Source organism: Lactuca virosa, chromosome 6 (genome assembly GCF_052849685.1).
Source record: "Lactuca virosa cultivar CGN04683 chromosome 6, Lactuca_virosa_CGN04683_v6, whole genome shotgun sequence".
Taxonomy (NCBI): Eukaryota; Viridiplantae; Streptophyta; class Magnoliopsida; order Asterales; family Asteraceae; genus Lactuca; species Lactuca virosa.
The window spans coordinates 203843581-203915669 of record NC_136431.1 but is presented as its reverse complement, the minus strand read 5'-3'; the positions used below and the strand labels follow the sequence as shown (position 1 = coordinate 203915669).

General features: G+C 38.2%; 2 protein-coding genes and 1 non-coding gene across 5 annotated transcripts; 2 read left to right on the top strand and 1 right to left on the bottom strand.

Moving 5' to 3' along the window:
• Positions 1-24464: 24464 nt before the first annotated feature.
• LOC145119750 (putative NOT transcription complex subunit VIP2) lies at positions 24465-31830 on the bottom strand. Of its 2 annotated transcripts, none has more exons than XM_079055465.1 (14): positions 31662-31830; positions 30086-30188; positions 29852-29969; positions 29612-29784; positions 29406-29454; positions 29137-29286; positions 28835-29038; positions 28646-28741; positions 27022-27113; positions 26801-26941; positions 26314-26712; positions 26138-26232; positions 25896-26040; positions 24465-24764 (listed from the first exon to the last, which is right to left on the bottom strand). In XM_079055465.1, exons 2-14 carry the CDS (start codon positions 30101-30103, stop codon positions 24705-24707), a joined length of 1740 nt encoding a protein of 579 aa, XP_078911591.1. In that variant the 5' UTR covers positions 30104-30188; positions 31662-31830; the 3' UTR covers positions 24465-24704. The 2 variants fall into 2 exon arrangements, with proteins under 2 accessions (XP_078911591.1, XP_078911593.1); XM_079055467.1 differs by having other exon boundaries at positions 29612-29775.
• On the top strand, positions 29861-29941 carry LOC145122910 (small nucleolar RNA snoR35). The gene has a single exon (XR_013714806.1). It is a non-coding gene; the product is annotated as a small nucleolar RNA snoR35 (small nucleolar RNA).
• Positions 31831-47004: 15174 nt separating the features above from the next.
• LOC145118667 (PAS domain-containing protein tyrosine kinase family protein) lies at positions 47005-51585 on the top strand. 2 transcript variants are annotated; one of them, XM_079054362.1, is made up of 15 exons: positions 47006-47437; positions 47833-48235; positions 48342-48452; positions 48552-48641; positions 48744-49089; positions 49187-49227; positions 49317-49385; positions 49485-49585; positions 49708-49786; positions 49922-50020; positions 50339-50407; positions 50510-50559; positions 50657-50738; positions 50956-51050; positions 51348-51585. In XM_079054362.1, exons 1-15 carry the CDS (start codon positions 47088-47090, stop codon positions 51418-51420), a joined length of 2058 nt encoding a protein of 685 aa, XP_078910488.1. In that variant the 5' UTR covers positions 47006-47087; the 3' UTR covers positions 51421-51585. The 2 variants fall into 2 exon arrangements, 1 of the variants encoding a protein (XP_078910488.1); XR_013713399.1 differs by lacking the exons at positions 50956-51050; positions 51348-51585 and having other exon boundaries at positions 47005-47437; positions 50328-50407; positions 50657-50736.
• The last annotated feature ends 20504 nt before the right edge of the window (positions 51586-72089 follow it).

Sequence of the window (72089 nt, the reverse complement as noted above, 5' to 3'; positions counted from 1 at the left end):
TGACCCAAATCGCATCAAATCCCTTAGCCATCCTTGGTAACTTGGTGATAAAGTCCATGGTGATCTATTCCCATTTCCATATGGGAACCTCTAAAGGTTGTAACTTGCTATGCGGCCTCTGGTGTTCGACCTTAATCGTCTGATAGTTGAAGAACCTCTCCGCATACAAGGCTATCTCTCTCTTCATGCATGGCCACCAATAGCTAAGTCTCAAATACCGATACATTTTTGTGGCTCTGGGGTGTATCGAGAATCTAGACTTATGTGCCTCTTCCATCACGGTCTGCCTGACCCCACCAAAATCTGGAACCCAAACCCGACCGCACTGAATCAACAATCTGTGGTAATCGATTGAAAACCTGTCAATCTCACCTTTGATTCTCTCATGTTTCCAATTTTCCTTTTTGACTCCCTCGGCCTGATCCTACCTAATCAACTCCAGAAGTGGCGAATCGATAGAAATCCTCATACATAAGGCCCCAACATAAGTACTAGCCAATTTGTGCCTCAAAGCATCAGCGACCATATTCACTTTCCCCATGTGATAAAGAATCTCGCAGTCATAATCCTTGACCACGTCAGGCCATCTATGATGCCTCATATTCATATTTGGCTTATCCATGAAATATCTTAGACTCTTGTGGTCCGTGTAGATTGTACACCAAACCCCATATAGATAATGTCGCCAAATCTTGAGGGAAAACACCACCGCCCCCAACTCCATATCATGTGTTGAATACCAAACCTCGTGTGGCTTCAGTTGCCTAGAAGCATATGCAATAACCCTCCCTTGCTGCATGAGCACTGCCTCCAAATCGGTGATAGAAGCATCACAATAAACCACAATATCCTCCAGGACCTCCTGAAGGGTCAACACTGGGGCCTCACACAATTTTATGTCTCAGCGTCTCGAACGCAGCTTGCTGCTCAGGCCCCCAACAAAACTACATGCCCTACCTAGTCAAACGAGTGAAAGGTACAACAATCTTGGAGAAATCCTGAATAAACTTCTGATAATATTCGGCCAAACACAGTAAACTCCTGATCTTCGAGGGAGACTTCGGAACCTGCCACTTTTAACTGCCTCTATCTTGGTCGGGTCAACCAAAATCCCATTCTGGTTAAAGAGGTGTCCCAAGAAATGGACCTCATGTAACCAAAAATCACACTTTGATAACTTGGCATAAAGCTTCTCCCTCCTCAAAACTCCTAGCAGCTCTCAAAGGTGTTCCTCATGCTACTCCTTGGTCTTGGAGGATACCATCAATAAAAACAATGACTGAACGATCGAGAATCGTCCTACACACTTGATTTATCAAATCCATAAATGTTGTTGGTGTGTTGGTGATCCCAAACGGCATCACCACGAACTCGTAATAACCATATCGAGTTCAGAACATTATCTTCTCTACGTCCTCCTCTCTGACTCTCACCTGATGATACTATGGCCTCAAGTCGATCTTGGAGAACCAATATGCACCCTACAGCTAATCGAAAAGATCATCAATCCGTGGAAGTGGGTTACAGTTCTTCACCATCAATTTGTTCAGCTCTCAGTAATCAATGCACATCTGGTGTCAACCATCCTTCTTCTTCACAAACAAAATCGGTGCTCCCGATGGCGAGTTGCTCGGTCGAATAAACTGCTTGCCCAATAGCTCCTAAAGTTGAGAGGACAACGCATGCATCTCAGGCGGTGCTAATCAGTATGGTGCCTTAGAAATCGAGGTCGCACCAAGAACCAAGTCAATCATGAACTCAATTTGCCTCGCAGGAGGCACACCGGGTAGATCCTCCGGGAACACATCTGGACATTCTCTAACTACAGGCACATCTGAAACTGAAATCCCCTTCTCCACCCGAGTGTCAATCACATAAGTGAGATAACCCAAACATACATGTTGAAGATATTGTCGAGCCCCGGCGGCTGAATAAAAAGTTAAACCAACCCTCGTACCCTAGCCATAAATAATCAGTTCTCCCCTACTTGGGGTTCGACTGCTACCCGTTCCCGCTCACAGTCAATCATGGCACCAAATTGCTCAATCAATCCATCCCTACTATCACACACATATCCTCCACAGTAATAGGAATCAAATCGATTGAGTAGGATACCCCGAATATCTCCAAGGTACAATCTCGAAAAATGCTCATCGTAGAAACCTTGTGTTCGTTGGCGATGGAAACTTGCAACGGACACTCCAACACTCCAATAGGCATATCAAAACTCGTACTGAAGGACTGATACACAAAAGACTGACTCGCACCCGAGTCAAAAAGCGCAAGAGCAGGCAAAGAATTCACAAAGAATGTACCAGTAACGACGTCAGGCGCCCCCCTGAGCCTCCTCCGATGTGAGCTGAAATGCATGACCCTTGGCCTTCGGGCTCTCAGCTCTCCCCTGTCATCCATCTGTAATCCTCAAGGTGGCTGAGGCTGGAGCATTCACCGGTCTCGCAGCGAGTAAGGGACGATTGGCCTTCACATGGCCAACCTGATCACGATGGTAGCAAATCTTGGAGCTCGGTATTGGGGCCTGCTGACGACAATCACTAGAAATATGGCCCTTCCTGCCACATTTTTGGCACCCAGAAGCTGATCGAAAAATGCCCTCATGCGCCTTCCTGCACTTTCCATAAGTATGGTCCCTCTGTCCTCCAGGTCTTGAATCAGTGGGCTTGAACCGCTTTGTTGCAGGTTGTGACTGATCTGGAGCCTGCCTCTACTCCCTCGTCTGAGTCTCAATCTCAATCTCCCGCCTCTGTGTGGCATCCTGAAGCTTGGAGAGAGTACGGTATCACTGGGTAGACACGAACTCATGAATCCCAGTCTTGAGCATGCTCAAGTATCGCGACATCTAGGTCTGCTCTAAAGTAGAATACTCAGGGCAGAAAAAAGCTCTCTCGGTAAACATATTGGTGATCTCTGTTACCGATTCTGTCGTCTGTCTCAATGTCAGATACTCCTGAACCAACATCTCCCTCTCCACCAGGGGAACATACTTAGTGTGGAACATCTCTGAAACCTGCTCCCAAGTAACAGCAGCCTTCTGCTCAGGACTATAAGAATCGGTCACTAGCTTCCACCAGTCCTTCACGCCCAGACGAAGAAGGTTCAAGTCGCACCTAACCTTCTGGTCCTCTGCACATGAATAAGTGAAGAAACATACCTCTGCATCAGAAATCCACCTCATGGCCATGGTCAGGTCCTTAACCTCATCGAAATCTGAGGGCTTAGTATTGCTAAAGTCCTGGTACTAGAATGACCCTCTCCCTAAATTACTGTAACAGTAACAGTTGCAATAGTTGTAGCAACAGCAACCTCGGTCACAGTGTTGTATCGCTCGTCTAAAAGCTCAATCATCACGGTCTTGATAGACCCAAAAACCTTCGGGATGGCACACCGAACAGTCACAGCCACCTCAGTGGCGATCAACTAACGAATGTCATCATCCATCAAACATAGCCTCTCCGGGCTGCCATATCCTGATCCAGAACCTCTCATGTACACCATACTAAAAATGAACCAAAATGCATCAGAATACTATAATTCATACCATTTCAATCAATACGAAAAGACTAAACCCTCAAGGTTCGTGACTTCCTTACTATGCATATGGATCTTGTGCTTCTAGTAGTACGGGCCCATACTACCTTCCACGCCTACCCGTATTTGTCTCAATGGATCATTACAGACCACTCGAATACAAAACCTAACAACTAGGATACGCATATAACCTATACCCACTCCCACGAGAGTGGCTAATCATCCTTCAATGAAGCATCTTGTTTCGAGAAGCTTCTTATTTCAGGATTGTGGATAATAAATGGATCAATTAAAGGCTTTGGGCTTCAATGGAATAGGTTTTAGACCTTATTGGATGTTGATAATATTGGTTATGCGATCCAGCCTTGGTTTTTGTGTTTTGGAATCAAAGGATAAAATGGTAAAAGTGATGTTTTGGACCTCTTTCTTAGAATAAGGATTTTAGTTTGGTATGTTTTGAGTTAAAAGTAATTAGATAGGGTTGTGGGGATCTTCAGTACCTTTCGATTCATATAAAGAACGCTTGAAACAGATTTGAAATGAAGAAGTTATGGTTGTTTGAAGTTAAGCCAGAAAAGGGAGTCTGGCAGTATGTTGGGCGTACACTAGGTAGTACATCGAGTGTACTAGGTTAAAGGAATGCATTTTTAGGTTCTTATGATGGGCGTAACTTATGGTACGTTGGGCATACCTGTGACATCCCCCATTTTTCAGAATCAATTTAAAAGTTTTCTTACGCTTTTAAGTATTGAAATGTGGAGGTTCCCAGTTAAATAAACATCTTTGATGATGTCTGGGTGTATAGAATACATAGTTATATGAGATTCTTCCCTGAGAAGATCTTGTATCCCACCCATCTTTATCAACCAAATGCGATTCTTAAACCTCGTCAACCCTTTTTTGTCTTCTTCAAACACGAATGTCTTGGCTAGACGTTCCTCCTCCAGATCACTCTCATCTAGAGCCCTTATCTGAGCTTCTTTGATCTTCTCTATAATCATTGGTATTACTTCAATTTTCAACGATCTAGCTCTCTTTCCTTCAGGAAACACCTTTCTACTCAGGGCATCGGTTACGATATTTGCTTTACCCGGGTGGTAAAGTATCTCACAATTGTAGTCCTTGAATAGCTCCATTCATCGCCTTTGTCTCATATTCAACTCCTTTTAAGCAAAGAGATATTGGAGGCTCTTATGATCCGTATAGATTTTTCATTTGGTTCCGTAAAGATAATGCCTCTATATCTTTAGGGCAAAAACCACTGCTGCAAGCTCTAGATCATGAGTCGGATAATTCTGCTCATGGGACTTTAGCTGTCTTGAGGCGTAAGCTACTACTTTGTCCCTTTGGGAAAGGACACATCCTAATCCAATCTTCCGAGTATCACTGAAAACTGCAAAATATCCAGTTCCTTCTGGTAGGACGAGGATTGGTGCGTCACACAATCTCCTCTTCAATTCACCAAAAGCTCTTTCTTGCTCCTCGCTCCAAGTATAGACAACTCCCTTTTTAGTTAGGGTTGTCAATGGAGCCGCAATAGATGAGAAAATTTGGATGAATCTTCGTTAGTAGCCTGTCAATCCCAGAAACCTACGGATTTTAGTGGGACTCTTTGGTATCTCCCACTTCATTACAGCTTCTATATTTGTTGGGTCAACCATAAGGCCTACCCGGTTAACTACATGACCCAAGAATTGAATCTCCCGTATCCAAAAGTCACACTTGGAGAACTTTTCATAAATTCTCCCCCTCTTAAGGACTTCCAGTGCTTCTCGAAGATGTTTGCCATGATATTGATTGTTCTTGGAGTAAATCAAGATGTCGTCTATGAACAATATTACTGATTTATCGAGAAAAGTTTTACAAACTCAATGCATCGGATCCATGAATGTTGTTGGAGCATTTTGTTAGTCCGAACGACATAACGAGGAATTCATATGGTCCATATCAAGTTCTAAAGGTTGTCTTCATGATATCTTGCTCCCTAATCCTTAACTGGTGATAATCTGACCTAAGATCAATTATGTAGAAAATGGTTGCTCCCTGCAATTGATCGAATAAGTCATTTATCCAACGTAAAGGATACTTATTCTTGATCGTAGCTTTGTTTAGCTCCTAATAGTCAATACACATTTTCATAGTACCGTCCTTCTTCTTTACGAACAGTACTGGAGCTGCCCAGGGTGATGAAATAGGTCTTATAAAACCTTTGTTGAATAACTCCTGGAGTTGTGTCATTAACTCATTCATCTCTATCGGCTCTAAACGATACAGCGCCTTCACAATCAGCTTCGTGCCTGGAAACAAGTCGATTCTGAATTCTACTTGCCTCTCTGGTGGTAATTCTGGTAATTCATCTGGAAATACCTCAGCAAAGTCTCGCACCACAAGTATATCAGTCGTTGCCCTTTTCTGCTTCTTTTCATCGATTACGTATGCTAGGAATGACGAACATCCCTTCGATAAGCTTCTTCTGGCCTTCATCATCATGATGATTCCAGACTTCACTCTATTCTTATCTTCGTAAACGATGAATGGCTTTCTTCCAGGTGGACTGATGCGCACCATCTTCCGTCCACACAAGATGTCTGCGAGGTTCTCTCCCAACCAATCCATGTTGAGAATGACGTCTAACTCACTTAACTCAAAAGGTAAGATCTCTCAACAGAATTCATTCCCATCTAAATCTATAGTTACGCCCTTTAACCTATTGCTAACAGGTATATCCTACCACCAGCTACTTCGACTAAGATATAGGTACTTAGTCTTAGCGGTGATAGTCTACGTTTCCTACCAAATTCATGAGATATAAATGAATGATCTGCTCCAGAATCAAATAATATATTTGAAGGAATTTGATTAACTAAGAATGTACCTGAAGCAACATTGGTTTCTTCCATAGCCTCGTTGAGGGTCATCTGGTAGCTCCGACCCTTGTGCTTTGGTGGCAAGATCCTCAGGATCACCTTCTCCGCTTCTGGGCACTCCGCCTTCATGTGCTCCTCCTCTCCACAATTAAAACAAACTCTTCCTTTCATAGGGAAATTTATGGAAATATGCCTTGGCTTCTTACACTTGAAGCAAACGACACAGTCGCCAAACTGCTTCTTCTTGCACTGGTCGCACCACTTCCCTTCTTGGTTGCTTCCAGATTTGTCTTTTGTTTTCGTAAACTTCTTCATCTTCTTGCTATTTTTGTTTTTACTTCCCTCAACCTTTCTCTTCTCAACGACCCCAGTTCTATCAGTAGCTCTCTTCTTCATCATTCCTTCGACTGACTTTGCAGCCCAAACGGCCGCTTCGAAGGTAGGTGTCTGCTTTACTGGCACAGTTTACTCCCACGGTAGCCCCTTGGCATACCGACCAATCTTGGTCAGTTCGTCTGGAACGAGTCATAGGGCAAACTCCATTTTATTAATGAAGGAGTTGGTATACTCATCCACTTCATGCTTCCTTTTGTCAAAGCCAGGAATTGATTCTCCAATTCCAGCATCTTCTCATCCGAACAGAACTTCCTCTTGAAATGGGTCAAGAATTTGTCCCAAGTCAGTTGTAACAGCTTAAAATCTTCCCCAACGTGTTCCACCAATGCATCGTCTTACCCTTGAACTGCCTCACAGCATAGGTGGTTTGTAGCTTTCCAGTGCATCCACATGTCAGGAAAGACGACTCCATCTCCGATATCCAATCGATGACTCCTACGGAATCTTCCTTCCCGTTAAATGATGATTGTTTGCAAGTCATAAAACCCGTATACTTTCTGTAGCTTTTGGGTTCATCATTACTCTGAACTTCAGGTTGCTCCGGTCCCTCATAACTCTCTGAGTCATCATTATTTCCTTCTTGGACTACCATAGCATGTGAAGTAATTGATCCGTTGTTGACTTGTTCAACAACTACCAGCTCGTTGACTACCGGCGCTCTTCCTCTAATATTAGCTAGCTCCTGAGCTAATAACTCCCTAAACTCACGTTGCTGCTGATTGAGCATTTCTTGCATCATCACCCGAGCTTCATTCATCGGGATTTGCACAACTGCTACTCCAACTTTTTGAGGTGTTGGACCTCCTTCGAGTACTAAAGTCATAGAGGCGAGAATTTTAGGATAAAGAAGATAGACTATCTACCACATATATTTAGCACATAGTTAAGGCATCTTCCTATAGTGTCTTAAGACAAGTGTCTAAAGCAGCTAAGGCATCTATCGCACATCTTACTGATCATACTTAGTGTTTAAGTTTAAGTCTAGAATTTTACTAAATTCCTAGTTCGCTTAAACTAATACTCTGATACCAGCTATGACATCCCCCATTTTTCAGGACCAATTTAAAAATTTTCTTTACGCTTTTACGTATTGAAATGCGGAAGTTGCCAGTTAAATAAACATTTTTGAAATAACGAAAGTTATTTTATTAAAACCATCAGGATGTCATTCGTTTATATCCGAACATTTGTTACAGCATAAATAAAAAGGTCCTGAAATAACTAATGTAAGCCTATCCTTTATTCCACTCAGCATCCTAACTAGGCAATTTCAACTTTGGCTCCACTACCTGTGATGCAATAAAATTAGTAGGCCGGGTTTGGGAAACCTGGTAAGATACGTAGGGTTTTCAAGCCCATAACATTTTAATGATAAAATATCATTCCTGCAAGACATATCATGTGAAAATATATAACTTGTCCTAAAAACATCTACCCAATCCTAACCGATCCTCACAGATCCTAATTTGACAATCATATGGAAGAATCACCTTAACGGATGAACTGTCTAAGCGATTGTTTAACTACACCTGCTAGGGGGGTCCTTGGCTAGTGTAAGTCATATAAGGCAACCAATATTCAGAGATTTTGATGAATATGGCTTTCCATTTCATCTACGTCCATGAATTATAAAGCCATTCTAGCAACATAATTCACAAGACCGCCAAGAATAGCCAAGTATTGGTCATCTACTCTGGTCGGTGAGACATACCGTCTGGTTGTCTGATCGGGACCCACCATTTATGGTCATCCCAAGATGGGGAGGATTACACTCCGATCTGGTCCCACACTCTAACCCAACTATGAGACCTAATCGATGTCAAGCCTATTCGACACTAAGCAATCCTTTATAAGTCTCATTCCTAATCTAAGGCAAGACCTATATCTAAAGGCGATTGATTTGTACAACAATTCCTAATCCAAATGTTACTATCTTATCTTTACAAATAGCACGTAACATAGATAATATAAGCAACATTTATTGTATGGGTATTTTTAAGTGAAGATTATGTTCTTGATAATAACTATGCACTCACCTGACAAGGTGTCTGGTGATTGGTGAATCGGACAGAGCTTCACCTTACACCTTTCTCGAAAGACCTAGATGTACATAACGCTACGTCTTAATCTAGTTTCATACTATGTGGAACTATTATCTTAAGAGTTTAGATTCCTCAACAATGCCAAAGTCTACTTCAAGATCAAACAAGGACCAGCCAGGCAGGACAGTCGGGAGGCAGGATCATTTCAACATATAGTCTTTCTGAAATCTAACAACCAAGCCGACGTGACCACTCTAGACACCTCTCCCATAGTAGATCAATCAACCTAACAGCTTGGAATCATTGATAAATCTTAATTATAAGTTCCTAGTAACGACTTCCAACTATAATTATAAATTACACAGGGGCAGAGTAAGTGTAGCTCATTTACAGAGTACAATAGACGAGAATCGGGATCTAAATGGGCAGAGTATTGACTTAGGTCCTTACTACACGAATATTATGGCAATCTGAGCACTCGATGGTGTCGCAGGGCTTCGCCGCAGGCTAGAATGAATAAAAATGGGCTAACTATTAAAATTTTCAGAGAGATATCGACTTGAGGGTGTGGGGAGGAGTAAAAGAATGAGCTGGTAGTTATAGGTGAGTTTGGAGTCTTGCACACCGTGCAAAAACAGGCGCGTCACGCATAAGGGCGACGTCAATCCACTGGGTTGCCGACACGTGGCACAATCTGGGTGGGGCTACATGGTTGACTTCGCGTGCAAGCGACGTGCAACGTGCGTGCACGTGTGATGTTTTCCAGATTTTCAAAATTGCATAACTTCTTCATACGAGCTCCGTTTTTGACATTCTTTATTTACACAGCCTTAGCCTATTAAATCCCATATAAAATGCATAACTCTTACATCCGGCATCCGTTTTCGATGGTTTTTATATCATTGGAATCCTAACAATGAGATCTTCAACTCTTATTTATATTGTTTTGGCTAATAATCTATCGATCTAAAATTTGATATCGGTGCGCACATTATTGCACCAAATTTTTAAAAATCATAACTTCCTCTAGTGAAGTCAGATTTAGACGATACCTATATGCACGAATTCGCTTTTACGACATTTATGAATTTCATTTAGACTTCCTAATGGGGGTCTTTCGGCAGCTGATAGCAAGGTGAGTTGGGGATCCTAGGAAGTGTTGTAGTGCGTATGGTGCATTGTTTAGCGGATTTTGCTTCATTATGAAGAGGTAACTTAGAGGATCCGGGATGATTCTTGAGGAAAGTGTGGATAAGTGTGGAAGGTATAATTGTGACCGTAATACTAGAAGCACAGGATCCTTACTCGAATTAAGGGAATTCATGAGGATTCTAAGGAGTTGGTTGAGGGTAGATGGCATGGTTGTTACCATGATTCGTGATAGTGTTTCTATATCTTTCGATCTTTTGGATATGATTGTTCAGGCTGAGGATGAGTCTAGTGGTTTTTGGGCTTTAGTGGCCATGTTAGTTTGGGTTTTAATGGTGCAGACCAGGTGAGTTAGTTTATTTTGAGGACTCGAGGGCCTTTCTCGATGGTAGTGCCAGTTGAGTCGCGGGGCTCAAGAAAGAAGCGATTGTTATGGTCGGCTCGAGGATTACAACTAAAGGCTGAGTGATTGGCAGATGGATTGGAATATCACTATCTTCGGCAAGGGTTATGTTCTTCCAGCTTTGCATGTTCATAGGAGAAAGAGAGAGAGAGAGAGAGAGAGAGAGAGAGAGAGAGAGAGAAAGAAAGAGAAAAGACATGTGATTTTCGGAGTTGGGATGTAGACCCAGCATGGTGCTATGTGGTTGTGGTTTTTAGCAGTAGTATAGCAGTGTGGGAATGCACAAGAGGATTTTTGTTCTATGGTTGTCGTGAGATGAGATCAAGGGTCAGGGATGATATATATATGGGTGAACCAGTTTGAGTTTGGGACTGTTTGCAATGTCAGTTGGTGCTGGTTCGAACCCTAATTGGAGGAGAGTTGGATATTATGCTTAGAGGATCAGCGATATGTTCGAGTTATGGTTGTAGAAGAATGGGTCATAGGGACTTGCGGTTTGGGTATGTGAAACTTTGGTGTAGGATTTGGTCAAGACGGGGATGCACAGCAATTTTCCATCAGATCTATGTGTTCAAGAATGCAAGATTCATCTTCGCGGGAAGAAGCAGTTGGACAAGGTGCTCATGGTAGCCAGTGGTTCCTCTCAGAAACGTCGAGGAATAGTTCAAGAGGTATTTGGGTCGCTCGGGTTGAGTATCGATTGTTGAAGGATTTGTCAGGTTGTTGTATAGATTGATATCTATAGTTTAGGATGGGCAGTTGTTGATCGGTCAGTCAGTTCAAAGTTTGGTATGTTTAGTTCCTCATGGGCTTTCTCCAGTAGTGTATTGGATCAGTGTATTAGTTTTTAATGCACTCTCAGTCGTTGGTCTTTCCCTTCAGCGTCAATAGAAAAGGTTCTTCGTAAGTTTTGAGTTATATCAGTTGGAGTTTAATGGATGCATCAACTTATTGTCAAAATTTATACATTTTACATTTTGGTTTCTGGGTATGGATACCCTCAATGTTTAGTGGTGGAATTATTATTCATAGCAGGATCGAGTTTGGCAGATGTCCTTGTTATTGGGAGATCGGATATTGGGGCAGTGTTGTTTAGTTTTCAGGTGTGGCTTTGGATCTGCATAGAATCCAATTTTGGCATATCACGTCGGCGGGTTTGGTATCTGGATTGACCCAACCAGGGTTTTGGCAGCATTTCTGATAACTTTGGAAGTTTTATCGAGCTACTTGTATATTTATATGATCTGTTCGGTTTCAATCAAGGTGTGGGATCTTAGTTTAGGTTGTTCATGAGGATGTTTCTGTTAGCGGTTGAGGTTCGTGATTTCGGTTGGATCTACTGGTACGACACCCTATAGGTAAGGTTTTGAGGAAGGAGGAGTGCAGTAAATCTAGGGTTAGTTATGTGTTTCCCTTGGGGATATATGTAGGTTGAGGAAGATAGCATGAGAACACTAGGCTCGAGCTATTGGAATGGTAGATCTTAATTGGTTGTATCCCTTGAATTAAAACAAGAGTGCAACTGCCTATCTCATTCTCTGGTTGTGTGCGACCATGTATTCGTCTGATTTTGCATTGGTAGAAGCATGTACTATGAAAGGAATTATGCATGATAGAAGGGTATGACCCATATTTGTGTTCGATTAGCGTTGAGAGGGATGTTGATTGGGTTCCTGCAAGTTGGTGGATTGATGGTTGGGTATCTTTAGGACCATGTGGTGCTGGTTGTGAGTCTTCAGGCCATTTATGGGATGACGGCAAGATCGGCATAGTACCCTAAACTTATCGTTTAGTGTTTAGAATGTGTCACGATGTATCGCGAATCAGTGGTTGTATGATTCCTATTGGTGGGACCTGGTAGTTATTTGATTGAGGCTCTTAGGTCTAATATCGTTAGTCTTCTTGGCATGTTTGGGTGTTAGTGCATTGTTGGGAGTCAGGAGACTTAATGACCAGCTGGTTTGGATCATGTAGGCAGAAAAAGGTTGTTGGGAGTAATAGTTATGCATCAGAAGTCTAGTGTGGAGTGATTGCATTATGAACCTCATTTTCTTGTGGGGTGATTATTAGGATTTTGGTTACCAATGTCTAGTATCAGTTCTGAAATCTCAAGTCATGAAGTTCGTCGTAAATGTCTCGAGTGTTTTTTCAGGTGGGGATACACTCGATCTGATGAGGGATTTGGATACAACGTGATATTCTTGGATTGACCATCTTTATACTCGTGGGAGTAGCAGGTCGGTGATAACTTGTCGGGAAGTCAAGTGTGTATATAAGGTTTTCAGGCATAATTTCCGGAATTTGGAATTTGGTGAAATTCACGATCAAGATGTTTTGAGTATTCTTTCTGCATGGTTGGGTGGTTTTCCTAGTCAAGGAACTGGGGGCAGGTGCGACAGTTGGATGATCATCAACCCTAGGCTATGGTTTCGTAAGTTTAGACTGACGGGTTCCCGGTTTCGGGGAATATATTATTAGATTTGGTTAGTAATTGTAGTACTGAGAGTTCTTGTTTAAGTGGTTTTCTCTAGAAGTGGGGTCATGCAGTTAGGGAGAGAAGGGAAATTTTGGGGTTGAGCGTTTTCAAGTTATTGGGTTGTTCGTTGATAGTTGTGGGTTCCCAAGTGGTCTCTCAAGTTTCTTTATAAGATAGCTTCGTGTCAAGGTGGTTAGAGGGAGCTTATGTAATATATTGACGTTATTTCAGAGATCCTAACCAAGATGGATTTCGAGGACGAAATCCAGTTTAAGTGGGGGAGAATTGTAACATCCTGTTTCGAGAAGTTTCTTATTTCGGTATTATAGACAATAAATGGATCAAGTAAAGGATTTGGGATGGTAATAGGTTTTAGACCCTATTGGATGTTGATAATACTGTTTATGCGATCCAAGCCCTTAGTTTGTGTTTTGGAGTCAAAGGGTAAAACGGGAAAAGTGATGTTTCAGACTTATTTCTTGGAATAAGGATTTTATTTCGGTATGTTTTGAGTTAAAATTAATTAGGTAGGGTTGTAGGGCTCTTCATTACATTTCCGTGCATATAAAGAACGCTGAAAACGGAGTAGAAACGAAGAAGTTATGGTTGTTTGAAGTTAAGCTATAAAAGGGAGTCTTGCAATACGTTGGACATACACGAGGTAGCACGTTGGGCGTACTAGGCTAAAGGAATGCGTTTTTAGGGTGTTATGTTGGGCATAACTTATGGTACGTTGGGCGTACTGCCGCAGATTTAAAACCCTAATTTCTTGGTTTTGAGTAGAGCTGGCAAAAATCGACCCAACCTGCCAACCCAACCCAAAATTAGCGGGTTGGGTTGATATTTTCAACCCATTTAACGTAAATGGGTCAACCCGTCTAACCCATTTAATTAAATAGGTTGGGTTGGGTAAAAATTATGAACCCGTTTTCAACTCGTCAACCCATTTAACTTTAATATATATATATATATATATATATATATATATATATATATATATATATATATATATATATATATATATATATATATATATATATATATATACTCTCCAAAATCACTATGAAACTAAACATTTTTAATGTTATTTGAACAATTTATTTGTATTTATGAATTAGGATTGTGCTTTTGTCATAATTATGAAGTTTTATTTACGTTTTATAATTTAAGTGGTACAATATTTAATTATATAATTTATTTAATTGATTTTAAATGGGTTAACCCAAGTTTAAACCATTTATTTAATAGGTTGGGTCAGGAACTACATAAACAGGTCAACCCGGTGACAACCCAATTATCTAAAGGTTGGGTTGGGTTGGAAATATCAACCCATTTAAATTAACAGGTTGGGTTGGGTTGAAATTTTCAACCCAATTATTAAATGGGTTGAACCCGAACCCCACCCAGGTCGACCCATTGCTACCTCTTGTTTTGAGCACTATTTAAGGTCTCTAACCCCTTGGGGGTCCTTCCTATCATGAGCCTCCACCCTTTAGAGCCTCTAACTCGAAACCCTATGTAACACCCCAAGTCCATCTATTCCTTGTAAACCTTAGTCTATTGAACATTTGTTTCATTTGGCCCTTGGTAGAGAAAAAGTGATTAATGGGTACGCGGGGCGTACTAGAGTGTACGCTCAGCGTACTCATGTGCATGCTTTGGACGCGGAGGCCACCTAGTACGTTGGGTGTACCGGAGGGTACGCTGGGCGTACTAGGCCCAGAATGGTAACCCTAATTTGAGGTGTGGCCCTATATAAAGGAAGTGATGGCCTCATTCCTGGCCACCATTCCCAGACTCCAAACCTTCCTAACCCTAAATATTTGTCTTCTTAGCTGGAGAGTGCATTGGAGAGCTTGTGAGCATATTCTTGTGATCTTGAAAAGGAGAAGGAGCTTTGGATAAGAAGAGTGAGAGTCCAAGCTTTTGGATCTGAGCTTAGCAGTGAGGAAAGCTTCACATAGAGGTATAAAGCTCTAAGCTTTCTCACTATTTCGTTTTGTGCATTTTCATGGAGTATTTTAGGGTTTTGTCCCAAAATATGGAGACTTTATGTGATAATGAGCTCCAAAGACCTTGATCTACCCCTTTTCAGTGTATGTTGTGGACTTGAGTGATAAAAATCCAATCTTGGACGTTAGGAGTAAGTCATGCATGAGATATGAGCTTCATGAGAAAAGATGATGGATGTTTTGAGTGTTAGAGACCCAATCAGCCATGCAAAGGCTTAAAGTCACTGACTTTATGGATTAAGAGACATTAGAGAGTCCAGATCTAAGATATGAGCCTATGTCTTAACTGGTTAAGACCAAAAATGTGAGAAGAGTGGAACTGGGGCGTACGCTGGGCGTAAACCCTGTACGCGCGGCGTAGGGGTCGAGCATCCCCGATGCCTGCATGGCAGCCGAGTACGCACAGTGTAGAGATCGAGTACGCGTAGCGTACTCCCTGCCGTTGACTTTTGTTGACTTTTATGGTTTGGTCAAAAGTGTGGACTATTAAGCCTATGGAGGGGTAAAATGGTCTTTTCACCCTTTTGTGAGTGTAAAAGGGTTAGTCTAGTTCTTGAGAGCCAATATTGATTAGGGATAATTATTATGTGCTAGGCGGAGGCTAGACTGGTGGGCAGAGTTCGAGATTCCGAGTTTGAGGTTTTCTTTTGCTAGCTTACGAGGTGAGTCTTCTCACTATACTTACCTTGAGTGGTAATTTGATGTGTGACCAGAGGGTCTTATGTGAATGAGCTGTATATTGAGTTATCCTGATATTTGTTATGTGATATATTTACTTTGTATTATATTGAGCTGCTGAGCTGAAGGACCAGATGGTCCATCTGAGTTGTGGGACCGGAGGGTCCCACTGAGACACATTGACCGGAGGGTCTTATTGAGTTATAGCCTCGAGTGGCTAATGTGTTGTGTGTGGTATTTTGGGGAACTCACTAAGCTTTATGCTTACCGTGTTATGTGTTATGTGTTTCAGGTAGTTCAGAGGATCGCGGCAAGGCACCGGCATGATTGTACACACTGGCGAGAGATTGTTTTTATGATTCTGTGATTGTGTTTTACTTGTTGACATTTGAGACATATGTGATTTTGAGAATTATGAAATGAGTTTTATTGTGTTTGATAATGAAAAATTTGTTGAAAATTCACGTCGTTACACCCTAGCCTCCTCGCACTTATTTTGAGCCTTAACATCATTTATGAGGTTATTTCTCCATTAGAAGGTGGAATCTTGAAGAACAAGGTGGTGGCAAAGTGTATGGAAGAAGGATTCAAGCATAAATCCAACAAGATTACATCATTTATGGACCTTTGTGAGTAAACATCATATTGATTCACATCTAAAGGTTGGAGACTTGGACTTAGTGGATTAAGTTGAGAAAGATGCATTTTTGGTCCCTTTGAGACTTACAGACTGGATCTTTGTTGTTTGGACCATCCTAATGTATAAAGTTGGAAAATTTATCCATTATGGAGCTATTAGGCACCATAAAAATGTGATCTTGGTCCTTCTATCCCCTCCATGCAAGAGTTATGATGTCTTAATGGATTATTAAGTTAGGGTTTTAGCTTTTTGACCTTTTCTAGCCATGGAACATCATAAATGTGGAAACTTTACGACTTAAGACAATGTTTTGGGGTTAGATCTGAGTTTGGATGGAAAGTCCTTGAGAATTAAGCACTTAATGAGGAGAGTACAATTCAGACAAAGTATGTTGGGCATACCAAAGGGTACGTTGCGCGTACTGGGTTAGATTCTCGTGTTTTTGGCTAAGTATCGACTATGCTCAGCGTAGAGGCTGAGTACGCTGGGCGTACTCAGTCAGTTTGACATTCTTTGACTTTCTGTCTTGCTGACTTTGACCTTTGACCAAGAGTTTGACCAAGTTTGGCTTAGGGGCATTTTGGGTATTTTGAGCGGTAGTTTGAGACCATGTCATTGTTTGTTGTATAGATGACTGGTAGAGTCAACAGTTGGAGCTGTGATCTGTTCAGCTACATTTCGGATTGAGAGGTGAGTTTTCCTCACTGTACTTGTGGGTAGAAGGCACCAATGCCGGCCCAGTAGATTGTGTCTTCTTTTAGAATGTTGTTATTTTGTAGTGATCTGTTAAGATCTGCATGATTATCTGGTTGTTGTTATGTGTTTTATCTGTTGTACATGTCGACATAGTGTGATTAGGTTGAGACTGTACTACTTTGTGCTGCCAGTCAACAAACCTAGGAAATCCAACTGAAAGGTTTTGCGTTGGTGGCAATCCAACCGTGAGGTTATGGGCCATAAGGGGCAATCCAACTGTGAGGTTGTGGTCCAGGGCAATCCAACCGTGAGGTTGTGAGCTAAGGCAATCCAACCGAAAGGTTGTGGGCCAGGGGTAATTCAACCGGGAGGTTGTGGGCCCAATATGTATTATTTGTATATGTTATGTTGTGTGGTATTTGGGGAAACTCACTAAGATTTGTGCTTACAGTTTGATATTATGGTTTCAGGTACATTAGATGATTGGGGCAAGGCAAGGCTTGATCGTGCACATCCTTCAGTTTTTATGAAATTTGTTCTTGGGATACTCTAATTTTTGATTTTTCACACTTTGGAAACTATGTTTTGTAACAAAATTATGTTTTTTGTTGTTTTTGAAAAATGAAAATTTCACCTTGATTTTTGGGATGTTACATTCAAGCTGGCCTACTACAACCACACTCACTCATGAAACTTCAACCAACTCTGCAGCCACTCATGCATGCTAATCGTACATAACGTTGGATTCCATAGACAGTCGAATACTTGATTCTACCTTAAGCCCACAACCAGACAAGGAACAGGAAATAAGGCTAAATCAAACATTCTTAGGCTATAAAATCTTAGTTATGTACAACTATGATGCATACACTAAGCAACTACAGTAGTGATGTCAATTTCATCTAGCATACAAGAAATTTTCCTAAGCTATCAGGCATCATAACTCAGGAAATTCTATCATGCAATTCCTGAAGATCCCTACCCTACAACTAGCATAATTCTATCATAATCATCAAAAACAAATAACAATGTTGGTATCTTGGGGAATACTTTCTTGCTCCGGCTGATCGTACACATCGCATCCTTCCTTGGTTACTTTTTGAAAATAAGTTGAGAATAATTTGAGATCCTTAGTTTGAGTCTGGATTCACATGAATGTTCATCCAATTCACTCAAACCAGGGCTCTGATACCAACTTGTAACATCCCAAATTTGAGGAAAAAAAATTTATATTTCAAAACCATTTCAAATCCATAAGTTTTACAATAAAGTTTCCAAAAGTTACAACCACGTATTAGAGTATCCCAAAATCATTAATCATATAAAAGTCCAAGATGATGTGCACGATCAATCCTTCACCTTGTCCCTTCCCTCTGAAGTACCTGAAACCATAAAATCAAATTGTAAGCCAAATCTTAGTGAGTTTCCCCTAAAATACCCCCACGCATCATATAATGGCATGCATATTGGGCCCACAACCATCGGACTGGATTACCCCTGAGCCCATAGCATGAGTCTGGATTGCCCTCCCGAACCACAACTCATGTGTGGATTGCTTCCGAGCCCACAGCATAAGTCTGGCTTGCCTTTCCGGCCCTCAGCTTATGTTTGGCTTGCTCCTGAGCCCATAGCATAAGTATGGCTTGCCAATCTAGCCCACAGCTCATGGTGGTTTGCTCCCAGGTTTGTTAGCTTCCGCACAGAGCAGTATTTCTTCAACTCAACCGCAATATGTCATATGCAATAGATAAAACATATAATAGAAAACAGATTTTCATACAGATCTTAACAGATCACTACAGCATAGCAACATCCTAAATAAGGATACAAAACCTAGTAGGTCGACATTGGTGCCTTCGACCCATAAGTACAGTGAGGAAACTCACCTCACAGTCTGAAAAATAGCTGAACATATCACCGCTCCAAATGTTGTCTCTACCGGTCACCTATACAATAAACAGGGACCAAATCTCAAACTACTATTCAAATTACCCAAAGTGCCCTGAAGTCAAACTTGGTCAAATCCATGGTCAAGGGTCAAAGTCAAAAGTCAAAGAGTCAACACGGGCTGAGTACGCCTTGCGTACTCAATCACTACGAATGGCGTAGTGCAGTCCTCTCCTGGTTATGGGGCCTTCACCTAGTACACGTTTCATACCACTGGGTACGCCCTGTGTACTCAACCAACTCTCACTCTCCTCAAAAAGTGCTTATTCCATTAACACCTCACGTCCGAACTCAGATTTAGTCCCAAATAATCTCCCAAATCATAGAGTTTCCAACTTTATGACTTTGCCTTACTAGAAGTGCTCCAAAATCCAAACCCTAACTTACTACCCAAGACCCAAGCTTCATAACTCTTGCATGGATGGGAGAAAGGGACCAAGATCACATTTTTATGACTACAAACACTCAAAAACATCTAAAAGGACAACTCATTTGGTCTAGATTAGGCCATACTCATATATACCAAGATTAAGGGACCAAAATGTACAAAAACTCATGATCTAGCAAGATCTTGTGAAACATTCATCAAGTTCAAAACTTTATACCTTCTGGAGGTTCCTTGAAAGGTGAAAAACTCAGATACACAAGGCTTGAAACTTCTCACTAGCTTTCCAATCACTTCCCTCCTTCAAAGATGAACACCAAACACCAAAATGAGCTCAATACTTCACAAATGATGGTTAGGGTTTGCAAGGAGTCGAATGGGAGAATGGAGGCTGAAGGTGGGAAGGTCTCAAGGCAGATAATGACCTTATATAGGGATCAAACCCTAAAAATTTGGGTTGTTCATCTAACGAGTACGCCCTATGTACCCATGAGTACACCCTGTGTACTCGCATGCATCTGTGTCACATTTTTAAAGGCTTATGCCCAGCGTACGCCCTAAGTACGCAGGGCCTAAGGACCTATTTTGCAATAAATGATACTTTGGGTCCAGAAAGGGAAATACATGATTGGCTGGGTGTTACAACCAAACCCTTAGATATGACATCACGAATTAAACTTTGTGTAGTCCCAATGTCACCCTTGATCAATGACGCTGCAGTATCAAATTTTCACTATCCAAGACAACCACCAACCCGAGCTTGCGGGAAACAAAAATCCCATAACTAAACAACCTACGGTACACACGCGATACGCACCGCACAAACCTTCAACCGATACAACTCAAAACCTTCGAACAATTTCAACTAAAGACAATAAACGAGGTAACCAACTATCAAACATGGATAGATAACCAACCCAATGGATCAACTTACTTCTGAACAAAGCCCAATGTGAAAATACACATACCAAACTCTGAAGTTGGTTGATAGATCAACAACCGCTCTTCCTTACTATAGATAGTGGTCGATACAGCGAGCTAACCAATCCTTCAACAACTGATATTCAACTCGATCGGCTCAAGCGCCTCTTAACCTAATCTTCGAAGTCCTCGAAAGGTACTACGGGTCACGAAGGGGTCTTCGTCTAATAGCTTCCGATGTGATGACAACACGTACATCCCTGATGGCAACTAACTCTGCACTCACGGTCTGACCAAACCTCAATTATTTGTAACCATGAAGGATTTTGATGAAGCCTTGAGAACGTGACGAGAACTTCCTAACTCTGAGCACTTTGATGGTAGCCCATCTTCCTTCTCTTATGTCATAGCATACCCGAACCAAAATCTTGCATTTTTGCACCACATATTTCCTCTTATTCACTATTCTGAGACCATAATCAAACCATCTGATAATCTTTAATCAAGTACTCATTCCTTTCCTGCTTAGGGTTAAAACTATCTTCGAATGATATATGCGATCCCAAAGCCTCAGACCAGCTAAGTCAGGTACACGCCAACTATGACTATCGGTATGCAGTATGGCATATGATGATCCTTCGAATAATCACCAAACAATCATAAAGAAACTCTGATCTTTAGATGGAGACATCGAAAACTGTCCCAATATTGTCACCTCAATCTTAGCAAAGTCGGTCATAATACCATTAGATCGACGAGGCACCTTACAAACTAAACTTTGTGCGACGAAAACTTGCATAAAAAGAATTTATCCAGAACCTTATCCTCCTCTAAAGTTCAAGAATCTCATACATGTATTCAAATAATCGCTCCGTCAACTCAGCATATCAATAGAACTCTCCCTTCTGAATCAGAAACATCTCAATCCTCCTCGAATATGCTCAATCTTCTCAAAATTGTGTCACATAACCGACTCGCAACATGGTCTTCACCTAGACCACCAAACCAAAAGAACGGTCGAGTCTCAAACATTCCCTTGTTGAAAGACGGAAACGATTCACTACGAATCGAACGATACCCCCTTGCGGCAGAAACTGATATGGAGAACACCCTCCCTCTCTCAACCACAGGAGGCTGGAAGAACGTAACCCCGTCGTTGAGAACGACGTCTCAATCCATCGGCCGATCACCCATCCTCAGATGTCTATATTTCTTCATTGTCTAGTAATTAACCAAATATCGGTAAAGATAAATAACAAATACATAAACAAGCAAGAGGGACAAAAAAAAGAGATATAGACTAATTAATAAACTTAATCAGGTGGCAACCAATGGAAGGAGGAGAGATTGTACGAACTCCAGGTTTACAATTCCCAAATCGTTTTCATGATAAGTTCTTTGAGAAAGATAAACAAAACCAAGATCCAACATCTGAATCTGGTTGATATCGCAAAGACAAATCAAGCTTCCTTCATACTCCAAGTTTGACCATGAAAAAAAATTGGCACTTCTCACACTGGATTTGTATCTTATTGTTACTCTTATGATTTTGTTTTTCAGCTTCCATTTCAGTAATGAGATAAAAGAGGTTCCTCTCTATCATCTTGTTGGCTCTCGTTTGTTGTTCAAGCATGCTTTAGTTTATGGTATTGTAGATCCTTGTATGGAGAATTATCATGGACCGGTCCAATTCTCTCTTTCTCTATGTATAATATTAATGTCGTTGACTATGTTTGTGATGAGGAACTTTTAAATACATAGAACTCAATCATTTTGTATATCGTAACGATATATCTCACACCAGTTCTTAGAGATGTTATTTATTCTATAGATTAGGAAATTTGTTGTGTAATTATCGTCTCTTAATTTCCTTAAGGCTATAAGTTATGTGGTGATTTTACCAAACCTTACATGGTATTAGTATAATATTGATCCTACCCTCGTGTATACCCTATTACCATGGTTCTAAAAGGCGTGTCGTCAAGGCGTGGTGTACTGGTGTAGCCAGTGACAGATCCAGGAATTTTCATCATGGGGCCCTAGTTGTCAAATATATGATCGGGTCGGGCTAATCGTTGACTTCATTTTTGTCTTGTCCTTTTTTAATTTTTTTTTTTTACTTTTTTATTAATTTTGACCTTTTAATTTTATTGACCAGAGCGATTAGGGTCAATTAGGACCGACTAGGATCAAGGCCGATTAATACGACCGATTAGCATAAATCTTAAAATAGTTAGAGACTGCCTAGCATCTAGACGTCGATTAATCGGTTTCCTAGACCAATTTTTACAACACTGGTCGTGGTCGGGCCAGATGTTATTGAAATATTCTGTAAAATTTCCACATAAAAAATAAACTTTCATGCATACCATATGTAATTTGCACAGCAAAGTAGGCACTTTACACACATTTTACACTTTATATATATATATATATATATATATATATATATATATATATATATATATATATATATATATATATATATATATATATATATATATACTAGTTTCGGATTTTCAAAATCACCGAGCAATAAATTTGGTTGAAGCTTAAACTGAACTTGCTTGAAATATAGAAAAAGGATGGAAGTGTCAAAGAGAGCCAAATACAAGCAAACCTTACAAAGGGCATTTATGGAATCCTAGAGGTAAAACGTCTTCCATCCACCCCCACATACTTTTCACCGCATCTAGATCTTTCCGTCCCCACCCCGTGTTTCTTGTTCAAATCTTTCTCCACACGAAGTTGATCATTATCTTTTCTAATCCAACAAGTTTTATGCAATTATGCTGATGAATAAAAAAAGTCAGATTCATGATGTTCAGCTTTTTGGAGTGCACCTGCCTTTCATGTGGTTGAGCCGTTGAGGGCAGCACTTATTTAAAAAAAAAAAAAAAAAAAAAAAAAAAAAAAAAAAAAAAAAAAAACAAACAGATCTTGATTTTTCAGTTCATTCTATGTAGAAACTATTAGATCAATGGGGCACCTACCCCCCCCCCCCCCCAAGCTCCTCTTTAGATCCGCCATGGGTATAGCCATTACGAAAACGACGGGGTTGTATGACGGCCAAATAACATGTCAAGGCGCGCGTTATGGCGCGAGTTTTTTTCAAGGTGCACGATTTTTGTTTTTGGTTTTTGGTTTTTTTGTTTCTTTTGTGATCGGATCTAAAACAAATTGAGTTTTTGTTGACTTTATTATATTAAAAATGATAATATAACACTTCAAAAAACTTGATATATTTGATATAATTCTATAATTATATGATTTATCTTTTTTAATGTATATAAAATTATCATTCCTTGAAAAATGTGATGGCTCGTCAAGGCTTAGGACTGACCTTGCCGCCAAGCGACAGCTCACGCCATTTAGAACCTTGCCTATTACCACCGCCGCACATCCCTCGCTTCTCCATGGCTGTCGGCGATAGTATTGAAATCTCTTTCCCTCTTTCTACTCTTATACACATGTCAAGTATCAAACTCTCCTCCTCTAACTACCTTTAATAATGAAATAAAGTTCTTCCACTCCTTTCCTATCAGAAGTTACTGGCTATATCTACGACACCATCCTTCCACCACCTTCTACCATTGAGGTCGATGCCAAAACCTCTCTCTCTCTCTCTCTCAAAGCACTCATCGGAAACTGACTTAAAGGAAAAGTGTGGACCGTAGATCAGACGTGTGGAGGCATATCGGGCCAGTTTCTATATGGTAAAAATCATTGAAACATTAGCTGAAAAGCTAAAAATCTTCCGGCTTTGATATCCCGACTCCATGGGACCTTAACTCATTGAGTATTGAACTAAAAATGATAAAATTACAACCTAAACTCAAATACAAATTCTAAACTACATGTTAGAAAAAAATCTCATATTAATCTCACTTCAAACAAATGAGATATATTTTTTAAAAAATTTCACAAATTACAATGTATCGAGCCTTTTAAAATTCCGTTCCAATACCCGGAACCTGTCAAACCGACCTGTTAAAAAAACCAGACCAAATTTGCACTGTCAAATGAAGCAATAACCAAACATATTCTTGTAAACCGGTACAAGTACCAGTGAGGTGATTTTCAGTTTGGAGATCCCAACACTCACCCCTCAAAATTTTAAAAATGTAATATTAACTCGAGCCCAAGACACACAATCGTTATGATAGTCCAACAAGGACCAAATTTATAAATAAAAAAATGATATTTATTCTTAGGTCTTAACCAAAATAATGCAAGTTATGGAAATTTCAACCGGTAATGCATGATGTACAAGTTGTAAAGCATGAAAGCAACGATAAACCAAAGATTTAAATTTAAAGTACAACATATATTTGTCATTTCTAAAACAGGTTTATAACCAGGAGAGAGTCGGAATCTAAAAACACAAACATCATCTTTTTAAACACAATTTTTCTAACTTTTACCCTTCTTCCATTATGCACCCACATTTGGATTTACTTACTTTTTTAGTCCTTTAGTATATAACCTCTAAACCATTCATAATTCATTAACTCATCAACTTTTTTTTTTCAAATCAAACAAACTGCTAACGACGCGGGACCACCGGCCTGTCTTCCACCATTTCATATTGCACAACAAAGTTGTCCTGCAAATCAGAAACTTGTTATATAAATTTATAAAGAGAAATTTCTAGAAATGGTCCTTGTGGTTTGAAATTCTCTTTGATTTGGGTCCAAAAATGTATATCTTTAAATTTTTGGTACATGTGTCGTTAAAAGTGACTACTCAGCTGTTGGATTTTTTTAAATTACCATTTTGTCCCTTGACCAAACTCAAAAAAGACAGTATACCACAAGGGACCAAACATGTGATTTAAATATTTATTCTATTATTTCTAAATTATTTTCTAATTTGTGATTTACTCATAACTTTATTTATTAAATTTTATATACGAAATTAAATCCACACTTCAACATATTAAAATATTTTGACAATAAGATTACTAGCCAAATTCCATAAAAACCACTGTAATTTTTTCAGTTTAACCACCTAAAGAATATTTTTCTGATTTCACCATTGAGAGTTTTGCTTTTATTAAACACTACATAACATAGAGCTTTAAATTCTATATAAACCACTATAGTTCAGAATTTGCTCGTTTCAACCATAAAAAACATTGAATGTATTGAAAAAAACAATTTTAACTAGAAAAATATTATTCTTCATGTAGTTTTTAGCAATTCATTGCCAGGGAACCCTTACATTAAAAAATAAAATAAAAACTTGGTGGTTAAACCAGGAAAAAAAAATCTTGCAGTGGTTAGAGCAAAAAAACAAACTATAGCAGTTTTACGGAATTTGGCCTAAAATTATGAGTAGATTACAAATGTGGTCCATGTGGATTAGAGTTTGGTCCAAGGGCAAAATGGTCATTTTTTAAAAAAAAATCTAACAGCTGACTAGTTACATTTAACGGCACAAGAACCAAGACCAAAACCAAAACGAAACTTTGAAATAAGGACCAAAAATAAATATAAAAAAAAGACTTATTTTTAGACTCAAAACAACTTAATCTATTATATATTATGTTGAATACTTGCTGATTGATAATACGGGTTAATGTCATAAATGGGTAACAAACTATTTGGTTTTTTTAGAACAATAGTGATTTTGTAAAAAAAGATAGTTGATTACCCATTAACGAGATTAACCCTTATAATATAAAGTAAAGATTTAAAAACTAGATAATAATTAAAATAGGAAGGAACGAACGAACCTTTCGAATTGTTTCCCAGGTGTTGGGGTCAAAACAGTAATAACAACCTCTTTCATAAGTAGCTGTTTTGACTAAGAGTTCAATGTTTGGAGCTCTTGAGAACCATAAACGCAACTCTCGGTGGTAAAACCACCCTCTATTGTGCCTGCATGCAACAAAACAAATGTAATTTCTCATTACACCAACCTACTTTCATTTCTTTTATATTTCACATTTTATAAATAAAAAAAAAAAGTACATACAGTTCATTTGCAGCAAACAACTGGGCCTCGTCTTTCGGCATGCTGTAAAATATATAAAACAAAGTCTCCGGGGAAAATCTAGAGAAGCTATCTTGCTGCATTTTTATACAAAAAAAAAAATAGAAATCAGATCCGTTAAGGTAGCCATTTTTATAAAATAAATAAAAAAAGATTACGTTTAAAGGAGCTGGTTGTTTGGTGTTGAAACATTCGGGAATGGAAAAATGAGGTTCTCCTTTAGCGGATTCATCGGACCATGGAGATGAGAATTTTTTATAAAGATTATCGGGTGAATTTAGATTTAGGCCGAGTGTCATGAGGTCGATTCCAAGAGCAAGAGGGGTTAAATCGGGATTGTTCATTCTGATTACGTTTAGTAAACCAAGTAAACCGAATCGGTCAGCAGGGGATTGTGATGGTTGAGGGGATTTTAGATCTTGGTCTCTGAAGGGGCTGACTAGGCGTATTTGGGATTGCTTTTGGAAGTGTTGGTATTGCTGCATCAGTTGATCGTAGGACCCACCCGATACACTCACGGGTCGTGATCCCGTTGGAAGCATCCCGCTGTTCCTTGCCTGAAAAAAAAAATAGTGTCATATGATATGAGTTTGATGGATTTTACCATAAAACACAACCAGAAGCTGTATTAGTTATAAACTCCACCTCAGAGCCATGAAAATGGAGATCTTGAGTGTTTGCAGGAAGGTAGGAGGGCCCACCCCCACCACCGTTTATTGGAGCATGCTGCTGTTGTTGATGTGATGAATATGCACCTCCCAAGCTGAATCCACCTGATCTTCCCACCTGGGAATAAAAAATAATAAAATATTATTTCTTGCCTAGTTTATTAAATTTGCTTTATTAATAATAAATGAAGTTTGTACAGGCAAATGTTGTTGGGATTGCATCATGGACACCACATTGTCACGAAGTTGTTCCTTTTGGTGCATATTAACCGGAAAATCTGCATTGCCACCTGTCATAGGAAAAAACCCATCATAACTTTTTTTATAAATAAAAAATAATATGGTCATTACATTCCATTATTATGTTTGGTTGGCTTGAGGGAATGGAATGAGTCATTCAAACATTTTGTTTTTTAGTACAACTGGAAAAGTAAATGGCATTAAATTGATAAATAAATACAGGAACAGAATTTTATAAAATTGAACTTTTATCAAATATCCAGATATCGCTACAAAAATCATATACAAAGATATCGCCACAAAAATCACAAAACTAAAACTTTAAATTAGATTAAATACCATGAAATCTCAAAATAGAATTACAATAAAATAATATTTTTAGTTATTGTTTGAAACTGACTAAAACTAATTTAATTAAAGTTTTATTTAGTTTTTGGAAAGGATTCGTGTTGTTGAATATTGAATAAATTAAAGTAATTAATAGTTATAAATATATCAAGGAATGGAATGAAATTCAGCCCAGGAGAAAGAATCACATTCCGTGAGAACAAAAATATATTGGAAGACTTCATACGACAATAATATCATCAACAACAACAAAAATAAAGAAGATAAAAATTTAATTGATCTATAAATTTAGATCGCATGCTGTTAGTAAACATAAAGTAGAATGTAATATCCCCTATTAAGTATTAAGTACATGAAGGTTTGACTCTTGAATCTTGATCAAGCTTTGAGAGTTTATAGAAAATTCAACAAACCATTTTATGAGAAATTAAAAACCAAGCAACTTCAGCAACAAATTAAAAAAGTTGCAGCTTTTCTAGAACAACTGTATCCAAAGATACCTCAAATCTTTACAGAAATAGTTGTTATTCAATATAAGCAAAAGCGGTATATAAATCGGATGTACATTTTAGGGAAGATGAAATCTGATGTGGTAAATATGATTCATATAAATAGAATCTAGTTTTTTTATATTTGATTATGATTACATAAAAAATAAATAAAAAAAATAAATAAAAAAAAAAAAAAACATACCTCCCATGTTTTCAGATAGAACACAGAACAATAATACTCAAAACAATCGACAGAAAGAAAGAGATTCTTGGATTATAATTTCCCCAAATGGAGTTCAAAATGAGGAAGGTGAAGTGCTCTAGAAAAAGAAGAAACAATCAAGATTTTAAGTCTGTGAGTGAGTCGGTGAGGTTGGTAGAATTTATAAATTTTATTTTGTCAAATAAACACGTGGAGTATTCGTTGTCGGTAAATTTTGGAGCTTTCTCTCATTTTAATACACGTAAGACTCTGCCAGGTCAGCACATTGACCAAAACTAAGCTATCCTTCCTCTTTACTAAATTAAAGGTTGTTTCTTTTTCTTTTCTTTTTTCCATTAAGTCAAGTATAGATAAAGTGATGCCTGTGTGAATAAAGCGCTATATGCATAGACTGTTTCTTTTCTGGACTGAATAAACTGTCTGAATCTGAGTAAATGACCATTTCATCCTTCTATTTAGAAATCACATCATTAGTAACTTATATTTTCAAGGATCATAATAGATAAGATGACTAATGTACCTTTGTATCCAGGTAAAGCAGGAAAATCTTCATTTTGAATGCTGAATTCTTGATTTTGTTGCATAAATCCCACATTCTGCCTGCGTGCCAACCCCCCTGCACAGTAAAAACCAACAATATTACTGTAGTGCCCTCTTTACAGCAATAAAAAAAGATTAACCAAAAAGGTAATAATAATAATAATAATACCTAGTTGTCTTTGAGAACCACCAGCAGAGGTAAGATGCCCAGATAACTGAGGGAAATCATTCATGTCAAAAGAATGGTCACGATTGAGCTCACTTAACAATGCCATTGAACTTAAATGACTATTCCCTCCTTGAAATTGATTTTGTGAAAGTGGCCCACCGCCACCAGAGTATGAATTTCCTAGCAGAGACACCATCTGGGGTGCTAAAGTGCCAGGTGTCATTCAAACAACACACCAAGTTACTCTTTTGAATTAAATAAAATGATTTATCTACAAGAATGTAAAACATATCTACTGTTACCAGTTAGATTCAGGCGAGAAGCAACCCCAGGCATATTGAGTCCGCCAGAGCTTAAACTTCTTCCAATGTTGCCCCCATTAACAAGGTTACCCATTGCCATGGAGCTTATAATTTGTTCTCTGTTTCCTAAACTTTGACCTAAACCTGACCCTGAAATCATACTCTTCAAGAAATGAGGAACTAAAGAATGGAACTATACATTTGAATATTTGATAGCACAAATTTCAATATATAAATCATGTTTTACTCGACCCAGTACAACTGTGTACCTCCATTATTTGTAATCCCTGAAAGTCCAAGTGAGCTAGCAGCAGATTGCTTCATGAAGCACACATGAAAATTTTGTGTACATGAGAATAATCCCAAATATAATAGAAAATTTAAGATACACTAATAGTAAACAGAGTGTTTTAAAGATGAGAGAAAAGAGAGATGGTGAGTAATGAATTGACAATGTGTTTCAAGATTATAATACCTGAGAAAGTGCAACAGGAAGATTATTTACTGCATATCGTCCATTAGATAAACTTCCTGCAGGTGGTTGTACACCATTCAAAGGACCATTTAATCCTGAATTTCTTGAAGTGTATGCTCCAGGCATGCTGGGAATGTTGAAGTTCCCATTCATGCTTCGTAATCCTAGCAAATCTTTTACCAAGTGAGTATAAAGGGATCCCATAACTGAAAAGTACAAAATTTTAAATTTTGAGTGCACCTATTGCATCAGTGTGGTTCATATCAGCAGCAGATGAACCTAATTGAGCAGAAAATGCTGATGTAAAAGCTCTTCCAGTGGCATCTGGAAAAGTTGATGTTGACCCATTAACACCTGACTGCAAACAAAAGTTCATATGACTTCATGAATGAATAAATTAAGAGAGTAATGCACGAGTGTGAAGTGGCGAAAGAAATATTAAGAACAAAGATAAGAATGGAGAACAGAAAATACATTAAGTATCCCGGACATTGTTGAGGAAATTCAAGACAAATGGCATCAAATCATTCGTCTCTTGTCTTATTGGTTGGGAATTATTTTAGCAGCAGCACTATCTCTGAAATAAGAAAGAGAAGAAATGATTGGGAATTAACAAAGCTATACAAAAACTTATATAATGTGGCAGGATAACATTATTTAATTAAAGAAAAGGATGGATCAAAGAAACAATACACAATTTAGAGGCACGTGGATATTACTAGATTGTTTAGGTTACAATGTGTTGCACGTTTCGTGATCAGGATATAAATGCCAGGATCAAATATTTATGACTTTTGTTACCTTAAAAATAAAAACTTGCATAAATTTGGATTTGGGGTGACCTTCGAGGTACGAGCACGTGAGAATTACCACTTGCCAAATAAAAATAGATATGTTCACAACTACTTTATGAAACATAAATGTTTCCGACATACGAAAATTATCGAATCTTGAAATAAATTCTAAACCCTGAACCATAATATTTGGAACATGTATTTTAGAAAGAGCTTGTATGCAAACAAACTAAGAAACCCACAAAAACAACTAATGTATTGGCCAAAGCCCAAAACATTGGATAGACATGTCAAGAAAATTTAGCATTTCAGAACAGCAACTGAATTTCTGAAATTTTTAAAAAGATTGCACCTTTCAATATAATATGTAATAAAACAGTGAAGCTATACTCTATTTCACACGATTTGCAAGTAAACTAAAGTTATACCACATAGGCATCATCAGACTATTTACAACTAAATACAACCACAGTAAATCTATATGTCAGAATCAGAAGAAAAAAGTGGAAAAAACACATTATAACTATTAAAACTATAAGAAACTAGTTCTTGACGTTGAAACCATTACGATGATGCATTAACCAATTAACATTCCATTTTAATGTCCTTCATAGGAGAAACAACCCATGACTGGAAGACATGCTGCAAACATAAGTGGTACTCCTTCCACCAGGAGCTATATCTGACTTCTCATGCTGAGCTTAGTACATATTCTAAATGGAAAAAGCCTCCTAAATCTATCACAGATTTAATAGCCAAGTTTTTTCATTTGTAGTTTATGGCTATTAGCTTTCTCAGAAATTAAAAAGTCGAACATCAGATAAAAAATTAGATGTTTTGCGTTCCAGAGCCAAATGATTGTTCTTTTTTATGAATAAAAAAAGGCACAACATTTTGTGTATTTTCTTGTTGCCGAGCTCTATATTAACCCTTTCAAAAAACCTAAAAATAAATTTTTCCTCATCGGATTTACCTGGCTTAAAATCGATGAAATAAACTCAAAACCTCAGCTTACATTTCACATTTGCCATATCTAACCTGTAGCGCAACAGATTAAACCTAAAAATTTAACAATTCACGTCATCCGAAGATCAAATCGACCAACATACACACTCATTTAACATCATGAAAAACGTTCAACCCTAATGACAACCTCCGGAGTGAAAAATCGATTCGTACTTCAAATTAAGCAAAATTGACGATTGAAATTGATCGATACGCATGATCGATTAAAGTTAAGAGACAATGGATTATACCGAAAGTGATTGATCGATGAAGTGATGTAAAGAAGTGATCGGTGTTTACACACAGTCGCGATCTTCTTCTTCGTTCGTTCAAGTCGTGAGAGTATATGTGTCTGAAGCTCGTGGGGTTTTTTTGGTGGTTTTATTGAAACGCATTTGATTTCATTCGTCAATACCCCTCTTTCGCTTTTATAATTTCATTTTATGCCTCTCTCTCTCCATATTATTGTTTTAGTTTATGTAAAATGACATGTTAATTTCTATTTTACACATATCCTTTTGTTTAAAAAATAAAACATTAGCATATTTTACTTTTTTATTCTATTTATTAACCAAAATTATGTTATTTTTTTGTTGAGACAGAGACATTATAACTAATTTGATAAACATATAAACCATTTGAGCATTTATTAGGTATTTGAGTTAGACCTTGTCTAAGGTTAAATTTTATCAAGTTCGGTATGTAAAAAACAAACAACGAGTCGAATACATCTCACGAGTATTCAACTCAAATTTATCTAAGTTTTTTGGACTCTATGTAATATATTAGTGAAAAATAAATACCAAGGTTCCAAAGATTAACTTCATAAACGTTAAAAGACGAGCACCAATAAATAACATTTTCACCTTTTAAAAAATAAATTATTGAAGAACCGATCAATCATGGTTTTTCAACCTTGTCAAATGGGACACCAAACACCAAAAATATCATTTTTTTTAAGATTAATTTTTAATTTCGAGATGAAATTAAAAAATATGCAAAATACGAATGATCGCATTATCCTTTGAGCATTCTCCCATGAAAATAACATCATTAACATAGAAAAAGTGCAATATCACTACCTCTAATTTTGTCACTATAGTTGGCTTAAAAATGGTAAACAGCATCATCTGAATGGTCAACGTAAACTCATCTCAAGGTTTATATGGGAGGTCAATCATGAAACACTAACAATATTTTGAATGTGTCGAAGTTTGAACTTTAACCTCGTGTGTCAATGGTTGTAGTTCGCTTAAAGAAACCAAGCATAATAGCTTTCTTCATCATAAAATTCAACCCATCTATTGGCATAATAAATAAAACAGAAAATAGTAATAACTCATATAACTCGTCTATAGGCAAACTCGTTTATTAGAACAGACGCCACATAATAAGAAAGATATATTTGATTCATCCTCCCCCCCCATCCTATATATATATATATATATATATATATATATATATATATATATATATATATATATATAATCATATGGCTTCAAGCATGTCTTCTAAATAATCCCAACTTAATGAATCATAATCCTTTTCGACATCAATTTTGAACACCATTAACTTCTTATGAGACACTTTATACCAATCAATTATCCCGATGACAATCAATGGAGTTTGACTTTTTATGAAGGTTTATGGCTTAATACCAACGATCTCATCAAGTACCTTAAGCAATTAGGCTGATAGGTTAAAAGTGTTTCACATATAAAGAATAAAAAACTTTTAGGAATCATAATTATAAACAACTAATTACACACAGTCAAGAATAGGCATGTCTATATAAAAGTTGTGGGAAAGTCTACAATATCATATTCCAATATATCTCGAGACCTTTTAATGAAATCAAATGAGTACCTATCTGGACCCAAATACTTGTCTCTACCATAATTCCAAACCACTTCTTTTATTTCCAACATGGAAACAAAGCTTCAAGAAAACTCCTACTATGTTTAAAGAGTTGTTCAAAAGGACAAAGTGTATAATTCAAACTTGCCAAATCCAAAGTATCAAACTTGGTTGTGAAAATGTAACGTCCCATTTTCACAACCAAAAATTTTCATTTCTGTTAAAGTAAAACTTCCCAATTATAAATTCATTATGAAGAAAAACGTTTAATTCAGATACATATATTAAAAATCAAAGTAATAGTAAAGCACGGGAATCTTCATTGTTGCTGATGAATGTGTACAGTCACGCCTTCGTCTTCCCATGATGACCAATGATACCTGAAACAATAAACAATTGGGTAAGCACAAAGCTTAGTGAGTTTTCCCCAAAACATCCCATACGATAAACATATAAACATGCATCGGGTCCACTCAGCCAACGGGCTGGAATACCTAGGGTTTGTTGGCCTACCGCCTCAACCCAACCGCTCTACCAAAGCCTCCGTGCTTACGGCTTACAGTCGGCCCGTACCGGGTATCTTGGCCTACAGCACAAAGCAGGATCGCCTCAACCCACTACTACCATATGTCGACATATAAACAATCAAGGATCAGGTAGGCACATAATGCATGCAAACATCATTCATACAGCTCACTACCGCCTACTAGTCCTCTCACAACATACATTCCTGCTACCAGGTAACCTCCATAGAATGCGTAACCATAAGTGACCAGAGGTGAGATAGCCACCCGAACAGATGATCCTACTCTAAAGCCACAACCAACACAAGGAACATGCAAGAAAGCCTATATCAAGAGTTCTCAGGCTATCCTACATGACCACAGACAGTCCTTAGGGCACCCCACTAGATGATAACTAGCAAGTACAGATAGACATACATATCTATAGATCACTGCCGCAACGCAACATACGCGATACCAGGATACAAATCTAACAGTTCATTACAGCATAACAGCATACTCGATACCAGGATACAGATCTAATAGGTCACTACAGCATGGCAGCATACTCAATACCAAGATACATACTACAACATAGCAACATACTAATTACCAACAATCCAAGGAATGCCTAACCGTATATACTCAGAGGTGAGATAGTCACCCGAACAAGTGATCTTACTCTAGAACCACAACCAAACAAGGAACAGGTAAAAGAGCCTAGATCAAGAGCCTTGAGTCTACCCTACATGATTATATACAGTCCCTAAGGCATCCCTCTACTGACAGATAACCAAAACTAGTAGGTCGACATTGGTGCCTTCGACTTACAGTACAATGAGGCGAAACTCACCTGAATCGAAGAACTCTGAACACTGCGATACGATCCTTTTCTCAGCACTGCTTGCTCCCGTGAGTCCACTAACACCAGAACCAGATAGAATCTCAATCAATAGCCCAAAATCCTCAAGTTTGAACCAAAGTCAAACTTGGTCAAAAATTCAATGGTCAACGGAAGTCAACAGACCGGTCCTCATGACGTGACCATCTATGGCTCACGTCGTGAGCCACTACATGAAAAAATAATCGATTCTCACAACCCTCACGATGTGACATGCATCTCCTCACGTCGTTAGATCAGTCTGGAAGCCATTTTGATCCAAAAGCTTCTTAATCCATTAAGCCACTAATCCATCTTTTCCAGGGGGCTTCCTAATACTCCAAGGATCATAAAAACTGATGCTTTAAGGTATTGTATGTCCAATACAACACTTGGGCTCAAACTAGGTCATTCATGGAGAAAAAGAAGATAAATTCTCAAGCATGGACTCAAACATCCTCAAAACTTCATATCTATGACATACAAGCACCAAGGGACCCTAAGGACCCATAAAGTTGCCAACTTTATGGAGTCCCAACACTCTAACTCTAAAGATCTTTGATAAATATGTATAAACCTTAGATCTAACAACAAGGAAGCATAAAGCTTGGATCTTGATTACTCACATTGGTCCAAAAGTGTAGCTACAGGTTGCAAATGAAACTTCCAAGCTAAAATTATGCTTCCATGGTGATCTCTTCCTCTTCAAACCTCCAAAACTCCACCAAAAGCTCAAGAAACACAAAGATAGGCTAGGGTTAGGGTCTTACTGAGTTTAAGGATGAATGAGGCTGGTTTGAAACCCTAAAATGAAGTTTATGGGGTTTAATTGAGATTGAGACATGTGAATTGAAAATAAAGACCACACATTTATTTATAATTATTGTTTGGAAGTATGAATGCTTAGTCATTCTCCCAAAAACTAACACGTATTATTATTAGTATTATTTTATTGAATGTGTTAGTTTTTTTTTTTGAACATATCCATTTCCATTTACTTAGCCACCAAGTATATTTGTTTGATCGACACATATCAAAATTTGTGTGAATCACTCCATTAAATTAACATTAAATATGAATTGCAGCTAAATTTAAAACTATTCTTAATACACATATATGCATATACATGTTATATACATGTATAGATGTTACGTACGTAATTATAGATGTTTAAAAATTTCCATCCTATATACGTTTATATTTTAATCCATAACTTATAAAATACATTAATAAATAATGAATTAATATAATGTTTGGAAACTTAATATTACTAAATATAGAATGGATATTATTTATAAAAATCATAATCAATTAGCTTGTATATCATTATTCTAATAAAAAAATAGGTTGATTCTCCTTCTGTCATGTGTCATACTAATAAGTTTTCTAATTAATGTCATGTCATATGACAACTTATCAATTCTCCATTTCAAATTTTAAATTTTAAAATTTTCACTTTAATTACATTAAATTAAGTAACATTAGAATAAAAATAAAATAAAATTAATACAGATTATAAAGTCACGTAATTATTTAAATCAACGCTAATAATTTTATATAACTAAAAAATATCTATTAATTAATAATTTATTTAAAATAATTGATTAATGATTTTAAGTTTTTATTATGAAAGTTCAATTAATTTTGTAACCGTGGTTCTTACGGGTTATAAACTAGTTTACAGTACATATACATATACGCGTTTCATTTTCTTTTTTATTTTTAGAAATTAAAATTCCATAACTTATATATATATATATATATATATATATATATATATATATATATATATATATATGGTTAAACATAATTACAATAAATATATCTAAAAATCTCTCGGAATAAGTCGTGACTTATATAATATATGCCAATACAATTTCAATTCAATATAGTATTGGAATAAGAAATATTTACCGATATATAATAGATATTGTTTCATGAGCTACCTAATGTTGTAAACTAAACACAATCAATTATTATTGAAATATAATAGATGTTATTTTACGACCTATCTAAGATTTGTCGTCGTATAATATAACGGGTTAATTGTTGTCGAAATTATAGGTGTTACATATTCGGGGTGTCTTATCTGATCGATTTTGAAACATCCCAAAAAATTTCAACAATTTTAAACTTTTCAAAACACCCCTTTTACTAATAAAAATGTTTACAAAATTAGTGTTCTCAAAACATTATCTTAAAATCAGTGCCTCCCAAGATCAATGACAGAAAATCAGGATGTGTACGGCCACACCTTCGCCTTGTCACGATTCTCTGAAGTACTTGAAACCATAAAACCACAAACTGTAAACACAAAGCTTAGTGAGTTCCCCCAATGTACCAACACACAAACAGATAACATACATCACAAACAACACATGCTCAAATACTCATGTCTGGCCCAATCAGTCTCTAGCTGAAATACCAAGCATGTCTACGATGGGCCCAGTCATCCCCGGGATGGAATACCCTCGTATCATAAGCGGTTGGTCCAATCAACCATCAGGGTGGAATACCAAACATGTCAGGTCCAATCAACCATCGGGTTGGAATATCCCAGGCTTGTTGACTAACGCACAAAGCAGTCCAGTCTCACCACATACTATACTATCATATCGGGTCCAATCAACCATCAGGTTGGAATACCCCAGGCCCAATCAACCATCGGGTTGGAATGCCAATACACAACGGGTCCAATCATCCTCGGGATGGAATACCCTCAAGCCCTCAGTACGAGTCTGGCATACCACCCGGTCCTCAGCTCGTATCTAGAATGCACCTGGGTTTGTTGGCTACAACACGAAGCAGTACAACCTCAACCCAACACCATATGTCGACATATAACAGATAAACATATAGACAGTCTATAGGCAGACATGCGGATCTACAGATTACTAAGCATAGCATCATCATATATACCAGGATACCGATCTAACATATCACTACAATACAATAGCATGTATAACAGGATATCAAATCCAAAGGGTCGGCCTTGGTGCCTTCGACCCGTAAGTACAATGAGGAAAACTCACCTCGCATTGTCGAATCACACAGATGATCCCTGGCTGTTGGATGACAGATCCCCGAATTGTCAATATCAAGACAACACCCCATCAACAGTTAATCCCATGAATAATCTCTGACTGCAGATCCGCTAAAATCTGTGCGCTATCAAATACCACAAATGACAACGCATTAACATCTAGCCCCTGACTCACACTATGAGTCCAAATTAGGGCAAAAGACCTTTTTACCCTTCCTCAAGCTTGGCCCAAGGCCAAGGCCCAAACTAGATGACCAAAGGCCCAAAATCCAAAATAAGCATCTAAGGTCCAAATATGGCCCAATTTTCCAAATCGGGCCCCATTCCTTTCGTGGGCCTTCAGCTAAGAAAGTCCAACATGCCACAACAACCCATCCATAAAATCCAAATTGCCCACCATGGCCCAAAACAACCAAGCCCCAAAAGCGAAGCCCAGAACGAGGAAGCCCAAGTCTGATGAGTACGCGGTAGCCTGTATGCTCAGCGTACTGCATGAGAGGCTTGTACGCGCAGCGTGCATACTTGTACGCCCAATGTACTCACCAGCCATGGCCATCTTTCCAAACTAGCACTTAATCCATTAAGACTTGGATCCAAACTCATATCTGACTTCCCTAAGGTGGTTAATCACATAAAGTTGCCAACTTTATGTGTATGCATGTCTAAATGGGACTCTAGAGCTCAAAGGAGCTTAATACTTGACTTAATACATGCATGGAACACAAACCACCATAAATTTTGCACCATTATGCCTAAAGAACCCATAATATATCCAGATCTACAATTATAAGCTTCAAAATGACTTTAACTCCCAATCATCAACCAAAAAGGGTCAAAATGACCAAAAATGAACTAAGAAGAATATCCATGAAATGAAAAGGCAAGGTTTGAACTTTATACCTCCCAAGCCACCAAAAAGGAGATGTTAATGCTGGATCTCAAAGCTTTCCTTCAAAGAACAAGTCTTCAAGCTCCTTCTTCTTCTTCTAGATCCACAAAACTTTCCACAAAAACCTCACAAGAGCTCAAGATCACCAAGAAAATACTATGGAACAAATTAGGGTTTTAAGGGTATGGAGGCTGACTAAGAAATGATCAAATGAGGCTAACATGAAGCTTATATAGGGTACAACACGAAAATTAGGGTTTTCCATTTCCCCCTCGTACGCCTAGCGTACGAGGCTACAGACCCGCGAATCTTATCCACTAGTACGCTAAGCGTACACCAGATGTACGCCCCCATACTATAGCTAGTACGCCAAGCGTAACTTGTTGTATGCCTCGCGTACCAGGGTCATCTATTAAACCCTAAAACACTCCGAAGACCATAACTTCCTCAATCTAAGTCTGTTTCCGATGAACTTTATATCCACGGAAAGGTGACGAGAAGCCTTACACTTCTAACAACTCACCTTAGCCTTAAAACTCCCCGAACCAAATCCAAAATTCATAAAGGACTGAGTTAACAAATTAAAGTTATGCCCTTGGGCTCCGAAACACCATCGAACACTCGGATCACTTAGACTTTAACACCCTCATCCAAAAAGGGCCAAATCCTTTCTTCCCCAAGACCCTAAGCCTTATGATAACTGATGATCGGGCCACAACCCTGAATAATGAAGCGATTCGAAACCGGGTGTTACAGATTTGATTCCCATCCCGATAACGGATGTGTGCGTGATTGTAGGGATGGTCTGGTTGATCAGATTTTGAGCCATGATCAACTGTGAGAGGCAGCGAGTGGTAGCTCGAACCCTAAGTGGGGGAGAACTTATTATTTATGGTGAGGGTACCAGGGTTGTTTCGGCCTTTTGTTCAGTTGCTAGGGCTCGGCAGTATCTTCAGCATTGATGCGTGGGTTATCTCGCTTATATGGTTAACACTCGGGTGGAGGGGAAAGTTTCGATTTCAGATGTGCTAGAGGTCATAGAGTTTCCAGATGTATTTCCAGATGATTTTATAACGACCCAAAAGTTATGAGGTAAAAATTTCATTTTTAATTCAACCAAAACATTAACTATCTTTAAGTCAAAAATTCATTATCCTTTTTCTAAATATTCAAAAGTACTTTATAAGAAATCACTTTTCAGATGTAGCAACCCAAAAACCAGATAAAATTTTATAGACTGTGGAGCGTGGTTGTGGGATGTATCCAGACTGGTAGTCAACAATTAGACAGTATGGGGAAGTATTGTAAGACTGCGGGATAACCGTAGCATTCATTAGCTGTATAGTTAGAGGAGTGTGGGCGGGGGCCCGTATCTCCTAGTTAGCGGAGTGTGGGCGATGCCCGTATCTCCTAGTTAGCCGGATAGAGGTCAAGAAAGAATAGTTCGTTGAGTTTCAGGAAGGAGTTGGTCCAGCATAGCCCTAGAAAGGTGAGACCTGTGGGAGAGGCCACTCCGAGATATAGTTTGGGGTGAGACCCGTGGGCGAGGCTCGTATGATTATAGCAGCGCAGGTGGGACCTGGTAGGGACCTTAGAGTCAAGATACATGACCAGGGATTTTAGGATCTATAGGGCCATGAGTGGCAGAGTGGATAAAGTAGTTTCGGTAGCTGAATTTTTATACGGAGGTCGCTGGGAGCGACTGAGAGAGGGGTCAGTGGTTTTGTAACCGGGTGTAATCCGGTATTCCAGATAGAGGATAGATAAGTTAGGACCTGGAAGGCCCCGTTACCTATGGAAGACAGATAGGGAAACTTTAGGTAGCTGAAGATCCTTTGAAAGTCGCTGAGAGCGACTGAGAGTCTGAGTTTGGGTGTAGTAATCGGTGGGAGTCTGGTAACCTAGTTAATAGCATATCAGTTGGGACCAGGGTGGTCTCGGTTCAACGGATAAGAGACAGCAGAATCCTCGGACAGGGGTAGCGACAAGAGGATTCGTGCGGGGATTAGTTAGTTGACTGAGAGGTGCTAAGCCACTAACAACAGGATTAAATAATCTCAGAGGGAAGGATTTGATTCTGTTGCGCAGCTCTTGTCTGAGTCTAACCGTTGCAGGAATAAATATTTTACTCGAAGGATTATCTGATCCATCCGTTGAGTTGGGCGTTCAGCATTGAGGCGTGAGAAGAGGAAGCATTCAGTAGTTGACAGTGGAGGAACCAGCACTGGGAGTGACTAGAAATTTAGCATAACACATGGTTGGTTCTACTCAGAGATAGAGAAAGTTATTGCTTATGGAAGTTGCCTTGGGAAGGCCTGTGACCGCGCTGGAAAAAGGAGTGAACCCCCTTGGATGTCCAGCGTAAGTACTCGGAGCGTACCGACAGGATTGTCGATTGGGTAAGGGCAATGTACTCAAGGTTTGTAGTGATTCGGTGGTTCTCATATAGATACCTTCGAGGTATAGCATTTCGCTCAGGAAGACTGGTCGGAAGGCCAACAAAAGCTGTCCTTCGAGGATTGGACCGAGCCGACAAGGTATGCGGCGATTAGGATGAGAGGTTGCGGAGTAGTGGGTCGTGGCGGACTTCGAGGACGAAGTCTAGTTTAAGTGGGGGAGAGTTGTAACACCCATAATCCAACAGACCAAGAAAGGAAAGGAAAACCCTCAGTCAAGAAGTCAACTCGTCGAGTCCAGGGAGGAACTCGACGAGTAGGAGCGAGTTCCGTGTCGCGGATTAAGTGGCCGACTCGACGAGTCGGGGGATTGACTCGGCGAGTCTGGTTTGGGTTAGGAAACCCTAATCTCGGGACTTGGTACCCTATTTAAGCACCTCATTCTCATTCTATCAGCCTCATTTGTAGCCTCCATTGTCCAGAGCCTAACCCACGAAACCCTAGTGTTCTCTTTGAGTGTGTAAGTCATTATTGAAGGATTTAGAGTGTTCTTGGAGTCTAGAGGAAGGAAAAGGAGGTTAGAGGTTCAAGGAGAAGGTGGTAGATCCAAGAAGTTTGTTTCATCTTCATCATTTTCTGGTAATCAAGTTTCTACCTTGCCTTGTGGTTTCATAGATCTCTTCTTTGTCACTTTTGGGGGATTTTTGGTCCAAGAACCCTAGCATGAGAGGAATGGACGTCCCAAGGGCTGGTGTTTTCAGATCTAGCACCATTAAGGGATGTTATGGAATAAAGGTGCAAGCTCTATGCCATTAGAACTCCCCATGCAAGGTTTGAGAGGTTGTTATGGCCTTCTGAGCAAAAAGGGCCATGAATGGATGAAAAGGCAGAGGCTTTGCGTGTTATTTCGAACCTTGAAGGTTAGATCTAGGTCATGGATGCCTTGCGCTCGACTGAGATCGTTTGAATAGAAGTTGACATAGAGCGAATCGGCGAGTCACTTATGGGACTCGGCGAGTCAGACCATATTCTTGCCCCAAAACCCTTCTATTGAAGGGTATGAGTTGAGTTAGAAAGGGGCTCGACCAGTCTGGGTTCTTTGGGGGCCTGGAGATCATCGTACTCGACGAGTTCAAAGAGGAACTCGACGAGTCCAAGGCAATCTACCAACCTATGAAGATGGACTCGACGAGTTTCTCATACAACTCGGCGAGTCACAGACTAGTCACACTCATATGATGAAGATGGACTCGACGAGTTCAAGGATGAACTCGACGAGCCAGATGAAGATAGTCCCGATGTTATGTTGAAGGGGAACTCGTCGAGTTCTTGCTAGACTCGACGAGTAGAGTCGGGTTTGGGAACAGATGAAAGAATAGGAACTCGACGAGTTGGTTGACTAACTCGGCGAGTCCGGTCAACCTGGAAGTGTTGACTTTGACCATGGACTGTTGATTTTGACTTTGTCCATAGTTGACTTAGTTTGACTTCTGGAGGGCATTTTTGGGACTAAGTGTTATGTTGGTATTAGTAGTTCGGGAAGCTAGGGGAGCAGCGGTTCGGGGAATTGTCGGATAGCAGCCAGAGGTTTCAGCCAGTCTTCAGCAGTGCGAGGTGGGTCTCCTTACTGTGTGAATGGGTCTACGGCCACAATGCCGACCCATATAGTTTATGAATAGGAAGACCCGGGGTTAGCCTTAGGCACTGTATGCTAGTATGTTATTCCGGACCAAGGTCCGATGCCGGGTGGGAGCCCGAGGAATGTTTGTATGTTAGTTTATACTTGTTGTCTTTGTGATACTTGTATGAGCCTGGGAGGGAGGTGAGTGTGGGCGAGGTCCCGTATCTCATCATTAGCAGAGTATGGATGGGGTTCCGTATCTCATTAGTAGCAGAGCAGGGGTGAGGCCCGAGGTAGGAGAGAGGTGAGTGTGGGTGGGGGCCCGTATCTCACTATCAGCAGGAGCATGGACGGGGTTCCATGACTCACTAGTAACAGGACAGGGGCGGGGCCCAAGATAGGCGAGGCCTTAGTACCGGACTACAGTAGAGTAGGTTTAGCTTACATATTATGTGTTATGATTATGTATTGTATATGTTTAGCGGGCGGGGCCCGGAGACAGGCGGGGCCTAAGAAAGACAGATCTGTATACCGAGCGGGGCTCAATGCCAGGCGGGGCCTGATGCCGGGCGGGTCCCGATGCCGGAGCTAGTCCGATGTCGGGCAAGTCCCGATGCAGCGGGAGGGGGGCCCGATATGTGGTTATGTATGTGGTATGTGGTAGGTTGGGGAACTCACTAAGCTCCGTGCTTACGGTTGTCAGTTTTGGTTTCAGGTACTTCCGATAGCAGAGGAAGGAGCTCAGGGTGATTGCATGTCACACATCATTGTTGTTTAGCCTGGGATGTTTTACTCTGATAAAAAAATATGTTCTGGAGATTATACTCTGATTTGATATAACAGTCTTGTTTATATATGAAATGGTTGATTATGATGACTTTCACTAATGATTTAAATATGAAATTTTCGGACCGTATTTTTGGAATGTTACAGATCATTCATGAGATATATTCTTGATAAGATAGATGATTAAGAGATAGATCAATGATGAGAATTAGACTATCGATTGAGAGATAAATTATGATTGAGTGATAGATCATTACTGAGAAGTTGGTTATGAGAATACTACTAATTTATATAAATTAATTGTTATATATCTGAAATAGTGAGTTGCTTTGTACATATATGAATTATGTGATTTATATGATCTATATGATTATGTTATTGTACCTGTTATTCACTAAGCCGCGAGACTTACGTTTTTGTGAGGATCTATTTTGCAGGTAGTTTATCGTGACTCTCGACTTGATCCTGTACTTGAGGTCAGTACGATCCTTGTGATAACTTCTTGTATTCCAGAATGCCAGTGTACACCAAGATTATTTGTAAAATTTTAAATAAAAAATGAAAATTTTGAGGTGTATATGGTATGAAAACCTGGGCGTTACAGATGTTTCATCCTTCAGGTCATAGTTTCTATTCCTTGGTGCCTTTGGTACGAAGAATAAGACATATCAAGTGAAAATACAGATCATGCAATCTTAGTCACCACAAGTAGTAGAACGCTCAAAGGTTCCTCGACTACGGGCTATTTCATATGACTATATGAAACTATATCCACTCATCATCAAGTATAAAACATGATAAAGCATATAGAAGTTCAAGGTACAACCTACATGCTATAATTCTTTTTTCCACACACACCAGTTTCCTTCCGCTCAGAGGAATCGATCCAATTTCGTATCGTTACTCAAGGTTGTCAAGATTGAGATCTTACTTAAGATCATTTTATGTTTTGCAAGACTGTGATCGTGAGATCGGATCAGGATCATAAGATCCTACCAAAATGAATTCATATTAAAATTTGCGTGTAAAGTATTGGGTGTGCAATATACATTATAGCATGATGTTGATTAAGATGTCGATATGGAGTTAACTTTAATTTTTCAAACATGAACCATAATTTTTGTTGTCGCGAATCGTAAAAATTAGGAAGAAATTACAAAAAAAAAAAAAAAACAAGATCATTACGATCATGTACAACTTAAGGATTAAAATCACAAAGAGAATATCATGAGTGTGACCTGCCTAATTTGAAATGAATCGATAAAACTCTATGAGACTTCTTGAAACTTGCGATGCTCGGTTTCAAATTGAATAAACGAATTCTAAGGCTCAACAATATAATAAAACTAGAGATGTGAGACCAGATCATGTTAAGATCTTAAGATCCTAGCCGAGATCTTAAGATTTCACTATAGATATTGTTTCAAATAGATCTTAGTGAGATTGAAATCGTTTTTGTCTTATAGGATCTTAAAAACGTAAGTTCTTAAGATCAATATTGGGATCCTAACAACCATGTCGTTACTAACTTCATCTTCAGATGTTGCTCTTAGGATACAAGTCCTAGGACGGCTCTAACAATTTTGTTTGTTGATGAGTGTTATATGTATCAAATTGACAAAGTTGTCTATTATTTTGCAATGTCACAGTTATGTTTGGGCCATAGTTAGATTGTTTGAACGACAATGCTCACTTCGTACCTAATGTTGTGGTCCATACTCCATAATACCAGAGTTTCACAATTTTCAAATTCATTAATTACATTTAATTTGCTACAATAGTATAATATTACAAATCTAAAAAGGCTATCTACTTTGAACAATGCTGATATTTGAATAGATTAAGGTTGACTATCTAATTAGTAAACTAATCATCTTATTTTAATGATAAATGGCCCTACTTTAAAATTGATAGTAGCTCAAACGGTAATGTTTAAACTCAAGTCGAACAAAAAAAGCCTTTATGGATTTGACAGAACCCGACTTTGTTTGTTTCGACACATTCTAAAATCAATATGACTTGATTCGAAACTGTTACCCAAACGACCAAACCTTTTGATCCATTCATTTCGAGAAAACTACAAACACCCTCCAAATAGTTTATTATTTCGAAAAATATGAAACGTGGTCACTTTATTACCGCTCGAATGTAAACAAGAACAAAAGTAGTTTGTAAACGGCATGCACTTGCCCTATCAGTCCACGAGTTGGGCTGCAAAGACTCGATGTAACTTGTCAAAAATAGCAAGTTTAGTAGACGTGTCATCCCTTTATTAGTTTTAGTCTTCGGCAACTTCAATGTCTCACGTGAGCCCCACGTTTTACCCAATAATTTCTGTGCTAAAGACTAAAGTATCCCACTTGCCAATTACACATTTTGGCACCATGGAATTTCATCATGTACATTTCAACCCCATATAGTATGGTGGACTTGCAACAAAGTTACTGAATGATCTCGAAAATGATATCTAAAATGGTGGAATTGTTGATGTAAAATATGATACATCGTACCATGAAATTGTTTAAATTGTGAGAAAGAATATTATCTAACTAGTAAGCTAGTTAAAAAAATTGGATCTAATCATTTCAAATGACCATATATGTCTTGTTGAAACAAAAACAATTATAAATTTAGTCAAAATATGACATAATACATTTAAAATTACGCATATGTCACTTTTAAATCTACAAGTGATTGCAACATACACCCCATATAAATGACAATTCATGTACCTTCATAAAGTTGATAGCAATATCGTATCATAGCTTTTAATGTGCACCATGCAAACCACCGCAAAATCTTATTTAAATAATAAGTGATGCAACATTACAAAATATCTCATATAAGTACAAATAGTAGTTATATTTTATTGTGTGGGTACGTAACTTGTCAAAGTTGTTACGTATACATATCTAGCCTGTAGGCTAAAGTTGATTTTAAAAATCCTATTCTATGAACCAAAACTAGGGGTGCGCACAAGTTGGTCGAAACCAACAAAACATGAGTAATTTGGCTAGTTGTAATAATGTGAGAATCTATTAATTTTTTTAGTTAGAATAATAATTCTAACTAAAAAACTAATAGTTGCATTCGTCGTTATACATGATAAGACTAGAGACATTTTTTGTTGCTATTTTGATGATAAAAATAAGGATATTTCATGTCTTTTGAACAAACAAGAAATTGAAAATCAGTATATATCTCCATTGATCTTGTTGGCATCATTATCAAAACATAATACACATTATCATATATCATTCTACCCAAAAGAATGGGCAAAAAGGATTTAAAAGCCTCAATTTGTCCAAAACTACTAACAGCTAGAACCAATATGATTTGGTTTAATTTGACTATTTGGCAAAATAACTAAATGGGTAACCCGTTTTTATAATAATTCCATGTTATCGTTACTAATTTGGCTAATATTGTTACTTTTTAAATAAACCAAACTAAAGTAAGGAAATCAAAATTGAAAGTCGAAGAATAATTAATGTAGGGATGATTTTCAATTTAAATCCTTACATCAAAAGTAAAGGGGAAATTATGCAACTTCACTAAAACTAGGGTGCTAACTGTAAATTACTTCTGTTGCTACTTGCTATGTTCAGCTCCAATGGCGGTTATTGCATCAACTTTGAGGCTCGAGCATATATGCAATAGAAGCTCCCGCTCAATGGATGCCACACCAGGAAGCAATTTCATATGGCTCTGTCAACCATTAGTCACGGCTATGCTCCGTCGGATACTACCAGCGGCGGTGATGATTCACCGATTTACCAACTTCTCCTCGACCGTTGCCGGAGCTTGGAGACAAGTTACGCCAACCTCCAAGAGCAATTCCACATGCTTGAGCAAGGACATGCTTCATCTTATAATCATGGAACTCTACTTCAGAAAGAAGTGATTCCTTCACGATCCGGTATTTCGCCATTCTCAGGCTGGAGTAATGTCCCGGATGCTTTACCCGTGGGTTTTTCGTACAAGAGAGCGTTGGATCAGTTAGGTCACGCGGTTTACGTGAGCAAAGCTATCAGTCGAACGATCATTTACTGGTTAGCTAATTCGAATTTTAAGCTAATTTAGTTGAGTTCATTCCATGTTTTTAAAAAAATTGTTACAAAATTTGAATTTATAGTACAGTAATTGAAATAAGTGTCGCAATTTTACAACTCGATCATTTCCAATCCGATACAAAATCCTTTGTATCATCAAAAACACTCCTTAATTTATAGTATAATGCGATATATATGTAGTTCCCACTTCCCAATCTTTGAACATAGATAATCTAGTGATTAAATTTAAGGGAAACATCATGAGATTATGGATTCTATATTTCTATATGTTTATGCAAACTGGAAAGCTTGTTATCTTATCTAATAGGAAGTATGTATTGTGTTGATGAGTAATGCCATCCAAGTGTTCGATGAAAGTTCACCATATGTTCCAGGAATCGTTCTGCTGAGAAACTGTTTGGCTACGAGGACTATGAGGCGCTTGGGCAAACAGTCACAGACTTACTTATATATGATGAGTTTCAAACATCTTCAGAGAAGATCTTGGAAAGGGTGAGGTCTGGTCAAAGTTGGGCAGGTCAATTTCCTTTCAGGAAGAGATCGGGTGTGACATTTATGGCTTTAGTAAACAAGAGCCCATTATATGAAGATGGTGAGCTTGTCGGTATTGTTACAGTTGCTAGTGATGCAACTATTTTCAATAAAATAAAATCAGAAAACCCAAGAACATATGAGGAGGATCCTACAAATGACCAAAATAGAACAACAAAGGGGTTAAACTTTAAGAAACTTCAATGGCATTCACCACAGCAGTTATCATCTTTTGTCTCCAATCTGGTTCGTGCTTCTCAATATTATATTTCTACACTTTTGTAGTCCACAAATCTTTCTCTGTTTTCAGTTTTTAAACTAAGTTATGTTCTTGTTTCTTGAACCGAATTAGACCTCGAAAGATATCTTGCGAAAAGGTGGAGGGCAAAATCGTCATACACGAGATACATCTGTGGACATGGATGGGAACATTGCAGATTTAGAGAAGCCTCCAAAAGCACCTGTAAGTTACCAGAAAAGCTTCTAAAAATGAGTTTTCTGACAGATTTATAACTCTTGAGACATTGTTTTCTGTTCTTAAAAAATCAATTTTTTATTGCAGCCCACGAAGCGTGGTTTTGGTTTTAGCCTCTTTAAGAAAACCACTGGTGCTGAAATTGGAGAGGATGAATTTTCTGAACCAAATAACTATGTATGTACTCCTTTTATGCACTAATTGATAAACCAACTTCAAAGATTTCATAATTCATGTAAATAAGAACTGTTTTTGGGGACAAAATTGTGGGACATGTAGGCAGCAAAAATGTTTTCAAAGTTGAACATTCAAAGAACTTCAAACATACAACACGAAGGTTCAAGTGATGGCTCAGAAAGCCATAATGCAGTGAACATGTCAAGTTTTCAACAAAGATCAACAACTGCAGCTCCCTGCAACACATCTTTTGTTGCAGAATATGAAGAAGATGGATTTTCTTATGAGCAAAATGGGGGTTTTGAGGAGGCAAAACCAGTTCATCGGTTGAATATTTCAGCTTTCCAATTTACAAGAAAAGAATCGGAGGTTGAAAATGATCTCAACTTTGTAGATGATTGTGAAATCAGATGGGAAGATCTTATTTTCAAGGAAGAAATTGGGCATGGTAAGGATGTGATAATTAATTTTTATTTTTATTTTATTTTTTTATTCATAAATGTTTCTGAAAAATTAAAATATTAATAAATTTCTTACCTTTTCAGGATCATTCGCAAGGGTATACCGTGGAATTTGGAATGGATCAGTAAATCCTTCAAAACTACAACTTTCCATATATTGAAAAAATATATTCTTTTACTAAATTTTTAATCTTTTTGTTACTCCTTGAATCAGGATGTTGCTGTTAAAGTATATTTTGGTAATCAATATAGTGAGAAGGCTTTGCAGGACTACAATAAAGAGGTATAACCACTTCTACTTTATTATTATTATTTTTTTCAATCAAACCATAAAATGTATCACATGGATATGAACTTTAATGAATTGTGTTTTTAACTTCAGATTGATATAATGAAGAGACTCCGTCATCCAAATGTGTTACTTTTTATGGGATCTGTATGTTCACAAGATAAACTTGCCATGGTCACAGAGTTACTACCCAGGTAATTATAAATTTATAATTAAAGATCTTTACAAAACTAGAATCTAATAAATGCATAATTACTTTATAAAAATTAGCTCAAGGGGTCCTAATCAAGTTTATTTTTATATATATTCTGATTAGGGGAAGCCTTTTTAACGTTCTACACAATAGTGGTAACTCTTTAGATATTAGACGACGTTTAAGGATGGCTGCTGATGTTGTAAGTTTTTTTTTATTTTTTTATTTTTTTATTTTTTTTTCTCAAATATCAATTATCAACTTTTTTACCACCCACCTTAAAAGTTAAAAAAAAAAAAAAGACTTATTATTATTATTTTTTGTTTTTTTATTGTAGGCAAGAGGTATGAACTATTTGCACCACAGAAATCCTCCAATTGTACACAGAGACCTCAAGTCTTCAAATCTTCTGGTTGACAAGAACTGGTCTGTGAAGGTAGTGTTTCCCTGAATGCCCTTCTTTCACCGGACAAACTTTCTAGGTCTATTTTTGATGATCAGGATGAGGAGGGCGTTTATGTCTTTTCCACACACTTGTGATATTGAGAAAGTTCATGTCCCACCTTTTTGGGTGGGACAAAAACAAAAGTTTCCAATTTTTTGTCCCTATTGACATCAATCTCGGTCCTACTCCAATGCGTGTGGGATGCAGTACAGGTGTCTTGTCAAACACAGTACAAGATGTTTTGTCATGTCATGCCATATTGTCATTATTCCCTAATCATGACACAAACTACTTTTAGCTTGTCAACAGGTTGGAGATTTTGGCTTGTCAAAGTTAAAACATGCAACCTTTTTAACTGCTAGATCAGGGAGAGGCACAGTAAAAATCTTGTCTATCTACTATTCTTCTTGATAATATTTAATTAAAGATTCTATTTATTTATTGTTATATGAACTTTTTCATGTCATATATATTCTGCAGCCTCAATGGATGGCACCCGAAGTTCTTCGTAACGAACCTTCAAACGAAAAGTGAGCTCCAAATGTCCACTTTTTTATTTTATATAAAAACTTGACTTTTGTTGTATAAAAAATGGTAACAAAATGTTATTTTTGTGTTGATCAATAGATCCGATGTGTTTAGTTTTGGAATCATACTCTGGGAATTAGTCACACAATGCATCCCTTGGAGCAATATGAATCCCCTACAGGTATCTCTCAATCTTTCCACTCTTTACTGTCTGTGGTCCCCACATGTTTGTCCTAGCCTAAGGAAACAATCCAAAAAGCAAATTTTCAAATTATATCCTAATAAGAAAAAGAATGAAAAGTACAATGCTATAACTTTCTTGTTACAAAAAATTAACTTTTACACTAGTGTAAATTTGTTATATTCATAAATTAATATTTTTCTTTTAACGTGTGAAGGTTGTTGGAGTTGTGGGGTTCATGGACAGGCGGTTGGACTTACCAGAGAATCTAGACCCATCTCTCTCCTCTATCATCCAAGATTGTTGGCAAAGGTAATCATTCTATATTTGCAACAAATAGCAACTTACTTTTTATAGCTTCCTACTTTCGTTTCTCTTAAACAATAGTATTATATTTCTGAAAAATCTAGCTGTTTATAGCAATGTCATTCAAATACAAAACAATTTTCACTGCTATTATAATGGGGTAAATTTTTCAAAGTACTGTGTGTTTTAATATGAAAAAGATTAAAAGTACAATACTGTAATAAAAAGAAATGAAAATACAATGTTGTGATACATAAACAATTTAGTTTTTGTTTTCCTTATTTGTGACATTAAAATACACAGCAATCCGGAGCTTCGTCCATCTTTTGAGGACATTATGCAGAGACTCCCGGGTCTAATCCAAAATCTTAATTAAAGCAATGAAGAAGGGCGAATTGGGGAAAGGTCTTCATCAATGCATTGTAATTGTTTTTCTTTTTCGGGGTTAATTTAGGAATTTTAAGAGGGTTTTTGTCACTTTTACTTTATATAAATATGACACACATGTAACATTTATACGTATAATATTACAATTTTCAAACTGTTCGCAACTCGTTTTCGTAGTTGATAACAATAAATTATGATTATTGACTAATTTAAATTAAATGTGGCCTTGGATGTATATATGTGATTTTTGAAACTAATATTCTAACAATGTAAAACTGAACGATTAAAATCAGGTTATTAGATCGAACGAACATTTTTTTTTGTTAATTGTAGCCGTTATTATTAGATTAGGTGTATATAAATGTTTGATAAGTTTAGAGTATATGATAAATTAATATATTAATATATAAAAGGATCAAAGATTATGTTTTATATGTTTTTGTAAATATGAAACCGACCAAATGATATAATGTTGACCATTGACTGGTAAGATTGATTGAGTCAACGATTTCGGCATCGGGCCAATGCAACGTGGGTCTAACCAAATTCCACGTGTGGCGACTTCCTCACAGCCTTTTTCAATTTTCATTTCAACGTTGTAATAGAAAACATCATATTAAAAGATACATATTTGATATTTGGTACTAAAATAATATACTTTTTATTGTTTTGTTTTTCTCTAACAAGTAACAACCGACGTTTTTTTAGTCTTCATCATCCACTCCCTTTTGTTTTAGTAGGCGGCGGTCTTTATCTGCCCGCATTGCATATGTTATAGAAAAAGTTAGCAAGAAACGAGCTGTAAATAAACATAAAAGGAATGAGGCTTTGCCGGTGGTCGTGTAGTATTATTTTCAGTGGCGACTTTAGTTACATTGATATCTCTTTAGTCAGTTATCTAGCAAACGAGATGGTATCGTCTAACTGTATGTTCTAGTTTTTTTGGTGAGACATAGCCTATTTTGCTTGCGCAATAGCACTTTATTGTGACAAAAAATTTCAATTGGTTTGGAGATATTGGAGACCACTTCAAGATCCAAAATGAACTTCTTTATTAAGAAAGCATCCTTTGATGTATCACATGTTGTTATATACTCAACAATAGTAGATGAATCAACAACTTTGTCTTACTTTCAACCCTTCAAGCGTACAACAATTATGTTGATACGAAATACAAAATGTTCAATGGGACTCGAAATCATCATGTTTGATTTGGAAGCTATCATCTATGTAACCCTCAAGACCTCTATGTACCATGAACATATCTCTAGTCCTTCTAAGTACTTATAATGTTTTTTACAACCTTATAGTGAATCTCAATTAGGTTAGATTGGTATATACTCTGGCATGCTTAATATATAAGATACATTAGGTCTAGCATAAAGCATACCATACATTATAGATCCTAACATTTGTAATATTCTCATTTTAGGCCTAAATGTTTTTGGCCTTTTTAGTAAAATTATAAAAACTAAATGAAATAAAATTAAATAATATTTTAAAAATAAATGAATTAGATATGAAAAATAAATGAAATAAATAACTATAATAAGTTTAAATTGATTAAGAATTATTAGAAGATCAATCATAACATTAAACAGAAAATTTGATTTAGAAGGACTAAAATTGCCAAATTCATGAAGCAAGAGTTTGACCTTATCTTGACTTATTAGGGACTAAATATAGTCAAGAATTATTTTCTAGTTCTTTTGTAAGAATAATGAAACTAGGCAGATTTGTAGAGGCTATTTGGCACTTAGGTGTGAAACTTGAAACTTGAGGGACCAAATGGTCATTAGAGTGAAAAATCTAAAAACCAAAAGCCTGGCCTTCTTCCTCCTTTATCATTCACGTTTTTTAGAGCTAGAGAAAATATTAATGACGATTTATGAAGCTTTGATAGAAATGAAGATGAAGTATGGAAGCTAGAATCACTTTTCTAAGGCTTTAAAGGTATAATTCTTGAAAGATTTATATATAAGATCACATTTTATAGCAAGTTACTACTTATAGATTATTTATTAAAATTTGATTACTAATAAATATTATCAAACACTTATATTTAAATTGATGAATTGTTGTTTTATGAAAATAATAATAAAAGATAATATATCTGATTATCCTCCCTAATAAATAAAGATCTTTTTGCCACATGTCACATTCTCATTTATTTTGCCACATGTAATTTTGTGATTATTTTAAATTAATTTATATTTCACATGTCATTTTATGGGTTTTACATTTTATTAAATTCTAGATAGTATTTAAATGCAATAATAAATGCATATCAATTTTATTAATGAACTTTTCTTCTAATTTCAAAATTACTAAATTAAAGATTCATTAGTTTCTTAATTTATTTATCTAAACTATTTGTTTAAATTTAAAAAAAAAACACTTTAATTTTTATAATTCAATATTTTCTCATTTTTCTTATAAGTTCATACTTCTCAAATTATTTAGTTTTTCTTTTAAATAAACTCATGTAATACATGGGTATCACACCTAATTTATATAATATGACATGATTATATAAATAGTGTACAACATTTTAGACTATTAGAAGTCCACTAGGATATGCCATGTACATTTAAATAATAAAAAGTGTTTAAGGCTTCTCCTTCCCTCTCTTAAGAACCATCCACATCATAAGAGTATAGGTGTATTGCTTGTTGACCATCTCTTACACCACATGTCTTTCATTATTAAAAGTATGAGCTTCATCTTATGAGTGTAAGTATATAAAGAAGAGTTGAAACAAAAACTATGCTAGTTTTTTTTTCTTTTTTTTGGCCTTAAAACCAAGAGCTCCCATGCTCTTCCCCTCTCCTCCTTCTTGCATTATGTAGTGAAGAATTAAGTGCTTAAGTTGTTTATCATTTAAAGCTTATTTAATATAATTTCTTTAAAGCTTAAGAAGTGTTTAATACAAGTGAGGACTGACATCTCTTTGTGGTTTACTCATGCTTGATGGATATTTGTATATTTGGTTTGATTAATCGAATAAAGATACCTTATTCGGTTTGATTTTAATTAATTTTTATTATATTGGCTAAACCGAAAAACTATTTAATTAATATATTTTTATAGTTTATACTTTATATCTATAAATTAATATTTTAGTTACTAAAAAAGGTTTGCATAACACATTATTTAATTATTAACCATTAAAAATTTGTAATTATTTCTATTTTGTATTAAAAAATAACAACCAATTTATTAAATGTATTTCTTTTATTTTCATGTACGACTAAGGATATATTAAAAAACCTCTACAATTTGTATAGCTACAACGTCACTTTTAGACAACATAACGTGAACAATCGAATATTATATGTTATGTATTAGTGTATTTTTTTTTGTAAAAGTTTAGTAAATCTTTTAATTTGATATTTATTTTTATATGCAAAATTTCATTCGATTTAACTAATAAATCAAACTGAATAAATGTAATCAAATAAATCAAAATCGATTAAATCAAACCTTATGCGGTTTGATTATATTTAGTTTTAAGATATAAAAAAAGAAAAAAAAAAAACTAAACCAAAATAAACCGAAAATCAAAAATCCGACCTAGTAACACTCATAAATTCTCACCCCTTAACACGATGAGAATAAAAGGTAGCCATTGCATGTGAGAACGTGTATCATAGATAATGTTGTGTGGGTATTTTTAGATTCTTTAGAAATTTGTTTGGTGCTTGGAACTTGGAAGTGTACTGTAAGAAACGGTGGATCAGTGTATGTTCAATATCCATGTTAACATCAAGGACCCCACTTTCGAGGAACAGATTTGAAGGCTGTCGCGTCTATATCATATCACCTATATCTATAATCCATGTGTTGTTCTATATTTCACTGATTAAAAAGTTACATTTCTAAATTTAAACACGTTAAATTTATAAAACGATCAAAGTAAATAAAAATATATTTGCACTGTCACACCCCACGTACATTGACGAATAACATATCATGGGGAATCCATATTATCTCCTATGCCGCAAATAATTCTTAAAATGCCTTTTTTTCCAAACATTTCAAGTTACTTCCCCATTTCAATGATTTTAGAAATTTAATTATGATAAAGAACCCATTTTGCTCCTTGTTTCTAAGATTACAAACAATAAACGACCCTTAATGTTGAAACTTAGAGATATCCGACTGGATTTTATCTTTTTGATTATTTAGATTCTACTACGTTGCTTGTGGTAATTTTAGTGTTATTAGTTAATAGCAAACAAATATGTATAATATGTATTCTACTTATTGTACACGTGTGTATTGATATAGTCAAAAAGTCAATAGTCATAGCATAGAATCATGAGTGTATATCTCACTCTCAACAACCCTTCTACTTGTATATAAGTATTTGCTCCGTGTGAAATTAGCATCAATTAGAAAATCTTCTTAATTATATGGTATCAGAGCTAAGGCTCAGTCCGTACAAAGTTCATTTTTTCTTTTCTCCATGGCTACCAGAACTACCAATCTTCTCAATTTGGCTACCACCACAGCCTCCACCCTCAACTTTCAGATTCCCCCAATTACCATTAGATTGGATCACAAAAACTATGCCTTATGGCGCACCACAATAATCTCAACACTAGAGACGTTTGATTTGGAGGATTTTGTGTTAAATCCTAAACCACCACCCGAGACGATTGACGTTCGAGCTGTTGCAGCGATACCAGCTACTGCTACTACTCCTGTTGTTGTCGCGGTTCCTGCCACTACCGCTCCAAATCCGGAGTATACCACCTAGAAGAAACGTGATAGTTTGTTTTGCTTTGGCTCAAATCTACACTTGTTGATCATGCGTCTGTCCTAGTCGCCCGCTCCACCTCATCTCGTGCAGCCTGGCAGACAATTGAAAAACTGTTTCAAGCTCAAACTAGGGCATGTCAAATGCAACTGAAGGTTCAATTGCAAACTCTGGCAAAAGGTTCTATGACCATGCTTGAGTATATAGAGCGAAAACGCTCTATCTCTGATGCTTTGGCCGAAAATCTTCATCCTGTTCATGATGAAGATCTTATAGGCTACATTCTAAGTGGCTTAGATTCATCTTATGGAAGTTTCATTACCGCTTTTATGATGAAATCGGAAGTTCTAACTGTTGATGATCTTGTACGGTATCTATTACAGGAAGAAGCGAGACTTGAGCAAGAACACCTGCGTCTTGCTTCAGTCAATTCTGCCCTCACTGTTGCTGCCCTAAATGTCAACCGTTCTACCCACAAAACCCAACCTCATAATGGACAGGGCTCCAACTCTTCCTATGCTTCTCGAAATTCATATCCTAGAAAGAAGCGTATCATGTGTCAATTGTGTGGCAAACCTGGACATGAGGCAATTGACTGTTGGCAGCGAGGCAATCTCACAGATTATCCCTCCAGAAAACCAAATCCTAAAGGCAATCATCGCCAAGCTCACTTGACTCAACAAAGTCATTCTACAGTGTTTGATCCAGCTTAGTATGTAGACAATGGAGCAAATGATCATGTTACACCAAACCTCAACAAACTCAACATTGCTGATCCCTACACTGGAGATGATAAACTCCAAGTAGGAAATGGTAATAACTTGACTATCTCTCATATTGGATCTTCATCTCTGCCTCATCTTAAACTATCTAACGTTCTTCATGTTCCTGATCTCACAAAATCCCTTCTTAATGTATCAAAACTCACTGATGATAATCCTGTTTTTGTTGAATTTTGGCCTAAAACCTGTTCTGTTAAGACTTTTCAGGGTCAAACTCTAATCCAAGGGGATAAAAAGGAGGGGCATTATCGGTTGCATCCTACCACTTTTCGCTCATCTCCAAAAGTCTTCAATTCCAGTCGAGTTTCTTTACATGGATGGCATATGCGGCTTGCTCACCCGCATGAATCGATTCTTAGGCGCTTAGTTTCAAGTTTTCAACTTCTTGTTTCAAATAATAAATTTCCTAATATTTGTGACTCATGTCAATTAGGAAAAAGTCATAGGATGCATCTTCCTACGTCTCATGTTATTTCTTCAAAACCGTTTGAATTGATTTATTCGGATGTTTGGGGGCTTTCTCCCGTTTTCTCTTTAAATGGTCATAGATATTTTATGTTGTTTATGGATGATTGCTCAAAGTTTATATGGGTTTATTTTATGTCTCATAAGTCACAAGTTTACCAAACTTTTCTTAATTTTGTCACAATGGTGAAAACACAATTTTCCTGTGACATAAAAAGTATGCAAACCGATTGGGGGGGAGGGGGGAATATAGAAATGTCTCTTCATTCCTTCAAACACATGACATCATTCACCGTGTATCCTGTCCACATACACAGGAATAAAATGGGGCAACTGAAAGACGAAATCGGGTGATTGTCGAAAAGGGTCTCACTTTACTAGCACAATCTTCATTACCAAATTTTTTTTGGGAACATGCATTCAAAACTGCAACATACTTGAACAATCGCACCATTACCCCTGTACTAAACTATGAATCTCCATACCAAAAGTTGTACAACAAAATTCCAGATTATTCATTTCTCAAGACTTTCGGTTGTCTTTGTTACCCCTATCTCCGAACCTATAACCCTCACAAAATCGATTTTCGATCAAAACCATGTATTTTCTTGGGGTATAGTGCGTCTCATAAAGGGTATATTTGCTACCATCAACCTACCTCAAAAATATATATATCACGCCATGTTGTTTTTTATGAAGAAAAATTTCCATATGATAGCTCAACTTCACCAAATCTCACACCCTCATCGCCATATAATGATTTATCTCCACAAATTGTTGCTACCCTTAATCCATTTCCCAGTCCGATTTCTCAAATCCCAATACCTGGTCTGATTTCTCAAGGTCCAATACCTGGTCCAGCTCCTCAAGTTCACATGGATGAGCCAACTACATCTAACAGCCCACCATCACATGAGCCCATTTTCTCTACCCTAACACCTGAGGTGTCTCCATTGTTAGCTCCAAATTCCACTGCGAGAACAACCAACAATTTTTCGCCCAACTGAAAATAATCAACATCCCATGATCACTAGGGCACAGGCGAACTCTCTCAAACCAAAAGTGTTTCTTTCTGATGGTTCATCTCTCAATTTCGAGCCGACTAATTTCACCCAAGCCAACAAACATAAGTGCTAGCGTGATGCGATGAAGGCAGAATATGATGCTCTTGTGAAAAACAACACTTGGTCTCTAGTATCTTGTCCCCCTAACTCTAACATTGTTGGCTGCAAATGGATTTACAGGATCAAGAAAGGGGCTGATGGTAAAATTGAAAGATATAAAGCCCGATTGGTGGCTCAAGGCTTCAATCAAGAGGCAGGGGTTGACTATTTTGACACATTTAGTCCGGTAATTAAAACTACCACCATTCGTTTAGTTTTGTTGATAGCACTTTCAAAAAATTGGAGAATTCGAAAATTAGACATCAACAATGCTTTTTCTAAATGGTGACTTAGTTGAGACTGTGTACATGAAACAAGCAAAGGGCTTCGAAGATGCAACACATGTCTGTAAACTACACAAAGCACTCTATGGGCTAAAACAATCACCCAGGGCTTGGTTTAATAAACTCAAGACATACCTGGTCTCAAATGGCTTCCGTGCATGTCAATCTGACACTTCTCTCTTTGTTCATGTTTCACAGATAGCAACTATTTATGTCTTGATATATGTTGATGATCTGATTGTCACAAGTTCAGATGATGCCAAAGTTTCTAATTTCATCTGCAGTCTCAACAACCAATTTTCTCTAAAAGACATGGGTGACTTACATTATTTTCTGGGTTTGCAAGTACACAAGTCTAAATCTGGTATCACTTTATCTCAAGAATCTTATGCCACAAACATATTGAACAAAAGCAATATGTCTCTTTCATCTCCAATGACAACACCATCTGATCCTTACAGTCGTTTGGTCAAACAAGGAGACCCATTCTCTGATCCTAAACTTTATCGTCAAATAGTTGGGTCTCTACAATATGCAACCATCACTAGACCTGATATAGCATACTCAGTGAACCGTGTTTGCAAATTCATGCACTCCCCCACCAATCGCCATTAGCAAGCCGTTAAACGCATACTCCAGTATTTAAATGGGACTCGCAATTACTCACTTAACTTCAAATCCACCAATGCAAAGGGTCTACATGCTTTTTCTGATTCAGGGTGGAACTCTGATCCCGACGACAGTCGTTCCCAATATGGATTTGTAATTTTTCATGGTTCTAATCTGATAAGTTGGACTTCCAGGAAACAACGGGTAGTTGCTCGATCAAGTACTGAAGCTGAGTATCGTGCATTAGCTCACACCACTGCAGAATTGTTATGGCTCAAACAACTAATCCAAGACTTACAAGTTCCTATTTCAGCTCCTCCTTTGCTCTTATGTGACAATGTAGGAGCTATTTTCATGACAAAGAACCATGTCGTTAGTACACGATCTAAGCACATTGCTTTAGATTTTCATTTTATAAGAGAACAAGTTGAGTCCGAGCAGCTTAAAATTTCTCATGTCTCAAGTGTGAATCAACTTGCAGATGTCTTCACTAAACCACTGGGAAAAGATTGCATCAATGTCCTTCGTTCCAAGCTTCAAGTGCGTCCCAGTCTTCAGCTTGCCGGGGGGTAATAGCAAACAAATATGTATAATATGTATTCTACTTATTGTACACGTGTGTATTAATATAGTCAAAAGGTCAATAGTCATAGCATAGAATCAGGAATGTATATCTCACTCTCAACAACCCTTCTACTTGTATATAAGTACTAGGCGAATCCCCCCGCGTTGCGCGAGAATAGAATTATATAGTTAAAATAATAACTATTACCAAATTATTATTTAATATTTCTACTTTGAAACAAAATGTTAGTAGTAAAGCAAACATATAGTTAACATATTAGTTTTATTAAACATTATAGTTTAATTTTTAAGTCATTGTGATATATACAATTATTTGATAATTTTATAAACCGTTTAAAATTTTGTAAATTATATATCAAATGAATGATAATATAACGGGTAACAAAACGTATGAACAAAAATATGAACTGCAACTTCTAGTAACATAAAAATAGAAAAACAATTATTATAACATTTGTATTAAAAAAGATATATATACAACGAATAATAAAAAATATGAAAAATAAACACTATAACTTTTAATAACATAAAAAAACTAAAACATCTATTATAACATTTATATTAACTCTTCATATTTAAATCACAAATCTCTTCAAATACATTAATGTTTTTAATGAGCAAAACTTTACAACCTTATAAAAGAAAGGAAAATAAAAAGTTATTAGTGATTACTAATTAATAATTATAAGTTAAAAACTCTTGAGTTGTAACTAATAAATATACATAAATTAGAAAACTCTTGAGTTGTAGTGTGAGTTTCAAATGAATGCGGTACTTGGAAATGTATATTTATTATTATTATTATTATTATTATTATTATTATTATTATTATTATATTCGTCTAAATAATTGGGTTTGATGCATCATTTTAATCCCTTCAATTATTAAACATAAAGATATTTAATTATAAATTTATAACATACATAGGTGTATATACATGTTAAACAAATCACATATAATATATATATATATATATATATATATATATATATATATATATATATTCGTAAATGTCATATGTAATTCTTGTCGTAGTAATATGGATAAATTACTTTCATATGAAGAACATATCATGATAAGTCTATCATAATTACATATCAAATGTTCAAAATTATGTTATCTTTTAAATATTGTCTTTTAAATATGTTGTGTAGGATAACCCAACAAAAAAATAATAGAAAATAAACATAATCAAAATAGAAAAACTACAATCAAATAAATAAGAACATTGGGTGGTTGAATATATAAATAAAGATGTTACATAAACATACATTTAAATCAAAAGAAAAAACTAACATTCGTCAACTTTGCTCAAACAAAAAAACCTATATTCGTTTTATGAATCTTCTTTCTTCATTTAACACCATTCAACCATAGAAACTTGATGACAATTCTTCACTAACCTGCAATCAAAATATTTTTCTTGAAAAAGAAGAATCAGAAAGATATTTCAAGCAAAACATTGATGTTTGGAGAGTCACATTCAAGATTGAGTAATACACACAAATCACATATAAAGATTAAATAAGAAACTGAATATAAAGAAAGGATATAAAAGCTTCATTTGTTTTGGTTGAAAGAAAAAAATCATATTGCAATTACCATCGATGTGACATAACCCATTTCTTCAAATCATCATATTTGAATCGTGAATGTTTCAACTATATGAAAACTTTTGAATCACAATATCTTCAAATCCTTCTTACATGTAAGATTTTATATAACACAAAAGACACAAAAGATTGGCCTTTTATAGTAAACTTTTCACTAAATGTTAATTAAACATAATATAAGTTATAAAACTTTTGAGTGTTAAATCATAATTAAGAAAACTTTTGAGTTGCATTAGTTAAAAAAGGGGGTTTCAAATGAATGTGATTTGAGGAAGTTAAAAAATGGGGTTTCAAATGCATGAGATTCAAGAAAAAATGCTAGCTTTATAAGTATGTATGATTTGCTCTGTGTGAAATTAGCATCAACCGGAAAATTTTCTTAATTATATTAGTATATTTTAGTGTAATTATTATTATTGTTGAGAGAGACCAAATTCAGTTCACCATCTAAGGTTGGAGACTTGGAGGTGCGGAGTGCACATGAATCGGAGTATTAAATGTAAACTTGGGCATACGGGGGTCCGACAGCAGCGCTCTTGAGTACATGGTTCCACGGGGCAGTGCTCCTTGCGGGGTCCAAGGGGCAGACCCCCTAGCCGTGGTTCCTCTGCGGTCAGCGGATGAGGTCAAGGAGCAGCGCCCCGAAACCTAAATGGATTTTTATATCAGGAAAAAGTCTGGACATGTATTTTCCTTCCAAATCCCACTGATAACATCCTGATGATGTAAGCATCGATTATGTACATTAACTATACTCTTTTGGCGCCATTTTGGGGTAGCCAACATAACCACTTTTCCTTCCATGTGGGGTAACCAACATTTAACCACTTTTCCTTCCTTGTTTAAATGCAAGGAAAAAGTTCTGAGGTTGATCATTCACATATACAAAATTGATCGTTAACAATTGTAACGTCCCAAAAATCATGATAAAACTTTTATTTTTTAGTTTAAGTAAAATCATTGTTTCATTCAAAACCCAAGTCATAAAAACCAAGTATCATATACAATTATCCCAAAATCAGAGTATCATAAAATCTCCAAAAACATATCACTAAAGGATGTGTACGATCACGCCTTCGCCTTGCTCCGATCATCTAAAGTACCTAAAACATAACACTTAAACTGTAATCCGAAACTTAGTGAGTTTTCACAAAATACCACACATGAAACATAAAAAAACATGTACATTGGGCCCATAACTTATGTATGGAATACCCCTACATGGCCCTCATCATAAGTCTGGATTGCCCCTGAGCCTACGACATGAGTCTGGAATGCCCTTCCCAGCCCTCATCCCATGTATGGAATGCTCCCAAGCCCATAGCACGAGTCTGTAATACCCTTACAGGGTCCTCAACCCATGTTCAGAATGCTCCCAATATCTTGGCATTCAACACAGAGCAAAACCGGCTCAACCAAAACCGTTACAATATGTCGATATATGCACATAAACAAATAACCAACAAATAACAGATAATCATGCAGTTCTAACAGATCGCTATAGCATAACAACATCCTAACCAAGATACATAACCTAGTGGGCCGACATTGGTGCCTTCGACCTACGAGTATAGTGAGGAAAACTCACCTCAATGTCAAGAAGGTAGCTGGACATATCACTACTCCGCCACTGGCTCTACCGACCACCTAAACATTAAACATGGATCAAACCTTAATTCCCTACCAAAAATACCCTATATGACTATGACATCCAGTCTTTTGAGGTATATTTTGTTTTAATTTTAAATTTGACTTTTGGGGGTCGCCACGATGTGCAAAAGATCGCCATAGTGTAGCGAGGTACTTCTGGTCACGAGTCACTTTTGACTCGCCACGACGTGGCAAGGAAGGCAATGGCTTGGCCACCGCTGACATCTTAACCCCTAAATTTTCGGGTTTGCACCCTATTTAAAGGAACGAGGAGGCCAAGGTTTGCTCACCCTCATCCTCCACCACCCTCTTTTATCCAAAAGAAAACCCTAATTCCTTTCCTCCATTGTATAACACCTCAAATTAAAAACCAAAATTTTCATTTTTAATTTGCCAAAATAAAGTTCCACAAACCAAGTCATCAAAAACATAACTGTCAAACAAACATCATCACAAATATAAGAGTATCTCAAACTGTCCTAGTAACAAATCTCCCAGCGAGTGTGTATAATCATACATTCGCCTTCCCGTGGTCCTTAGAAGTACCTGAAACACATAAATCAACAACTGTAAGCACGAAGCTTAGTGAGTTCCCCGAAATACCACCTACAACACAACATAAAATAAACAGCTATGAGTTATCAGCAACCCTGGGGACTATCAGCAGTCCCATTGGGCAACAGCACGCCCTATGGGTTATCAGCAACCCTGTAGACTATCCGCAGTCTCAGTCACACATACACAACATAATGTAAGATATCAGTTAGACCCAGTTGGTCACCACAAATACAACTATTCTACCACACATGTTAGAATAAGTGAGGAAACTCACCTGATACTGATGACAGATAAATCTCTCACCCGAACTGTCAGAACTAGACTCCACCTAATCAATAAAATAATTAACCATAATTAATAATTAAGGTCCATAACTCAACTTGCTAGTCCAAATCCCACAACTAATTCCCTTAAGGGTAAAAAAGACCATTTTTCCCTTCCCATGGTCCAAAACCCTAAATCTTGACTAAAGGTGAAAAGTCAACGAAAGTCAACTGCCCATCGCGTATGCTGGGCGTACTCTCTCTTACGCGGGGCATACAACTCGATCAGCGACCCATCGGGGACGGGATTGGCTATGCGAGGCGTATCTAGGAGTATGCCTGGCATACTCTGCCTGATCCAACTTCATTAAATTTTATGTCTTAATCCGTTGAGACACCTATCCCAATTTCAGATCTGACCATCCTTGGGTGTCTTAACCCATAAAGTCATCGACTTTAAGCATTTTCATGGCTAGAAAGGACCCAATCCAACAAAATTTAACTTCCATCACACTCTAAGTCACTTTACTCATGCATAGGCCAACGACGGTCGATCGACAGCATTTGCGAACACCGCATGGCAGCGCTGAATGAGATCCAATAGCGGCAGGCTTGCCCAGCCCTCCCACGACCACGACACCCTCAACTGCCGTCACCTTCGATCTCCAAAACTGAACGGTGACAGGTGGCGGCTGCGATCTTGGTGGGGTTTCCTTCGACCATTCACGACGACACAACCTTCATGGACCATGGTGGTGGTGCTCGCCGACTTCAGCAATGATGGTGCAAGGTGACTCGGCAGAGAGAGAGAGTAGCGGCGCCGGAGTTGAAGTAGGGTTAAGGTGGAGTTGCGGCTACTCTTCGCTAGGGTTAGGGTTCACTGTGGTGGCGGGTTTAATACCCCATGCCCCATACAAGTTTATCCCATATTAATAGGATCAATCCCTCCTTCCTCCGATTCTTTCAAAACTAATCCAAATGTTACCGTTTCTACCCTGACTCCAGAAACTCCTTTCAAATTAAACCCACAATTTACCCAACAGCCCCTCCTTTTACAATATCTTTCCAATATATGTCCAAAATTTACTCTTTTAACCCCAACCATTCAAGACCCTTTCAAATTAAGTCCAATATTATTCTTTAATCCCCGAAACTAACATTCCAATAATCATTAATTGATCTTGGACTATAATAGTATGAAATAATCATAATAATTACTTCCCGGGGTTCCTGATTTATTATTTAATTATTCTATGTAAACAGGATGTTACAATTCTCCCCCACTTAAATTTGATTTCGTCCTAGAAATCGTTTCTTCTCATTCCTTACACGTCGAACAACTTGCACTACAATCCCGAGCTTCACCCTAGCCTTTCCAAGGAAACCGTAACCAACCCTCACAGGGTTCCAAGACCTGAAAATAAACAAATCCCTTGCAATATGATCACATTTACTCAATCTGAAATCTGAAGTCTCGAGATGGTCTGGCTCCCTGACAGACTGCCCACACTGGATCATTTTCGAATGCATTGCACTTAACTCCCAACTGGCTACTCAACTTCTGATAACCCGAGGTTCCCACTAGAAAACAGAATCACAAATCCCACACTGCTAACTATGATCCTTTAGTTCCCGAACCACATACATATAATAACCGGCTCATATGCACAAATACTCATACCTGGCCCAATCAGCCTCGGGCTGGAATACCAGGCATGCCTACGACGGGTCCAGTCATCCATAGGATGGAATACTCTAGATCATAACACCACTATATACAAACTATGGTCTACACTCACAACTTGAGGTTCAGGGACCTACTTGTGTATTTCGCACAAACTCTTCTGATTCCTCGCAGCCGATTACGGCTCGCCCGAACCTCAACAATGTGTCCATTCCGAAAGCGCTCTAACAGAATAATGAACTACTAGGATCACTAGGCTCACAGCCTATGACTGGAATACCCCTACAAGGCCCTCAGCATAGGTCTGAATTGCCTCTAAGCCCACAACGTGAGTCTGGTATGCCCCACCTGGCCCTCAGCTCATGGCTGGAATGCTCCTGATAAACTATCAACCTTGTCCAAAAGAAAAACCTAACCAACGTCCTTCACACACCAACCAGTGCCACGATGCTGAAATCCCACCATGCACGATTCACTTATATAATAAGTTGCTCCCTAAGCAAACTCCTACAACTCACGATTGCACATGACCCTAGAATAGTATGATAGCCGAACTCTGAATCCAATTGCAAACTACATCCCAAACCTGATCAAGCACGTAAGCCGAACCAACCCTATTGCCACCTTGTATACCCGCCGTTACACATGAAGAATCACTACCATGTACATAATTGGGAATCCCTAACTCCACATTCACTCGCCACAAAGCCCATACTGGATCGAGACTGATCCGATTCTACTAATACCAAAGCTAGTCCAAGAAAACTTCCACAATTATTCCCAAGGTTACCGAAAATCCGAGTCCGATAAGAATCAAAAGTCTATTCCACTACTGAGGGGAAACATACCCCAAAGACTTAGGAAATGTAAGCACACTGCACAAGTAAATTGTTGATGCGTTCCTAGCTCCTCAACGGTCGCCTCTTGAATTTCCTCCGGAGATTTCCCGCCTTCTGGGAGGTTCACCGATTAACGCCTGTCCGACCCTTCTCGAAACCGCAATCTGAACAGCAACAGACAAAACTTTCAATGGCTGATGTTCAACCTGAAAATTCCCAATTCTGCTATCAAGCACTGAGATGACGCGATTCACATGCTGGGGAGTTTTACCGAACTCCCAACTCACACAAACCTCAAACCAAACAGCCACTTGGGTTGTCTTCCTTCCTGACAACGATGCAGAACTTATCCCATTTTCAAAACCGCTCATGTTTCTGAATCTCAGGACGATTCTCCCCCACTTAGATTCAACTAAGTCTTCACAATACATGAAAATTTGAGAATTCCCAATCCTTCTTACTTTCCAACGATCGATCTGACGACAACCGGACCTTTCCAACTAGTACTCCTTTACTAGCCAACCACAAGTGATCATACACTTATAAGAACTAGCTGAACACTTCCTGAATCCCAGTGAAACCGACAGTCCCTAAAGCTCGAATGATCCCACACCCAAATCTTGAAGTCCAAAAATAGATGCTCCAACTAATGTCTCAACAACGAGCTACTTCCCTTAGCGCTTTCCTCCGCCAATCAATAACGCTTACTAAAACCACTGAATCCTGTCAATACTGAATAACCATCCTGTGGGACCCTGTCCGCAGACCTCCCATATAATACTCTTCTTCCCAAAGTGCTCCATAAATCTCCCGCTCTTGACTCTAGAAATCATATCATTCAGGGTCTCGCACCCTGACTCACTCACCAGCTCAATCATGCACAGCTGAACTGCAATAGCTGAAATAACCTCTACCCTAAACCAGGCTACAACCACTCCCAAGACATAGTCTACAGTCCCGAAAGTGCAATAGATCTCACAATCAATCCTTACCGTCCGATACACGAGATCCAAGGCAAAATGGTCCTCCAAAATACTTATGCCACATCGACCCACCCGCGCTTACCAGTGCTAAACTACTGTCGCCAATCCTGGTGACCAACTAACCCCGAGCTAGAATACAACCTGATCCTGGGGTCACAAGCCTGCTCAATCATTTGAGCTCGTAAACTGAAAGGGCACATTCCTTGCCCTAGAAAACAACATTCCAATCCTATCAATTAACCATTCTAATTCCAGCTGCATAACTCCAACTGAACATAATCATTACTCCTTTCCGGAGTCCCCATGACTCACATTCCGGCCTCGAGCAAAATCCCCGAAGCCTCAAATCTAGAAACGCATGTGCTAGACTCTCCCGCTTAACCCGTAGAATGTAACAAGTACAGAACATCTCCCTGATCCCAAGTAACTGCAACCCTCTGCTCGTCAGAATATGTCCCAGTAACAAGTTCCCACCAATCCTTCATCCCGGACCTCTGCAGGTTCAGAGCGCGCCTGACCTTCTGGTCAGTAGAACATGAACATGTGAAGCAACATCCCTCCACATCATATGGCCACCTCATGGCTATAACCGAGTCATGAACCCTATCAACAGTCGGGGCTTCGCATCATCGAAGTCCCGATACTGGAAAGCCCGACTGGCTCCTCCCCCTGCCGTTGTTACAGCTGCTGAAGCTGCCACAGAAATCGTCTCGGCAATGGCTGCATAACGCTCATCAAAATACTCAACCATGACGGTCTTGATAGACCGAAAACTTCCCCGGAAATGTTCCCGGACAACCCAGATCACCTCCTCCCGGATGATCTCACTAACACGGTCCTCTGACAATACTGGCCTATCCTGGCTGCCAGCTCTCGATCCTGACCTGGATCCGGTCTCAAGACGTCTCGTAACTACCATTCTGGTAATACACCAGAAAGATCTCTAATAACCCATATAACGACAGGGAAACTACTCCCAACCAAACCCTAGGGTTTGTGACTTCCTTGCTACGCGTATGGGTCCTGTGCTTTCAGTAGTACGGGCCCATACTACCTTCCACACCTACCCATATTTGTCTCAAGTATCATCACAACGCCCTAACAATATACATAGTCATGGTGGTCGCCCAACCTCACTCCTAGAGGAATGCTAACTGTCTCACAACTCACCTACCGGTCTCACACAACCCACCCACCTATGAAACTTCTACCAACCCTGCATCACTCGTGTATGCTAACCATACATAACGCTGGATCCTATAGACTTTCGAATACCCGATCCTACCCTAAGCCCTTCATCAAACAAGAACAGGAAGTAAGGCCAAACCAAACATTCTTAGGCTATAAGATCTTAATTATGTACAGTCGTGATGCATACACAAGCAACTACAATAATGATGTCAATTTTATATAAGGAACCCCTAGGCTATCAGGTATCATACAATCATGCAATTCTATCATGCAATTCCTGAAGATCCCTAGCCTAGTACTAGCATGCTGTTCTAACATATCACATAATCAAATAACTGTATGGTATTTTGGGGTCTACTTACTGGCTCCGACTGATCGTACACCCTGCATCCTCCCTTACTTATTTTGAAAACCATTTTGAAAATCTTTTCCTTGATTTGAGACTGGAGTCACACGAGTGTTCCTCCAATTCACTTAAACCAAGGCTCTGATACCAACTTGTAACACCCATAAAATTCAAGCCAATTTAATACTTTTTAAACAATTCAAAACCCATTAGTCATTACAAAATGTTTTCAAAATAGTTTAATATCAGAGTATCCCAGAAACAAAGTCATAAAAAGTGAGGAGCTGTAAGATCACGCCTTTGCCTTGCCACTATTCCCTGATGTACCTGAAACAATAAACTGAAACTGTAAGCCCGAAAGCTTAGTGAGTTACCCCCAAAATACCGATACACATACAGTCCACATAACCATGTCAGCAATAACATAACAAACTGAACAGCATGTAATGGGTCCACGGCTTTACAGACTGGATTATCCCTGGGCCCACAGTGTGAGTCTGGATTGCCTACCGGGCCTACAGCTCACATCTGGATTTCCATCGAGCCCACAATACGAGTCTCCCTCAGCTCATCAGCTCGTATCTGGAATGCTCCAGCTATTGGATCACCACTGGGCCCACAGTGTGAGTCTGGATTGCCTTCCGGGCCCACATCTCACATCTGGATTGCCACCGAGCCCACAGTACAAGTCTGGATTGCCTACCGGGCCCACAACTCGTATCTGGAATGCTCCCGGGTTTGTTGGTTATAGCACGGAGCAGTATCACCTCAACCCATCCCCCATAACATATCAACATATAACATAACTACTGAGCATGCAGATAATCATATAACAACACAGGTAGTCCTACAGATCTACCTAACTGGAATAACCACTAGCATGCAATACTAACTCATACCCAACATCTAACACTGCTAGGATAACATATCCAATGGGTCGGCCTTGGTGCCTTAGACCCCTTAGTATAGTGAGGATAACTCACCTGGCACTGCTGAAGTCCCGCAAATATAACTCCAGCTGCTGGTTGACAGATTCCCGAGCTGTCAACATCAAACAATACCCAATTAATAATTGGGTTCCAAGCCCAAGGTCCAACTCACGCACCAAAAGTCCAAAAGTCAAATCATGGGCCAAAGCCCAACATATGGCCCAATTTTCCAAATTGGGCCCAGACCTCTACATGGTCTTTCCTTAAGGCCCATCCAATTATTCCAATCCAATTCCCATGGCCCATTATCACATAATCATAAATGCCCAATTATGGCCAATCTATGCCCCAATTTTCCAAATTGGGCCCAAGTCCTCACATGGGCCTTATCCTAAAGCCCATCTAATTACTTTGGTCCATTAACTTGTTCTTGGATGGCCCATCAATAGTCTAATCGCCAAAGCCCAATAGGAAGGCCCGAGTGAGATTAGGGCTTTCACATGAAATGATGATTAGGGTTAAGTGTTTCTTACTTAACCCCTTAAGGACTTAATCCATTAAGGACTTAATCCATTAAGTTCGTTATTGCCTTAAGTTAGTTTGCCAATGATTATTAATTATTATTTTAGGTTTAATAATTAATTCTCGTGTGTGTCCCAAACAATTCCCACATTTAGGGTTTTATGCTCTTAGGGTTTTCCAAACCCTAATTAGGGTTTTCCAACCCAATACTAGCCCATTAGTCCATTGGTTGGGCTTTTAGGTCACATTGGGCCTTATTGGCCCATTAGGATTCCATTGGGCCCACTAGGGTTTCTTTGGGCCCATTAGGGTTCCATTGGTCCCATATTGTCCAAACATCCCCCCAAACGAGGTCCAAATGCAATCAAAGCACACCGCCATCCGACACGGCGGCCGGTGGCGGCAACCACCACTCTACGGTGGTGGTTTGGGTTTTTCTCTTCATTATTTCACTTTTTGTTACAATTACAATGCTAAAAACACACACACACACACACACACAGCCACCTCACGGTGGCTGGTGGCGACGGGACCATGGCAGCAGGCGGATGTCGGCGACAGTTCTCGTGAGTTCCGGCCAACAAGATCGTGTACACCCTATCTGTTCACAAAACGACCCCAGTCACCCACCTGGTGGTGTGAGGCGGCAGCAGAGACCCAAGAGGCGGACAACAGCGGCAGCTAATGGAGGCAAGGGCTGCCCCTCTTTGCTCCTGACGTCCCAACGCCGGTCTTCTTCTTCCTCAACGGCTGGGCATGGTGGCGGCGCAACCATCCCGGAATAGAAACGGAGATGGGGGAGAAAACACGGCAAGGAGGTGGCGGCGGTAGCGGAAAACGGCAGCATCGTCAGTTGTTGGGGCGACAAACGACGGTCGATCGGCAACATTTGCGAACACCGCATGGCAGCGCTGAATGAGATCCAACAGCGGCAGGCTTGCCCAGCCCTCCCACGACCACAACGCCCTCAACTGCCGTCACCTTCGATCTCCAAAACTGAACGGTGACGGGTGGCGGCTGCGCTCTTGGTGGGGTTTCCTTCGACCATTCACTACGACACAGCCGTCATGGACCATGGTGGTGTTGCTCGCCGAGTTCAGCAATGGTGGTGCAAGGTGACTCGGCAGAGAGAGAGAGAGAGAGAGTAGCGGTGTCGGAGTTGAAGTAGGGTTAAGGTGGAGTTGCGGCTACTCTTCGCTAGGTTTAGGGTTCACTGTGGTGACGAGTTTAATACCCCATGCCCTATACAAGTTTATCCCATATTAACAGGATCAGTCCCTCCTTCCCCCGATTCTTTCAAAACTAATCCAAATGTTACCGTTTCTACCCTGACTCCAGAAACTCCTTTCAAATTAAACCCACAATTTACCCAAAAGCCCCTCCTTTTACAATATCTTTCCAATATAGGTCTAAAATTTACTCTTTTAACC

What these genes read in the sequence shown, in the direction of transcription:
- LOC145119750 (XM_079055465.1), bottom strand. An exon ending in TTCCTGTTGCACTTTCTCAG is followed by an intron (nt 29,455 to 29,611) that starts GTATTATAATCT and finishes TGCTTCATGAAG; the next exon opens with CAATCTGCTGCTAGCTCACT. An exon ending in CCTGGGAAACAATTCGAAAG is followed by an intron (nt 24,765 to 25,895) that starts GTTCGTTCGTTC and finishes TCTGATTTGCAG; the next exon opens with GACAACTTTGTTGTGCAATA.
- LOC145118667 (XM_079054362.1), top strand. Translation starts at nt 47,088, where the DNA reads ATGGCTCTGTCAACCATTAGTCACGGCTATGCTCCGTCGGATACTACC. An exon ending in GTCACAGAGTTACTACCCAG is followed by an intron (nt 49,586 to 49,707) that starts GTAATTATAAAT and finishes TATTCTGATTAG; the next exon opens with GGGAAGCCTTTTTAACGTTC. An exon ending in ATCCAAGATTGTTGGCAAAG is followed by an intron (nt 51,051 to 51,347) that starts GTAATCATTCTA and finishes TAAAATACACAG; the next exon opens with CAATCCGGAGCTTCGTCCAT.